Source organism: Dipteris shenzhenensis, chromosome 32, assembly GCF_047967505.1.
Source record: "Dipteris shenzhenensis isolate YYH24624 ecotype China chromosome 32, Dip_SZ_1.0, whole genome shotgun sequence".
Taxonomy (NCBI): Eukaryota; Viridiplantae; Streptophyta; class Polypodiopsida; order Gleicheniales; family Dipteridaceae; genus Dipteris; species Dipteris shenzhenensis.
The window spans coordinates 3,139,290-3,211,378 of record NC_141627.1 but is presented as its reverse complement, the minus strand read 5'-3'; the positions used below and the strand labels follow the sequence as shown (position 1 = coordinate 3,211,378).

The window sequence follows — 72,089 nt, the reverse complement described above, 5'->3', positions numbered from 1 at the left end:
GAGCATATGTCTCATTTTCTTATGCTCATGCTTATGCTTAAGCATAAGCATAAGCATAAGCTCATGCTTGTGCTTATGCATGAGCATAAGAGAAGGGGGAAATAGAGAATAAGAGGGAAAGGAAAGAGGGAAAGGAAAGAGAGAAGGGGGAAAGAGAGAATAAGAGAAGGGGGAAAAAAGAGACATATGCTCATGCTTATGCACGAGCATATGTCTACTTCGCTTATGCTCATGCATAAGCATAAGCATGAGCATATGTCTCATTTTCTTATGCTTAAGCATAAGCATAAGCATAAGCTCATGCTTATGCTTATGCATGAGCATAAGAGAAGGGGGAAATAAAGAATAAGAGGGAAAGGAAAGAGGGAAAGGAAAGAGAGAAGGGGGAAAGAGAGAAGGGGGAAAGAGAGAATAAGAGAAGGGGGAAAAAAGAGACATATGCTCATGCTTATGCATGAGCATATGTCTACTTCGCTTATGCTCATGCATAAGCATAAGCATGAGCATATGTCTCTTTTTCTTATGCTCATGCTTATGCTTATGCATGAGCATAAGAGAAGGGGGAAATAGAGAATAAGAGCGAAAGGAAAGAGGGAAAGGAAAGAGGGGGAAAGGAAAGAGAGAAGGGGGAAAGAGAGAATAAGAGAAAGGGGAAAAAAGAGACATATGCTCATGCTTATGCGTGAGCATATGTCTACTTCGCTTATGAATACGGAAAGAGGGAAAAAGAGGGAAAGAAAGAGAGAACAAGAGGAAAAGGAAAGAGGGAAAAAGAGGAAAAGGAAAGAGGGAAAAAGAGGAGGAAATAGATTGAAGGAGGGAAGAAGGAAAGAGTTTGAGGGGAAGAGAGGGTTCCTATGCCCATCACTACAGCTAAGGCGCTAGCTGCAGGCCAATGCAAATAACAAAAATAATAAATGGAAAAAAGAGGAAGCACTTACCTGAAATAGTACGTCCCGCTCGGTGTTGTGGGCTGGCCCTACAAAAGAGAGGAAACAACCCATTTTTTCAAATAAGATGTTAGAGGAAGGAGGAGATTACAAAAGTAACTTCTTGAAAGGAGGAGATTGAGGAGACAAGGAGAAAGAGAAGGAAGAGAAATACAGAAAAAAGAGGTGAGTCTTGTTTCTTTCTTGAAATCTCGTTTTTTGTTTCAATCCTTTGAAAACAAGCATGAAAACTACTTTACAGGTTTAGCAATACAAGGAGAAGCACTCACAAAACTAAAGCTAACAAATAAACAACCTACATTGTTGAAACAAACTCACCTCTTGAAGAACTTCCTTTCAAGAAACCAAAGAGGGAAAAGGGTAGAGAGGGAGTACAAGAGCTAGGAGAAGGGTGAGGAGTGGAGAATAGAGTGGAAGGTTGTTGGAAATAGATGGGAGGTCGTCAAAAATAGGTGGGAGGAGAGATTGGCTTGCTTACTTGAGAGATTAGTGAAGAGGATAAAGAAAGCGCTGCGCGACGGGAGTCTCGGGTTTTAACCCATAGTGTCGCTATATAGCGACGCTATTCGTCGCTATATAGCGATGGAATAGAGCAAAAAGCTCGCTATATAGCGACGCTTACAGTCACTTTTTTGTTGTAGCATGAAAAAAAGCTCATAGATGCTATTTTATAACTATTAATATCTCTTCTTCATGCTTATGTTGTGATTTTATAAGTGTAGATGCAAGGGACGAGTGGAAGCTCATCCGATGATGCACCAATGCCCGGGAGCACGAAGTGGCTTGCGGAGAGGTTATACTATCATTGCACTCATTGCAAGCGAGAAGTACGACATCAACGTCGTATTATCATGCACCACTTGTGGATGTATGGGGAGGAGCCGGAACCAGTACCCACAGTTGGTGTTGCACGTGTTGATGGACCATCAGTAAATCTAAGCTATTAAAGTTCGCAGTCTTATTGTATATACCAGGAAATACAAGATCTTATATTTACACGAAATCTTAAAACAGGATGATTAGGGTGACGAGGGTACACATATATCTTCTCACTTTCAGCAAGACTATAGTCTCCCGGATGATGATGAGGGTATGGTCAACATGATGGATTCCATTTTTAGGGGCACTACATCCCATGTACACGTGGTGTCAGAGTCTGAGGTCAAAATGTGAGAGTTGCAATCAACACAATTGTACGAGGTGCTACGATGTCTAAACTACGTGCTTGTCTCTCAATCTTGAATCTACAAGTAAAGTATGGGTGGTCGGATACAAGTGTCTCGGCCTTAATGAGGTTAGCTCTTGCATTAATTTGACTCATTATTTGGATATTGTTTGTTTTGAGAATCATCATTTGGATAGTGTATACCGAATCATCATTGTTCGAAGCCTATGTATGTTTTGAATTGTCATAGGTTGCTCTAGAAGATGTTGCCTGCACCAAATACCATGCCCGCATCAAGAGATGAAGCGAAAAAGATGTTAACAATGGTGGGTATGGATTATGATACCATCCATGCTTGCCATAATGATTGTATTCTCTTTCATCGTGAGCATGGAGATTTGGCTAGTTGTCCAAAGTGTGGGGAACAACAATATAGAGATGACTTGAGACACTTTCCCATCATTACAAGAATACAACACATGTTCCGATGCAAATCCATAGCGGAGTTGATAACATGGCATGCATCTCATCGGTCCACTGATGACACATTGAGGATTCCCATAGATTGTGCAGCTTGGAAGCACATAGATAATCAGTGGCCGGACTTTGCAAGGAAGCTACACAACTTACATCTTGGGCTAGCCATGGACGGCGTGAATCCTTTCGGGTTACGCTCGACATCTTGGTCGACATGGCCCATAGTCGTGGTGAATTACAATATCCCACCATGGCTAACAATAAAAAAGAGACACCTCATGCTTGCACTACTTGTGCCAGGAAAGTACAAGGCAAAAAATATGGACGTGTACATGGCACCTTTGATAGAGGAGTTACATATATTATGGAGAGGAGTGCAGGTCTTTGATATTTCCAGAGCTCCTAGACATAACAATGATATTTTGGTCAGGGGTATCTTGATGTAGACCATGCATGACTACCCAGGATATGGAGAGTGCACAAGTACGTGGTTGTGTCTTTACATGTACAATGAGGGATTATGCTTTTTTAACTCTCTTTCGCATGCATGTCTTGTACTAATACATTCATGCACGCGTGCAGGACTTGTTACAAGTGGGTACCATGCTTGTCTTGTTTGTGGACTGGCTTTGAAATCGCTTGCACGCTACTCCAAACATATGAGGAAAAATGTTTATGAAGGTCATGCTCGATACCTTCCACTCGACCATCTCGCACGTGGAGGTCAGCTTGATCCACCACCATCATATTCGAAGGCAAGTGACTGGATTCAAGCTTGGAGGGCGAATGGAGAGGAACCTCCTCCTGGAATGAAGAGGCTATCGATCTTTCACGAGCTTCCTTATTGGGGTCAGTTACAAATCAATCATCTCTTGGATCCCATGCATATCTTCAAGAATGTGGGGGCTACTATTTGGGCACACTTGGTTGGTTCCAAGGACTCAAGAGGAGTGTGAGAAGACTTGCGTGCTATGAATAGGATGTCTCGTTTGTGGCCCCAAGTGCATGCTTCGAGAAAAGTTGTCCTCCCGAAAGCAATGTGGATGCTCTCTACGAGGGAGGAGGCAGCAGTCAAGGTAGACATTGCCTCTTTCAAACACTGACAAGGTACATGCGTTGCTTGAAAGGAGCATTTTCAAAGGACAATAAGCTTAGTTGGCTCAAGGCCCATGATTGGCACAAGGTCTTATAGGTATTCTAAGTAGAATTAGTGTACCGATAATCATGATGCGTTGGCGTAATTATTATTATGTTATATTGTTGACATGACTTCATTGTTGCTTTGATAGTAAAAGGGTGCTTACAAGAAGATGTTGGAAATGCTATATTCAAGATCTGTGGTACTGTGAGGTATGCTTACTATCAAATCGCATTGAATGTATTTTCTTCAATTTAAGCTGATTAATCTGTAGACTGATTATGAAAATATCTTACATGGACATGTGAAATAGGTGGATATCTCAAAAAGAGATCTCCATATCGAGCATCGAGAAGGCTAGGGTGGAATCCATCGAAGCCGTATGCTTGCTTGAGAAGCACTTTCCCTCGAGCATTATGACAACTCAAGTCCACTTGCTTGTGCACATACTTGATGAGGTGGCTACAGCAGGTACCGTTCATAGTCCCCAAGGAAAAGGGATTGAAAGAAAGATGAGCGAAGAGCAAATGGAGAAATTCAATAAGTTTTGTATCCTCAATAGCCCTGTAGATATGAAGTGGCAAAAGCAGAAAGAATAAATGCAAGGACGAGATTCAGAGTAATGTACAGGCAATCACAACCATATCCACGGGATCTGGCTCTTCTCCCTACTCACATGTCACTTGATTGGCTACAACTGGCTCTACGTAAAGCTGAACGTGATGGAGAGACAATAAACGAGCACGAGTGAGAGTTATCATTTGGATGTATGGTGCATGTAAGTTTCTTACCTTTTGACGTAATTAAGTAATTATTTGTGGCAATATATGCTATAAAATAGATGCATCTTCATTGTTTTAATAATGCTCTTTTACAGTACAAAAAGTACAATGCATTATGGTCATATGGATGACATTTTTGCATGGAACACATCGATTCAAAGAGAGTCATGTATGACTGTGGAGTCATGGCTAACTTCACACAAGATAGCTGAGCAAGTGCTTCGGATACCAATCTTCTCTCCTCACAGTTGGATTATTGTGGAACCATACGCGACATCTATGAAGTTAATTTCAGACTATTTAGTATTTTCATTCTTGATGTAAAATGATTTAGAACTATTTACAACGGTCCCCATGCGATAGTGAGAAAAGATAGTAGCGGTCTCTTTGCAATAGACTCCACCAATCATTGGACCGATGAAAGTGATACTTTTGTTCTTCCCAAGCACTGTGAGCAGGTGCATACTAATGATTTAATTAATCGAAGCTTTCGTTTTTAAAGTCCATTGATACATGTACTTGAGCATAATTTCATATATATAATTGACGACATTTGGCACCCATCTTCAATATAGGTGGTTTTTCATCCGGATCGTTCTGATCCAAGATGGTGGTATGTGATCCAAGTTGCACCATGAAGTAAGCAAATTTTTGAAGATCGAGATGTGGATATGGAGATGCCACTACCAATGCCGGATCCAATTTATGAATCTAGCGAAGAAGATGTAGATCACCATATAAGCCAAGAGGAAGATGCGCATAATGACATTGCACGGGAGGAAGATGGAGATCACGATATTGAGGAAGAAGACAACGATCATCAAGAATCACCACACTTTATTGAAGAAGATGATCAAATACTTTTAGGTGAACGTACGATGCTAGAGTACGATGATGATATAGGAGATCAACTCGGTATAGAGTTGGAGATAGACTTGTTTGGCACCTTAGACTTGGCTTAAGATGAAACACTTGATGTAAATGCTCTTAATTGATTTTTCTCATCTCAAACTTGGACATGAATATATGAGCTTCAAAGGCTTGATGTATATGCTCTCATTTTTTTATTCTCTATGAGATCAAACATGTATGAAAATTAAAAAAAATTTGTCATTGGAAAAAACTAACTTTTAAGGTCTATGTAAAAAAAAAAACCTCTCTGGAAAACATCGCTATAAAATAGTATATCAGTGTCGCTATATAGCGACACTTAAAATTCGTTATATAGCGACCTTTATAATAGTCGCTATATAGCAACTTTTAGTAAGAGTCACTATATAGCGACGCTTTATGAAACCCGCTTTTCATACCGACGATTAACGCTAAGCGGGCGCTAAACGTCGGTACGTAAATGTCGCAAGAGGATCCGTGTGTAGTAGTGTGAGTCATTTCTAGATCTGTGTTAAGGGTATTCTCTACTCCCTTGGGCGACCTCAATTTGCCATGTATCTGGGAAGCTACTTTTCTGCTGAGGGAGATCGTTGCCCTTTCTATAACTGCAGTTGGGTATGGACAGTTTTGACAGTCTTTCGTAAAATGGTTATAGCTTTCTACTCCGAGCATGGATGATTTTTTCAAGTTAGTTTTGTTAAGAAGCTAAAATTTTATATTGGCTTTGAAAGTTGATATGCTTTAATAAAAATTAATGTTTGAAACATTTGCCAAGATTTGAAACTTTTATGCAAAAAAATGTAAAGTTTCGTCAGGATTTATATTTTTTCCTTCAAAATTCAAAAGAAAAAATATAACAAAATACTACATTCTACCAATATTGTGAAACTTAAAAGATGAGCTTGAAAACTTTTGCCAAGACTTCATGATAATATATTAGCAGAGCTTTGATAGAACATCGCTCTTTTTTGAATGAACCTTATATCAGAATCTTTGTCTTTTCAAGATCTATCTACTGATGTATTCAGATATTTGTTCCATTTAGTAGAATAAAAGTTATTGTTGTCTGAGTGGTCAGGTTTGTTGTTTGGAGCAATTTTGAGAACCTTTCATAAAACTGTCATAACTTTCTATTCCAAGCTCCGTTTTGAATGAATTTGATATCAAAATCTTCGTCTTTTCGAGATCTATGTTTCGTCCCAACCATCCCATTCAGCCAAATCAGCCCTATCAATTCATGCGTTTCACATCAGTTCACATTTTGTTGAGTCAAAAGATGTTCTTCCAACAACTGCTTGCCCTTACTTTTGGGGCTGACCGATTAGCTCAAATCAATGCTTCCCCTCAGCCTTTCTTATTTCCAATGCTAGAGTATAACCTCACCTTTGACGTTTATATCTTTGTTTTGATCTGAGAAGATAGAGAGTGAGTGTCTCTTTAAGCTTCATCTAATGCCCAAATCTCTTCTCTCTTCTTCAATTTGTGGGTTGAGACGTGACCAAAACCAAACCCCCAGTTTTGTGTCACAGCGTGTCTATTAGCATGTCTATTTGCACATCTAATCGTGCATTTATTAGTGCATCTGCACTACAAATTAGACACGGATTTAGACGTGGATTCAGATGCTAAACAGAGAATACAAAAAGTGTGATTTTAGTGCAGGTTGATAAAGGTACATCATTGCTTTCCAAACATTGCCCATGATTACCAAAGCACATAATTTTAATAAAAATATCAATGCTTTTTGGCAAACCCACATATACAAAAATTAAGTGAGGTGAGGAGAATGAGACAATAATATGTAAAATAGTTTTGCCAATATCAATGATGGGCTACAGTTCTATCTCATCGTCAATGAGATCAACCCTTGCCAAACTATCTACTTCAAAATCCAAACCAGTATTCAGATCTATAAATACATTCACCCCACTACTACTTGTGCTACGCATGTGCTCATCGAAATCAGCATCACCAATGGTAGGCTTGTCCTCACGGGTTATGGCCTCAATATCTGTATCTCCTATCGCATGATCATCCTCCTCTCTCGTATCATGGTCATCGGGTGCATGTCCTTTTCAGTTTCTTTCAAAAAGGCATCTGTTGGAGTGCTTCTCAGAGGAGATACATGGAGGGACTTTTATGATGACAGATTGATTACTGAGGAGCAGTATATCCAGGCTATTGGAGCACCCCCCCAAGTATTTAAAAGTAATTAAATAATGTCAATATTGTAAATAAAGATTTGATTTTTCATATGTTGATACATGTTGTCCTTGTTTACAGGGCCCTCAGGCTAATCAAGAGGAAGAAGATGAGGAAGAAGGGAGCAAAGAAGGGAGAAAAGAAGGAATCGAGGATGCGGAGAACTTAGATTAGTTGTAGAAGTAGTGTTGGCTACTCTTTTTTGTACTTGAAGCCATTGGCTTGGCTTCGTGCCTCTCTTGTATATACACTCCTCTTATATTTGTACTTGAAGCCACAGGATGTGGCTTGGCTGTGTGCTATATGTATATACAAGCACTTTTTGGGCTGTGAATTAATATACACTCCTTTTATTTTTTTGGCTTTCAATTTCCTTGTGCAACGTTCTATCAATAAATTCCTTGTGAACTAAATGTTTTGGAGTTGTAATGTTTTATTCGGAATTGTAATTGAATGATAATTACAATCAGGTTATTGATCCAGAAAATTACTACAGAGAGTTGTGTATGCTATTTCTCCCATATCATGATGTTGAGCTACAACTTCAACATATTGATTGTACATGGCATGATATGTACATTGATAACAAATAACAATAGAGAAAAATTTAACAAAATCATCCCACAATTTCCCACAAAATCAAATAATACCTCTAAAACCTCTTCCTCAAACACTACGTCCACACTCAAAAATATTGACAAATATGACATTGCAATTGATATGAAAGGTCTTCCCAAATCAACAACAAAACAATAAACTTCTTTACTATCCTATAAGATGATATGTAACCATGACTACTACTTATCGTTGAGAAAGCTAAATGACGAACAACGTTTAATTCTTAAAGACACAATGTTGAAAAAAAGGTGTAATCCTACAATCCCACACCATCTCTTTTGATAGGAAATGCTGGAACGGGTAAAACATTTGTCTTGCTACTCATAGTCTAAGCACTTCTACGCCATTATTGATCACACAAACAAAATACAAATTTGGAATTACCAAAAGTACTTTTGCTTGCATACACTAGGAAAGCTTCATTCAACATTGGAGGCACAACGATACATACAACTTTTCATTTGCTTCTAATGGCATCTCATTACACTAGTCTTTCTTCCGAGAAGTTGCAAGGATTATCTCAATTATACAAACACCTAGAGGTGGTTGTTTTTTATAAAGTATCATTCATAGGACACAACACTATGGTTGCAATTGACATGCGTCTCCATGAGATCAAACACAATCATCTACAACCATTTGGAGGACTTGACGTCATTCTTTGTGGCGATTTGTGCCATAAAAGATGCTTGGATTTTCATGGAGAAACCTTCTAATTCTACAACAATGTCATCATTTTGGAAAGAAAATGTCCTACAAAAGATGCTTGGATTTTCATGGAGAAACCTTCTAGTCCTACAAAAGATGCTTGGATTTTCATGGAGAAACCTTCTAATTCTACAACAATGTCATCATTTTGGAAAGAAAATGTCCTCCTCTATGAATTAACAACCCCCATGTGTCAACAAGACAATACATTCATCGACATACTCAATAGAATAAGGGTTGGGGAACATACTCATGAAGATATGATCTCTTACCTTAATGAACATTATCATCGTCAACCAAAAGAAAAACAATATGTTCCACACTTATTCTACACAAACAATACAAAAGATGCTCACAATGAAGAAGTTTTCAAATTACTAGAAGAACAACCACACATTTAAAGCTATCGATAAAAGAAACAAAACATGTAGCAAAACAATAACAATTCCAACAAGCCCAAAAAACATAGCAGGATTACACCATACATTACATCTGAAGCTAGGAATGATAGTTGAAATCTGTTCAGGTAACCCAGACATCCAAGATGGCTTGGTCAATGGAGTAGATGGAATTTTCAAACATTCAACCAATACTTCCTCAGAACGTGTACGTCTATGGATATTGTTCAACAACCCTAACACTAGCAAAACAACAAGATACAACAATGCCAACCTATACAATAATTATGTTTCGCCTCAATGGACACCAGTGCAACCTATAATGAGGGAATTCCAAATTGGGAAATATTACTTGAACATCGTCTCGAGAAATCGATTCCCCATACAACTAGTAGCAGCTAGAACCATCCATTGTTCACAAGGATTGTCTATGGATTCTCTTGCTTTTGACCCATCATCCATTAAATCACATGGGCTTACATACACATCACTATCATGAATACGCAATCCAAATAACCTTTTCCTCATCAACCCTTTCCTACCAAAACACTTAAGGAGCACCGACAATGGCAACAAAAACAAATTCATTTCAATTTTAAAATAATAGCAACAATGACAATACAATCACTTAACACAAGATCATTAACATCACACATACTCCATTATAAAAGCATGCTAAATGCAACAATCCTATGCCTCCAAGAGTTGCATTCAACAGAAAACAACTATTTAACATTTCCTGGATTTACATGTTTGCAAAAAAACAATGGAGTTGGAATTGCAACATGTTACAAAAAAGAACTAGTGTTGGAGCTACACCAATACATCATCAAAAGAACCTGCGAATGCTACCTTACATTATTCAAAACATCACAATAATCAAAATTCGCTTTGATTAACATGTACAAAGGACACATGACACCACATTCGATTCTTGTGTCCATACTAGAAAAACTACTGCTTCAAAATTGATAATGACATCCTAGCTACAATAATCAGTGACTTCAACACTCAGTATGATCCCACCAAAACTAGATCGACAATACTTACCTCATACATGGCACAAAATAAATTCTTGCAATTGATTCAAGAACCCATAATTATTTATGGATACACAATTTCCCACAAATGGTCAAACACCAAAAATGAACAAAACAAGGTTGGTACTAATTACATTTATTGGTTAGACCACTCTCTTATTTACCAAATCATTGACCTTGATTTAGGGCAGGCCCTTTGAATGTAATTCACCTTGTTTAAGGTTAGTTTCATTAATAAGTGAAACTTTTATATTGGCATCAAAAGTTTATATGCCCTAATAAAAATGAAAGTTTGAAACATTCGCCAAGATTTGAAACTTTTGTGCAGAAATTTTAAAAGTTTCGCCATGATTTACATATTTATTTAAAAGTTCAAAAGAAAATATATGATATAATACTATATTTTGTCAATATTGTGAAATTTAAAAAATTAGCTTGGTAAAATTTCGCCAAGATTTTATATTAATATAAAAGTATAGCTTCGATAAAAACATCCATGAGTGGATACCAAGCCATGTCCAAAGTTTTGGGTGTGAAGCCCAATACACTTTGGATCGCCTATTCCCAATTGGCCATTGTGGACCACTCTCAAGGGTGGGAGGACAGCTCATTAAAGCTGCACTTTGCAAGGTCACCATGTACTCTGCATTTTCTAGAGGCCCCATAACAGGCTACTTATGTCGCATTGTCCTTTGGGGTCCTTTGTACTTAAAGTCACTCATGGAGGAGGGCTTGAGGTGAAGGGCATTAGAAATCACTCCCTTTATCTTCCTCTACTTTTTATTCAAAAAAATTTACCCTTTCCCTTAACCATCTGAATTTTTATGTGTGTAATACCTCCACATCTAAGCATGTGCTATTACCATATTTATGTCTTTTCCAGGTATTCTTTTATAATGCTGGCTACCACAATAAAGATATTAATGGGGGATGGCTAATGGTCAAGGACATGATTCCCTTCAATTATCCTTGCCCTTCTCGTTCCATTTTCTTGGTCCCATCCTTGATCTCCTATTATGTTTCTTGACTCTAGGGTTTTCCTTTGTATATATCTCTAACTCCATTTTGTTGGTATATATGGTGTTTATTGGTTCCCAGAGGCTAATTAGTGCGGTTATGGCTACATAAGAGGGTTACTTAGGGGGTTCATAATTGTCCCTAAGTCCATAGCCCAATATCCTCATTAAGTAGGAAGATGTATGTTTGTAGCTGCCTATATACATAGAGATGTATTGCCTCATATGTGCCTCAAAGGGAAGCAGATGTGCAATATCTCCATCGTTGAAGTGGGTCATGCCTCTTTGGGAAGCAAGTGTGTGTGTAGTGCATTATGATATCAGCAGCATATGTCAAATTACATGTATTCCTTTAATAAAATCCATTGGTCCTTGATCACAGATATGTGCCTTTATTTTTTATTATTCCCACTCAATGCTAAGGTGTATCCTTGGGGTGGGTTCCATCCCTCTCGAGGGTAGGCATGTGTGTGTGTGTGTGTGATAAGACCAAATCTCATGACCAATCGGGGTATGGCACATTGAAGGCTAATCTTGGGGTCCATGCTTTTTGGTGTCTGTTGTTCCCAACTTTTTCTAAGTCAAAAGAAAAGGGAAGAATGTGTGTGTGTGTGTGTGTGTGTGTGTGTGTGTGTGTGAGTGAGAGTGTGAGAGAGAGAGAGAGAGAGAGAGAGGGGAGGGGGGGGAGAGAGAAAGAGAGAAGGGGGGGGGGGAGGGGCATGAAAATGGGGCAAGATGTACACCTATATCAATTGGTATATTATCATATTAGGGTATGTATGTATATAAACATGAGAAAATACCTTGGAAGAGGTGGAAATCACTAATTTGTATTAAAACCGCCATGTAATTGTTTGATGAATGCATTGGTGTGGTGATCTCACTTAATTTGTAGTTGATTAAAGAGAGATAAGTTGTTGATGAAATAGCCATACATTCTTCTATTGAGCATCTTTTTTATATAAATACTCTGCCTTGCTTAGTTACTCCTTAAGGTATTCCCTTCCTTAAAAGTTACTCCATGCAATGCATTTGTTTACCTTATAAAAAAAGACTATGGATAAGAATTTCTTTGCTAGTTGATGATTTTATACCCTTGATATGTGTTGAAAGATATGAGGATCCCTTGCTCAAGAATCTTGTTTCACCTTGGGTTTTATTTTAGTTTTTAAAATCAAGTGAATAATTCACACTTTGTCATATACATAGATATAAACGAATGTGTAATACAAATGAGAAAGAAAACCTACCATACCCATGGGATTGCACAATTTGATCTAACCTAAGAATGTAAGTCCTCTTCATTTATTATTGCCCATAGCAAGGAGCATGTTCTTGGGTAAGTGGAGTTGCCACTCCATCAAATTTACAATGTAAGGTCATTGACCTTCCTTACATTTACATGGGATATGCATGGGATGTATTCAACCGATGGTGACCTCACCAAGCTTACAAGGTAGTCATAAACCTTTATGACATTCACATGGGATGCAGTTACTATTAATGGTAGTTTATTGGTAACCCCATCAAGCTTGCAATGTATGCATTGGCCTTCATAATAATATTCACATGTGATGCACTTACTATTAATGGTAGTTTATTGCCCCCTTGGGAACCTTGCCCTTGTGCCTTACCTACCCACACTACTCATGTAAATATCTATTTGGTTCTAAATTAGATTACCATATATAAAATACACATTCGAGTCAATGTAATAATAAAGCTCATATCTACATATGTATTATATATGTTGATGCCACTTGAGTGCATGCTTAGGATCACACTACTCAAAGATTATGCCAAGCCAATCTCATCAAAAGTGCCTTGTACCTTGTAGTCTATTGTGAGGCTCTTGAGAGGATTTTCATGGTCATTTGCTCATCATTAATATATTTAGATGGAATCTTTCCACCATACAATGTAGATGCAAACCTTTTATTATAGCCACATGGAATGCAAAGGATATTGATAGTAACCATATCAAGCTTGCAATGCATGCATTAACCTTTAGTAAATCATTTGCATGTGATGTAGTTAGTATTGATGGTAGTATGTTGCGTCCTTGGGTGGCTCTTGTGACTTACTTACCATGGTGTGTCTAATTGGAAGAGAGCCATGGACAATTCATATTGGACATTAATATTTGTTTGGATCCATATTACATTACTTTATCAAATACACATTCAAGATGTAATAATAATGCTCATATCTACATATGTTTTGTCCTAGTGGTTTTTATTTTATATCATGCCAAGCCAACCTCATCAAAAGTGGCTTGTACCTTAAAGTCTACTGTGAGGATATCAAAAGAAATTTCATGGCTCATTTGCTTATCATTAATCTATTTAGATGGATTCATGCCACCTAAAGCCATCCTAGTTATGTTGAATGTTTACACATAGTTTGGATAGATAGGATGCACTTGGCTATTGTTTATATAGGACTATGACTTTCCCAACATTGTAAAACCTTACATAGATTCTATAAACATGTCTAATGCAAAAGAACATACACCATTAAATTTAACGTGTTGAGCAAACAAATTCCTCCCTACTACATGAGAATGACCTGAGAGGCTAGTTAGGTTAAAAAGAAGTTCCTCCCTACTCCATGTGATTGATCTCTATGTTGTAAGAGGCTAGTTAAATAAGATAAGTACAGTTTTTCCTATTTATATCATTTGAACTCACTTTCTAGGTCCCTACATTTACTTTTCAATTAAAAACAACTATATTGTAAATCCATATGCATCCTCAATTTTCCATGGTAAACGTGTAACCTAGAAATGGCCCTCCCTATTCCATGACTAATGATCTCCACAGCTTGATGGGTAATCACTAGAAATTTTGTGTGGTCCCCTAAAAGTGGACTTCCCTATTGGTAGTCCCTCTATAGACTTGCAAGGGAGTAGGTTCATTCATGGAATGACATTTTTGAATTCGAGGGACTTACGGGCCATTTATGGACATGAGGGGGTTTTAAAAATAATTATCTAATATAACTATGATATGTACATGTGAGGAGGAGAATTGTAAATTCAAAATTACAACATGTATACTTATAGCAGAGAGGTAAACAAGTGAAAAAAAATGTAAAATTTAAAAGATAGGGGTATTTTAAATGTGTACTTGCTTGCTCATGTTTTAGGGATTTTTTACGCCTGGGGACCTTCCCTACTCCATGATTAAAGAGCTCTACATCTTAATGGGTAATGACTAGGCAATTGTTCTTCCTTTATATTGGTGCCAAAAGGTACCACTAAATCCTAAGGGGCGCTTATACAATGTTTTTTTAGTTGAACAAATTCATAAAAACATACATATAGAATGGGTTTTTAAATTTATAAAATTGTTACATTTAAAATTTTATGTGAGTAGGGATTTTACTATTAGCCCTTGAATGGACATTGACCAACTCTTAGGGGTCAAGTTTGGGATGCATTGGTAGAACCCTACCTAAGCCTCTCTCAACTCCAAAAAGGGCCATAAGAGTGATGAGAGAGAGAGGACATCCTTCGTCAAATGGACATGTGCCACCTCATGAAGCGCCCCTTTTGTGAGAATGACATCTAAAGCCCCCCTTAGGGCGAGGTGGTACATGTCTAGAGACCAAGCCAACGGATGGGGGAAAAAACTCAAATTTGATAATTTTGCAAACTAACATCATCGCTTAGTCTTGTAGATGTGTTGTTAGGACTGATTGGGGAATGGGCACTCTAGGGCACTCCCAGCAAGCATGCCAACCGTCGTGTGGGCGGGAGTGAGCGTGTAAACATCCTTACATGCTTAGCCCATCTTCATGCATGTGGTGAGAATACACATTTAGAATGTCATTCTCGTAAAATTCCTCGATGGAGACTTGCAAGGAGAACCTTTGATTTTTCAAGGGCCTTGTGTGTCTAATGCAATAAGAACCTTACACTTTGCGTAGTCTTCTTCTCCTCCTTCTTCTTCTCCTTCTTCGTTGTCGTCGTTTCCATTCCAGGAAATATAAGCTCGCCATCGCAGGCCGTAATTTTTCCTGAAGCTCCAGCGCCCCAGCGATTGCATCTACAGGAGATGGAGAATCAACAAACCAGCGATCTCGATAATCTTTGTGATAGAACGTCATATGACACAGACTTCGGCGAGACGTTGCTTGACAGGCAAGTCAACAATTCCGGCAGCTGGATTTTCTCGTTCGTTAGGTCACTGGCCCGTATAGTTTGAGTCATGGGTTTTTTCATTGCAGTACCCTGGAGAGAGACGCGGAGGAGGTTGAAGACTACGCGCTCGCTTGCATCAAAGATGCGAACCTAGCATCGCTGCCTTTCATCTCTTGGATATGCTATGTCTTCTCCTCCATCTCGGGGTACAAGGTCCAAAAAACTAATGCCTTGAAATGCTCCTCGGACTTCAAGAGTCACAGGGCCACCTTCTGCATTTGCATTTTGAAAATTCTATTTGTTCTTGGCAAAGTCTGGGAGAATTTCGGTAACGCACTAGAATACTCCTTGAATTACGGACTGAGTCAGACGCTGCGCACGTACCTTTTCGATCGAGGTAGCTTCTTTGTTTCCCTTTGGAGATCACACAAGCTTGACCAAGAAAGAAAGGGTATCATGAAGCAGAAAACCAATCTTGATTATTCATGTTTCCTGTCTCAGATGCTCTAAGACATCCCTGGCAAGAAGAAGACGGATATTACAGCTTCAATGGATTATTAGATATACGTCAAGACTTGCGTCTCCACCAAGGCAGCGCCTGTCTATCTGAAGTGCCCAGGCTTGACGAGATAGCAGATCTATGCATTATGGCGTCAAAACTTTCGTATGAAAACGCTAAGATCATAGAAAGAGTTGTACGCCAACACTGGAAGGTAAAACTTGTAGAAACTCGCTGTTATAAAAGAATAGGAGATCACTGTGCGAAGCCTTAATGTCCTTCTTCTTTACGAAGATGCTGAGACTGAAGTTGTTACCGTAATGCGCAGATGAACTTCGTTCATTATTTCGACTGTTGGAATGGTAAGTTTAAAGTATATAGCACGCTCAATTGGAAAAACTGCATAGTGTTACGAATGGCACCAGCTTCTAAGATTTTCTGTATGTAAGTTAAATGAAATATTCTTACCAGAGATATTAACTTTCATAGATGTTACGAATGGCATCAGCTTCGAAGATTTTCTGTATCTACGTTAATGTAACATCTTTGACAGATTATCTCGAATCCAAGACCACGCAGGCCTACATTTTGACTGACAAAGATCACGACGCCAACGTTGTGGTGCTAGCTTTTCGGGGCACTCAACCTTTCAACAGGTACGACTGGTGTACGGATTTCGACTTCTCTTACTATGAGATCCGGGGAATGGGTAAAGTGCATGTGGGATTCTTGGAGGCTCTTGGTCTTGGCAGCCGTTCGAGGGAAGAGACGCTGCATAAGGCCAGAAAGCAGTCGAAGAAGAAAAGAAAGGGACAGTCATGTGCAGGTACTCCCACGTCAGGCCTGAGTCACGATGTTTTGGAGGATGATGAGAAGGTACTTGCCTACGATGCTCTCGTTGCTAAGCTGAGGGAACTTCTAGAAGCGAACGAGGGTGCGAAGCTTTACATCACGGGGCACAGCTTGGGAGGAGCCTTGGCTACACTGTTCACTGGACTGGTACTGTTCGAACGAGACCCAATAGTAAGGTTGGAGAGGCTCGGTGGAGTGTTCACGTTTGGGCAGCCAAGAGTGGGGGACGCCGAGTTTGCAAGCTACATGGAAGAGCACCTCTGCAGCAGCAATCCTGACGGAACGAAATATTTTCGAGTGGTTTATCGAAATGACATTGTACCCCGTGTACCACTGGATAATCGAATGTTTCAGTTCAAACATATAGGACCTTGCCATTATTACAGCAGCGTCTCTCAAGCACAGGTTTGATTAGGTCCCTCTCCCCTTCAACTATTTCTAGTACGTATGTCCAAGTATGCTTGGAACGACCATTGAATGATTTATCTTTGCAATCCGCTGTGGCTCCAACTGTAACTAACTACTTGGAAGTTGAAGTTGGAACAGTGGCTATGGAACTATAATGGAAGTGCTGGCTAGTAGTAATTATCCACAATCCTTGGGAAACTTCTGAATCCTGATGCTCTCTCACACATCAAATTAGAAGCACATCACTGCTTCAGAGGAGAGATTCGTCATAAGCTAGATTACTTACTGAACGCAGTAAGAAACAGAAACATAATCATTTTTCTTGTCCGCTCTTCCTGTCAATTTGCAGGTTCTGTGCGAGGAACCATACAAGAACTTCTTTCCGCTTGTCTTGCTGCCAGCGCCTCATCTGAACGCCATCAGGGAGCTGATCGTTAGCCTTCAGCGAAGACTCTTTCGATATCGGAAGTCTATCAGGAGCAGGACCAGTAATACGAGTGATCAGGAAGGTGATGTGGAGACCGGGCTGTGCCTGCTCATGCGGTTTGGAGCGTTGCTGCTTCCAGGGATTTGGGCGCACTCTCCTTCCAACTACGTGGATGCAATGCGGTGCGCACCCTCAACATTTCTTCATTTCCAAGTGGAAACCAAATCCCAGCAGGGCAACCAAACACTAGCCAGGCTGTTGGGCTTTCTGGGACGTTTTCAACACTGATTAACGGCTGTTTCTACGCAGTGTCTTGCAACAACAACCAGACACAACACCCAGAAAAACTAATGACTTGCCACTTTGTACACGTCTGTTTCTATGCATTAACTACTTAATCTCCACGGTACAACACCCAGAAAAACTACCACTATGTACACGTCTGTTTCTACGTAGTGTGTTGCATCAACTGCTTCATCTCCACGCTACACCACCCCGAAAAACTACCCATAACTGCACTCTCTCTATCAGTGTGTACATATATCCAAATTTACCAAAGCTTATGGGAGGAAGCCTCTTATCTCTACCGGGTACTTCATTAACGTTGCTAAGTATACTATGTAGTCGTGAACGAAGCAGTTAGTTTCTCACGTCTGTCAATAGTCTTAATAGAAACGTTCGAATTATCGTATATTGAAGGATGTGAAATACTGTTTGTATGTGTAGATGAAGATATGCCTATAATTCTATAGATATGGTATATATTTTTGAAAGGTGCAAAACGGCATTAGAAAAAGTGAGAAAAAATTGTACAAATTTGAGACTTTCCATATTGTTGATCTTAAATGAGTGGCACATTCAATTGTACGTTCTTACAAGTTTTCTCTTTTAACTATATGAGAGGGCGGGATGCTGAAAAAAATTATGGATACAAGGATTGTGATTACGTCCATAAAAGAATTATGGATACAAGGATTTTGATTACGTCCATAAAGGAGGGGTATTTTTCCTAGCAAGCTGAGCTTACCAATGATTCAATGAAATCGACATAAGTTCTATGTAACATACTTTGTATATTTCCCACAAATTTCGGATTCTCCAATTTGATAGCATGCGGCATAGACATTGGCTTATGATAATATATAAAATATGATGGGTGATCTTCCTCCACTTTTTCTTCCTAGTCTGTGAAGCCAAATAGTCAATAGTCAATGTAAATTTGCGAGCATTGTCACCACTTTGGTAAATGTGGTAGAGTGTGTTCACAATAGTCAATATAAATTTGCAAGCATTGTTAGCACTTTGGTAATTGTGGTGGATCGTATTGCTTAACAGGCTTATTGCTTACCAACGATCTATACAATTCAGGGACAATCCATTTCCCTATGGAAATTTTATACTTGTCATCCAAGGTAAATAACATATTTGATTGACATGGAAATTTTAAAATTTCTTAAGATAAACAAAGAGTACTTTGAACCCAAAAAAGTATTATGAAAACTTGAAGAGCACGACAAAATGCACTTGAAAATTCAAGCGTATAAAAATTGATTAAACTTTCAAATGCAAATTTTTTTAAAAGAGAACTTGACAAATGCTTAATGGTGATATACTATCGGCAGTTCATTGATATTAGTGGCAAACCCTTCAATGATGATGTATACTAGTGGGAGTACATGATAAAGCTTCATACACCACGTTTTCAACCTTTGAGACAAATGCAACATGGCAACAATTTTTAGCCTGCTATTGTAGAAGATATGAGCTTGTCTTATAGAAAATTAAGACTTTAAAAATCAAGTAAGGATGACAAAATCATTGTATAGACTAACAATTGATGGTGCAAAATTACTCTAATTGCATCAAGTAGCCAATCCACATGAATATTCTTTGGAAGTGCTCTTAGATGCTGAGGGTATCACAACAAGACAAAGCACCCATAGACGCGCGCACAGATGCGTTTCATAAACTAAATAAAAAACTTACGGGCGCGTCTATTTGCGCGTCTGGAGACCCGCGTCTAATTGCGCATCTATATATTAGACTTACGCGCGTATAGACGTGTACAAAGATGCATAAATAGACGCGCTTATAAACGCTTTTATAGACGCACGTATAGACGCAAGTCGAACAGACAGACGCGCATATAAACGCGTTTTTAAACGCACTGATAGACGCGCTTTTTTTAAAAAAAAAAATTTTACAGAATACTGTGTATGTTGTGTATGCTATATAGTTACAAGAATCCCATATCCACATTCTGTAATTCAATTCTTACAGCCAACCGCATTTTAATTACAATTCCAAATAAAATATTACAACTCCAAAACGCAATAAAATTGAAAGCTCAAAAAGTGCTTGTATATACATATAGCACGAAGCTAAGCCACGTCATGTGGCTTCAAGTACAAAAAATAAGGAAGCTAAGCCATGTCATGTGGCTTCAAGTACAAAAAATAAGAGGAGTCTATATACAAGAGGCACGAAGCCAAGCCAGTGGCTTTAAGTACAAAAAAGAATAGTAGCACTACTTCTATGACTAATCCTCGGTGCCTTCCATGCTCCCTTCTGTGCTCCCTTCTGCGCTCCCTTCTGTGCCTCCTTCCTCGTCTTCCTCGTCATCTTGTGCATGGGCCTGTAAACAAGGGACAACATATATCAATGTATGAAAAATCAAATCTTTACTTATAATTTTGGCATTATTTAATTACTTTCAAATACCTGGGGGGCCTGTCCAGTAGCTCGGGTATACTGCTCCTCAGTAATCAACCCGTCATCATAGAAGTGCCTCCATGTATCTCCTCTGTGATGGTGGCGGTGGTAGGCTATCTCCACTGGAGTAGGGTATCTGCCCACGATCTCAAGCTGCATGACCGCGATACACTTTGTGGAGGGATTAGTACAAAGAAACAACCAACCTCCTAATAAACTACATAAGCAATATAATTTGAGATCGATACTTACAAATTGGGCCTCCCATGATTCAACACCCCCTGCTCCAAAATGCACGCTTCCATATTCCTCCATCTGGATCCTCCGTGCCTCCACGTGCTGCAGACTAGGCTCGTCCCTCGCTAACTTCATTGCCTTCTTCCACTCACGCTTGTGAGCGGTGTGGGGTGGGCCCCTTGGAGGTTGACCTGCCTCAAGCCTGGCAAGCTCCGCTAGTGCCTGCCTCTTAAGCGAAGATCTTTTATTGCTAAGTATCGTAACAATCTTTGACTTCCCCCATTTATCTGTGAACTGGCGATTGGGGGGGTTAGGATACCTAGAGCGAACAGTAGCGAGGGTCTCATCAGCCAACCTCTTTGGGTGGTCTTTATAGTGGATAATGCAATCTCTGTAATTGTTAGCAATTACAGAGTGCATGAAGGCCATGATGTCCTTCCCCCGCGCATCCATCAAGATGCCTCCTGTCTGAGTGATGTCATAATAAATCGTACCATCACCCAGAGGCACGTCTAAATCATCTGAATCATCCTCCTCCTCACCGCCACATGGCCCAAAGCACTGTGCCATGCATCCGCCACCGCTCTCCCTGCTACTATGCCTGCTACCCTATCGTGTCGATCTCGTACACTAGCCACTCGTAGCTGGGGACTGCACGGGACTACACTGACCACTCGTAGCTGGAGAATCGAGTCTTGACAGCTGGGGAGTACATCGGCGGCTCGCCGAGATAGAAGGACCTCCTGACGGCATGGGGGAAGGGGCATAAGACGGGATGGCAGAAGGGACATAAGACGGCATGGGGGAAGGGGCATAAGACGGTACGGGGGAAGGGACATAAGAAGGGGCATAAGACGACTGTGCTGACTCCACTGGGGTGATCTCAAGCGGTGTGGGGTGGCTCGGAGTCTGTAGTACCGACTCCTGGGGAGTGTTAAGGGTACCCGTCATATACCCGTATAACTCCGCAGGACTAGGAGAGGGTGCCCTAAAAGATTATATAAGTCCTTCCAAATCGATTCCCACGGATCAGTTGAGCTAGAAGCACTTCCTCCCCACATGTTGAACTGGAAAAAAGGAAACAAATCTATTACTTTGGGAGCTGAGAAGAAAGGGGAAGAAAAAAGAGGCTCTGTCAGAGCGCGTCTATAGACCCGTCTGATTTGCGCATCTATAGACGCGTCTAACAGAGCATTTAACAGTGCGTTTAACAGTCCCTCTAACAGTGTGTTTCACAATCCGTCTAACAGTGCGTTTAACAGTGCGTTTAAAAGCGCATCTAACAGTGCGTTTAAAAGTGCGTTTAACAGGGTGTCTGTGTAAGCGTCTACAGACGCATCTGTGTGTGTCTGCAACAAGCCAGACTTGCGGATAGATGCACTTTTAGATGCGCCCTGAGATGCGCCTATAGATGCGCTCCGACAGGCGAGAATACTAAAAAGTCAAAAAGGACGTTGCGCCCGACAAAGGAACGTGACGCTCATACCTAGATGCGTTTCCTGGATGCGAGAAAGTACAAAACTGGAAAGAGCAAGCAAGAAAAACTTCAAAAGGACTTACTTGGATAAAGGTATGGAAGGATCTTTCTTTTCCAAACTTGTTTCTTCTCCTTGTTCGTACTCCTTTTCTCCTTTAGGCTTGGAAGTAAGTGTAGGTACGGTCCCTTTCTCTTGAGTGAAAGCTTGGAACTATGTATGGGAGGCTCTCTCTTAAGGTTCGAATCTATGGAACTGCTAATAAAGAAGGAAGGAAGCCGCTCGCGAAGTTTAAGTAATGAAAAGAAAAGCAAAGCGAGCGGCGCACCGAAAAGCAGGTTTAAAAGCCACGTCTATAGTCGTGTCTATTAGCGCGTCTATAGGCGCGTCTGAATACACAGAGTAGACGTGCGTTTAAATGCGCCGTTAGACGCGATGTTAGACGCGACTATAGATGCGACGATAGACGCAACACAGAGTTTAAATTAAGCATTTGAAGAAGAGCAAATTTGGTGGGTTGTTTGTTTGTAGGATGTCTCCATCTTCAACAAGTAGCTCCAGTGAGGATGTACACCAAAATGTCACTTTCTGTATTCTCTGGAGCGCGTCTATTTACGCGTCTAAATACGTGCCTGAGTCTCAGTGTAAACGCGCAAATAAATGCGCAAATACACGTGCAAATAGACACGCTAATAAACGGGATGTTAGATGGGCCCGTATTTTCTCAGGTCAAATGCGCAAATAGACGTGGTGATTTACGTGCAAATAGATGAGCGTTTAGCCGCGCATTTAGACGCGCCCGTAATTTCTCTACTAAAGCAACGCCTATAGACGCGCCCGCTATTTTGTGCGTCTACCAAGCGCGTCTATAGTTGCTTTGTGTTGTTGTGTATGGCACACGAGATCCATGGTGTGTATGAAAGAGGGCCCTTTCTCCTTGTATTCTTGCCTTTGCATCCTCATATCTTGTCACCCATCTTTTCATTACAACACTATTAAGCATGCAATAAAGGTTGATATTATTAAGCAACTACATGTCTATTACTTTGCTCCATCCTTTCCCTTGAGGCACAATAGAGGTCATCCTTAGGTCTTCATCATCTCTCCATAATCGTGGGAGAGAGCTATCTACATCAACAAGAAACTCAAAAATATATACAAGTGACTCTTGTACCAACCAACCCTCAGCCATGCTACCTTTGGGACTTGCATTTTGCCTCACAAAACCCTTCAAGGTCTTCATGAAGCGCTCGAGGAAGAACAACGATCGTGCACATACAATGCCACATGTAGCAATCTCATCCAGCAAATGCACTATGAGATGTAGTTGGCTTGTGAGAATAGAATGTGGAAAGGTCTCCTCCACTAAACAAACCACCTCCACTGACATAACTCGAGCATTCTCAAGCGTGGTGGGATCCATTTCCTTTGAGCTCACATACCTACAAAGGAAAAAGTACACCATATTAGCAATATGAAAACCTTGAATGGAGCATTGATATGCTTCACATTTTGTATCTTGTAAAGTACCTCACAAGCTCGACCATCTTGTAAATACAATCCTTCACGTCCTTCGATGCACTATGAGAAATGCTAGTAGGTAGTATGAACTGAGCACATGAGGAATGGTTGATTAGTTACTTCTAATTCACTCACAACAAGACAAAGCACCCATAGACGCGCACACAAATGCATTTTCTGAACTAAATAAAAAAATTACAGGCGCGTCTATTTGCACATCTGGAGACCCGCATCTATATAGGACACACACGTGCGTATAGACGCGCATATAAATGCCAAAATAGATGCTCTTATAAACGTGTTTGTAGATGCAAAAATAGATGCTTGTCGACAGACAGACGTGTATATAGATGCGTTTATAAACGCACTGATAGACGCGCTTTATAATATTTTTTTAAAAATTTACAGAATGCTGTGTATGTTGTGTATGCTATATAGTTATAAGAATCCCATTTCCACATTGGCTAATTCAATTCTTACAGCCAACCGCATTTTAATTGCAATTCCAAATAAAACATTACAAGTCCAAAACGCAATAAAATTGAAAGCTCAAAAAGTGCTTGTATGTACATATAGCATGAAGCTAAGCCACGTCATGTGGCTTCAAGTACAAAAAATAAGGAAGCTAAGCCACATCATGTGGCTTCAAGTACAAAAAATAAGAGTGTATATACAAGAGGCATGAAGCCAAGCCAGTGGCTTTAAGTACAAAAAAGAGTAGCTAGCACTACTTCTACGACTAATCCTCACTCCCTTCCATGCTCCCTTCTGCGCCTCCTTCCTCATCTTCCTCGTCGTCTTGTGCACAGGCCTGTCAACAAGGGACAACATATATCAATGTATGAAAAATCAAATCTTTACTTATAATATTAGCATTATTTAATTACTTTCAAATACCTCGGGGGCCGCTCCAGTAGCCCAGATATACTGCTCCTCAGGAATCAACCGATCATCATAGAAGTGCCTCCATGTACATATCTCCTCTGCGATGGTGGCGATGGTAGGCTGTCTCCACAGGAGTAGGGTATCTGCCCACGATCTCAAGCTGTAAGACGACACAATTTGCAGAGGGATTAGTACAAAGAAACAACCTCCTAATAAACTACATAAGCAATATAATTTGAGATCGATACTTACAAATTGGGCCTCCCATGATTCAACACCCCCTGCTCCAAAATGCGCGCTTTCATATTCCTCCATCTAGATCCTTCGTGCCTCCACGTGCTGCAAACTGGGGTCCTTCCTCGCTGACTTCATTGCTTTCTTCCACTCATGCTTGTGAGCGGTGTGGGGCGGGTCCCTTGGTGGTTAACCTCCCTCGATCCTGACAAGCTCCACTAGTGCCTGCCTCCTAAGCGAAGATCTTTTATTGCCAAGTATCGTAACAATCTTTGACTTGGCCCATTTATCTGTGAACTGGCGATTGGGGGGGTTAGGATACCTAGAGCGAACAGTAGCGAGGGTCTCATCAGCCAACCTCTTTGGCTGGTCTTTGAAGTGGATAAAGCAATCTCTATAATTGTTAGCAATTACAGAGCGCATGAAGGCCATGATGTCCTTCCCCCGCACATCCATCAAGATGCCTCCTGTCTGAGTGATGTCATAGAATATCGTACCATCACCCAGAGGCACGTCTAAATCATCTGAATCATCATTATCCCCACCGCCACCCCTCCCAAAGCACTGTGCCATGCATCCCCCACCGCTCTCCCTGCTACTACGCCTGCTACCGTGTCGTGTCGAGCTCGTACATGTGCCACTCATAGCTGGAGACTGCACAGGACTACACTGACCAGTCAACTGAGTCTCGACTGTACAGGAGTACGTCGACGGCTCTGCAAGACAAAAGGTCCTCCTGATGGCATGGGGGAAGGGGCATAAGACGGCATGGGAGATGGGCCTGCGCTGTGTAGCCAGCTGGGCTGTGCTGACTCCGCTGGGGTGATCTCAGCTGGTGTGGGATGGTTCGGAGTCTGTAGTGCCGACTCCTGGGGGGTGTTTAGGGTACCCGTCATATACCCGTATAACTCTACAGGACTAGGAGGGTGTCCTAAAAGGTTATATAAGTCCCTAAAAATAGACTCCCGGGGATTAGGTGAGTTGGAAGCACTTCCTAGCCACATGATGAACTGAAAAAAAGAAAAAAAATATATTACTGATGAGCTAAGAAGAAAGGGGAAGGATTAGTGTCGGAGTGTGTCTATAGACGCGTCTATTTTCATGTGTAACGGTGCATCTATAGACGCGGCTGCCTGTGTCTGCAAATAGACTAGATGCGTGTTTAGACGCACCTGTAGATGCGCGTTTAGATGCGCTCTGGGATGCGCTTATAGACGCGCTCTGATAGACGGACTTTTCCAAAAAGTGGAAAAGGACATTGTGCCCGACACACAAACGTGACACTGATACCCAGATCATGCGTTGATACCCAGATAATGCATTTTTTGGATACGAGAAAGTACAAATCCAAAGAGAGCAAACTTCCAAAAAAGATCAACTGCAAAAAGACTTACCTTGGATAGAGGTAGGGAAGGTTCTTCTCCTTATTCAAAGTTGCTTCTCCTCCTTGTTCGCCCTCCTCTCCTTTAAGCTTGGAAGTAAGTATGGGTGCCTTCCTCTTAAGCGTCGAAACTGTGGATCTGCTAATAAGGAAACAAGCAAGCCGCGCGAAGTATAAGTAATGTCAAGAAAAGCAAATTAGCGAGCGCGAAAAAAGCAGGTTTAAAAGCCGCGTCTATAGGTGCATCTAAAAGCGCGTCTATTTGTGCGTGTAAAGACACATAGTAGATGCATGTTTAGACGTGCCTATAGACGCATTTTTAGATGCACACCATAGAACAAGCAGACGCGCTTTTAGACGCATCTTTAGATGCACCACTGAGTTTAAAATTAAACATTTGAAGAAGAGCAAATTTTTTTGGGTTTTTTGTTTATAGGATGTCTTCATCTTCAACAAGTAGCTCCAGTGAGGATGAATCCCTCCGTATCCACCATCGTGAAATGTGGTTGGAGCAAAAAATCAAATGTATGTGTGATCGATGTTGAGGAAACATGTATCGTGCACGCAGGATTACACTCAATCACATCTCAAAGTATGGAGAATGGGATGCGACCATAAACAGGGTAAGGGTTTGTAAGTTAAGGTTGATTGAGATACCTATGGGTGTTCATATGTTTGAGTTATGATCCCGTTTTAATTTGATACATGATGCAGTGCCACACCCGCATATGTTGCCCTATGCTCGTCGTGAGGAGGCGAAGCGTCAACGATATGAGGTGGGATCTTTAGGAGGGACCGTTACAGATGCATGGAGTGATCCCACCTCAAGATCAATCACCTGCTTGATCCCATGCATATCTTCAAGAATGTGGCATCTACCATTTGGGAGCATTTGAATGGGACACGAGATTCCGCAGGCATAAGGGAGGATCTATGTACCACAGGGAGGATGCATGAAGCTTGGCCACAAGAGAGACCAAATGGGCATGTTTTTTTACCTCGTGCACCGTGGATGTTATCAAAGCTAGAGATGGCAACAGTGAAGTGCGCTATTACTACAATTCGTACTCCCACTGGATGCATGAGGTGTTTGAAGGGAGCCTTTACAAAGAGCAAGAACAGAGGTATAGAGAAATTATATGGCTTGAAATCTCATGATTGGCACAAGATGCTCCAAGTAAGTATTTTATGTGCATAAAATCTTTTTCCTTTCAAATTTGTGAGTGAATAATTATAAGCAACTAATCAACCACCTCCTCGTGGGTTTAGTTCATACTACCTACTAGCATTTCACGTAGTGCATCGAAGGATGTGAAAGATTGTATTTACAAGATGGGCGAGCTTGTGAGGTACTTTACATGATATAAAATATGATGCGTATCAATGCTCCATGCAAGTTTGAATGCATATTGCTAATATGCTGTACTTTTTCATTTCAAGGTATGTGAGCTCAAAGGAAATAGATCCCACCACGCTTGAGAATGCTCGAGTTATGTCAGTGGAGGTGGTTTGTTTAGTGGAGGAGACATTTCCACGTTCTATTCTCACAAGCCAACTACATCTTATAGTGCATTTGGTGGATGAGATTGCTATATGCGGTACTATACATGCACGATGGTTGTTCTTCCTCAAGCGCTTCATGAAGACCTTGAAGGGCTTCGTGAGACAAAATGCAAGACCTGAAGGTAGCATGGCCGAGGGTTGGTTGGTACAAGAGTCACTTGTATATATTTCTGAGTTTCTTGTTGATGTGGATAGCTCTCTTCCACGAGTATGGAGAGATGATGAAGACCTAAGGATGACCTCTATTGTGCCTCAAGGGAAAGGACGCAACAAAGTAATAGACACGGAGTTGCATAATAGTATCAACCTCTTTTGCGTGCTTAATAGTGATGTGATGAAAAGATGGGTGACAAGATACGAGGATGCAAAGGCAAGAAGACAAGAAGAATGGGCCCTCTTTCGTACACACCACGGATTTCGTGTGCCATACCCTCAGTATCTAAGAGTACTTCCAAAGGATATTCATGTGGATTGGCTACTTGATGAAATGGAGAAAGCAGAGAAAGACGAGGGGATGCATATCACAATGGAAGAATGGGAGTATACTAGGGGATGCATGAGCAAGGTCAGTATATAGAATGTTATGCATAAGTTAGGAGCTTTCAATAATTTAGATTGCTTATTTAATTGATTTTTTCTTGGTGTAGTGCACTATGTTCAATGCTATATGGTGTGAGGGCAAGCATTTTCGAACACAACGGATTGATGATAAGAGAAACACACAAGATTGCGGCATCATTGCTAGCTTTGAGGGAGCCAATGGAGCCATGGATGATTATTGTGGCATAATCCAAGATATTATTAAGCTTGACTTTCGACGCTTCTTTGTGTGTTTTGGATGTAAAGTGGTTTAAGGACGTGGTGGAAAGAGGCCCTAATGCAACAATCAAATGCCATGCAAGTGGCTTTGTAACTATTAACTCCACAAATTTTTGGCAAAGTAGGAAGGACACACTAGTACTACTGCAACAATGTGAACAGGTATTGTGCACACATATAAAAATACTCGCTTTTAAATATTTGATGCAAGAAAAATAACATGATTGTATTTGTGTTTGAATTAGGTTGTCTATCAACCAATGGTGGATAATAGCCGATGGTGGTATGTCATACCTATTATGCCATGTTCCAAAGTGATGTATAGTACATTTACTAATATGGAGCATATGGAGGATGATCATGGCCATGGACGTGATGATGACCGTGATATGAGAGAGAGGATGATCATGAGATAGGAGATACAGATATTGAGGCCATTACCCATGAGGACGAGCCTACCATTGGTGATGCTGATTTTGATGAGCACATGAGTAGCACAAGTAGTAGTGGGTTGAATGTATTTGTAGATCTAAACACTTGTTTGGATTTTGAAGTAGATAGTTTGGCAAGGGTTGATCTCCTTGAGGATGAGATTGAACCGTAGCCCATCATTGATATTGGCAAAACTATTTTACATATTGTCTCATTCTCCTCACCTCACTTAATTCTTGTATATGTGGGCTTGCAAAGCATTGATGTTTTTGTTAAAATTATGTGCTTTGGTAATCATGGGCAATGTTTGGAAAGCAATGATGTACACCAAAATCTCACTTTTTGTATTCTCTGGTTTGTGTCTATATACGCGTCTAAAGACGCGTCTGATTCCCAGTGTAAATGCACATATAAACACGCAAATACACACGCAAATAGATGCGCTAATAAACGCTACGTTAGACGGGCCAATATTTTCTCAGTTTAGACGTGCAAATAGACGTGTCAATACATGCGCAAATAGATGCGTTGATAAATGCAATGGTAGACGGGCCCGTATTTTCTTAGTTTAAACGTGCAAATAGACGCGCTATTTAAACGCGCAAATAGATGAGTTGTTAGATGCGCTTTTAGATGTGCCCGTAATTCCTCTACTCAAGCAACGCCTATAGACGCGCCCGCTATTTTGCGTGTCTATCAAGTGCGTCTATAGTTACTTTGTGTTGTTGTGACTCAAAAGTTTGGAAGGAAAAAGATATTATGCACATAAAATACTTACTTGGCACATCTTGTGCCAATCATGAGATTTTAAGCCATATAATTTCTCTACACCTCTTTTCTTGCTCTTTGTGAAGGCCCCCTTCAAACACCTCATGCCAAGTGGGAGTACGAATTATAGTGATAGCTCACTTTGATAACCTCCACGGTGCATGAGGTAAGAAGACATGCCCATTTGGCCTTTCTTGTGGCCAAGCTTCACGCATCCTCCCTGTGGTACATAGATCCTCCCTTATGCCTATGGAATCTCATGTCCCATTCAAATGTTCCCAAATGGTAGATTCCACATTCTTGAATATATGCATGGGATCAAGCAAATGATTGATCTTGAGGTGGGACCAATATAGTAGTCGATAAAAGATGGAGTATCTAAACAAAAGATGATGTCAGCATGCAATCTTTATTTCCATTCAATATAGCACACAATAGCTACAAACCCTTATAGACTCATGCCAATGGTGGAGGAGTCATGGAACCGTCCCAAATTCTCATCCAATCTCCTACAGTGAGTGACTATGGAGGGACTTCATTCCAAGAGGAGACATATCTAGAATGATCAGGTGGGAGAAATCGATGGTGATTCTCATAGATGACCTTATTCAATGCGTCTTCCCGTGAGGCAACTAGCGAAGGACCACAAACAAGACATGCATGGTAACCCAATATAGTGAGAGATGAACACTAGACATAATTAAGAGTTCAAGGTGGGTTCAGGATGCCACATCAATTGCCTACACATAATTAAAAGTTCAATGCTTACCTGAACACTCGCAATAGCCTGGGAAGTCATGCATCATCCACATCAAGACTGCTTTACAGTTGAAGTCTTATGATAAGACGAGGGAGGCCTACTCACATCATGTACCTCGATACCTCTCCAAAGTATCTCTAGCTCATCAATCAAAGGCTCTAGGTAAACATCATGATTTTTAACTTTATGTTTCCCTGGAATTAGAAGGGATAACATAACATGTCCTTTAGGATGGAAGATTATAATTCACCACTATCACTGGCCATACACTGTAAGAGGTGCTTTTGAGACCAAATGGGTTCACACCATCCATACCCAATCCAAGTCTCAAGTTCCTAGGTTCTTCCTTGAACCTTGGCCATGTGTCTTCAATATGCTTCCACACAGGATTGTCTAGAAGAGTTCTCCACTTGCCATCGGTTGATCGATGGGAGGAATGCCACCATGACATAAGCTTTGCAATGGATTTCTCTTAAACATATGTTGGATGTGAGGGATTATGGGAAAATGTCGCAGAACCTTACGAGGCACATCCAAAGTTTTGAGATCTACTCTTTATCTTGCCTCTCCACAAGTAGGACACTCTCTTGCATCCTTATGTGGTCCAAGAAATAGAATGCAATCATTGACGCACGCATGGATGCACTTGTAAACCAATCCTCCAAGAGAGGTCACATGTTGCCTTGCCATATCTCTTGAGGTCAGTAATTTATTCTCCCTTGGAAGCATTTTACACAATAGCCTGCACGTGAAGACCATAAATGAGAAAAAGCATTTCAGTAATTGACCCACTAGCATAATTCACCATGTTTGCAAAATAGACTTTAAAGCTTACTTGAGTAATGCATTCAAAGTTACTTTGCTTCATCCATAGATGGTCTACAAGTTTAGTAACTCAAGGGAGGCATGTAGAACAGAGAATGTGCACCCCTCAAATAGTGGAGTCGATGCTGCAGTAAAAAGATCATCCTGCTCCATGCTATCATCCCTACCTGAGGACTGATGGGGACATATAAATCCCACACCATATGATCAAACACCTCCTGCTCCATAGCCTCATGAGGTAATGGCAGAGGGCTACTATCACCATCAATCCATGCATCCGTAATGGTCCCTCCTGAGGATCCTGCATTATATCGCCGATGTTTCACCTCCTCTTAATGAGCATAGGGCAACATATGCGGGTGTGGCACTGCATCCTGTATCAAATTAAAAAAGGATCATATATCAAACACATGAGCAGTGATAGGTATCTCAATCAACCTTAATGCTTTAACACTTACCATGTTTATGGTCACATCCCATTCTCTGTACTTTGAGACGTGATTGAGTGTAATTCTACATGCACGATACATGTTTCCTTGACATCAATCACACATACATTTGATTTTTTGCTCCAACCACATTTCGCAATGGTGGATACGGAGGGATTCATCCTCACTGGAGCTACTTGTTGAAGATGAAGACATCCTATAGATAAACAACCCAAAAAATGTGTTCTTACATGAGTTGTAAATGTCAAAACTCTGTGTTGCGTCTAAAAGCACGTCTAACACCATGTTTATACTGTGAAACCCATCTATAGGCATATCTAAAACGCAATGTAGATGCGCTTTTAGATGCGTAGACTACGAACTGATTTTAGAACCTACTTTTAGCATGCTTGCTTTCCTTCACATACTTTTAGTATCGCACGGCTTGCTTTCCTATTAACACACATAGCTCCAAGCATCCACACTCATTTCCAAGCACCCACACTCATCTCTAGGCTTACACACTCATCCCCAAGCATACAAGAGAAGAGGGCGAACAAGGAAGAGAAGAAGGAGAAGTAGTTTTGAAGAAAGACAGGAAGCTTCCATACCTCTATCCAAGGTAAGTCTCTTGGTGGTTGGTCTTCTTTAGAAGTTGCTCTCCTTGGATTTGTCCTTTGTCGTATGCAAGGAGGGAATGTTTTTGGTACTAGTGTTGTTCTTTTTGGGATTGGGCGCATCTCCTTTTCACCTTTTTTTAAAAAGGCATCTGTCAGAGCGTGTCTACAGACGCATCTAATAGTGCATCTAATTTTTTGAAAAACAGGTAGCCGCAACTGTAGATGCGCTGTTAGAGGTGTCTATAGACGCGCACACAGTTTTCTTATGTTTGATTCCCTAATTCCCCTTCCCCTTCCCCTTTCCTCTTTGCCTTCCCCTTTCCCCTTCCCCTTCCCCTTCCCCTTCCTCTTCCTTCTCTTTCCTTTCTCCTTTGCATTTTAAGTCGAATTTTCAATGCCTTAAGTATTCGTGAGGAAATAAGGGATTGCATGAATGATGGAAATAAGTGATTGCATGAGGGAGGGTCCAAGAAAGAGGAAAATTGGACTAAAGCATGAGGGCAGGATAAAGAAAGAGGGCATGCATGATGGAGCATTCTTTTTCTCTCTTTCCTCTCTTTTCCTCTCTTTCCTTCTCTCATTTCCTCTCTTTTCCCCTCTTTTTCTCTCTTTTCTCCTCTCTTTTTCTCTCTTTTCTCCTCTCTTTCCCCCTCTCTTTTTTCTCCTCTCTTTCCTTCTCTCTTTTCCCCTCTCTTTTCCCCTCTCTTCCCTTTTCTTTTCCTCTCTTTTCTCCTCTCTTTCCTTCTCTCTTTTCCTCTCTTTTCCCCTCTCTTTCCCTCTCTTTTCCCCTCTCTTTTCCTCTTTCCTCTCTTTCCTTCTCTCTTTTTCCCCACATGAAGCTTCAATACCTTGACATTGACCAAGCAGATATAGACTTATGTCACTCTAATTCAAAGAATGCAGGAGTCTGTAAATGGTTGCTCAATGTCAGGTTGTCACTCTATTTTTTCTTTTGCCCCAATGATTGCATGCATGATGGAAAGAGGGCATGCTTGATGGTAATCTTCTTCTTTTCTTTGCTTCAGTTCATCATGTGGCCAGGAAGCTCTTCAGCCTCGCCTGATTTTCAAGATGCCATCTTTCAGGAGTTATATAACATTTTGGGGCACCCTCCCACTCTTGGGGAGTTATACACATACATGATGGGTACTCTAAACACCCCCCAGGAGTCGGCAGTACAAACTCCAAACCACCCCAACCCCACACTAGCTGAGACTACTCCTGTGGACTCGAGATAGCCCAGCAAGCTATAGAGCCGTGCCCCTTCTTCCCAATCATTAGGAGTCCCTTCTCCCTTGTGGTCTCGTGTCCTTTCTTCCCGATCATCAGCACTTCCTTCTCCCCTATGGTGGTTCGGAGCCCCTTCTCCCCCCCTATGGTTAGGAGGCCCTTCTGCCTCATAGAGCCGCCAGTGTACTCCCGTGCAATCGAGAGCTGCTTCTCCAGATATGAGTGGCCAGCGTACTAGCTCGACACAATAGGGCAGCAATGGGACTAGAGTCTTGAAGCACTGAATTTCGTCATAGTAGCAGGGAGTGCGGTGGGGGACACATGGCACAATGCTTTGGGAGGGGTAATGGTGGGGGCATGGATGATTCAGATGATGTAGATGTGCCACAGGGTGATGGTATGATCTTCTATGGCATCACTCACATGTACAAGAGGCATCTTGTTGGATGCACAGGGGAAGGACATCGTCGCCTTCATGCACTCTGTAATTGCTAACAACTATAGAGATTGCTTTATTCACTACAAAGAGTAGCCAAAAAAGTTGGCTGATGAGACCATCGCTGTTGTTCACTCTAGGTATCCCAATCCCCCCAATGTTCAATTCACAGATAAATGGGCCAAGTCAAAGATTGTTATGATACTTGCCAATAAAAGATCTTCGCTTAAGAGGTAGGCACTAGCCGAGACTACTAAGAGAGAGGGAGGTCAACCACAAAGGGGCTAGCCCCACACCGCTCACAAGCGTGAGTGGAAGAAAGCAATGAAGGCAGTGAAGGCGGACCCCAGTTTGCAGCATGTGGAGCCATGAAGGATCCAAACGGAGCAATATGGAAACGTGCATTTTGGAGCAGGGGGTGTTGAATCATGGGAGGCCTGATTTATAAGTATCGATCTCAAATTATATTGTGTTTATATGGTTTATTAGGAGGTTGTTTCTTTGTACTAACCCCTCCGCAAATTGTGTCATCTTGCAACTTGATATCGTGGGCAGGTATCCTACTCCTGTCGAGATAGCCCACCACCGCCACCATCACAGAGGAGATACATGGAGGCACTTCTATGATAACGGGTTGATTACCGAGGAGCAGTATATCTGGTCTACTGGAGCGTCCCCCAAGTATTTAAAAGTACTTAAATAATGTCAATATTGTAAATAAAGATTTTATTTTTCATACATTGATACATGTTGTCCCTTGTTTACAGGGCCCTAGGGTTGATCAGGAGGAAGAAGATGAGGAAGAAGGTGATGAAGAAGGGAGCGAAGAAGGGAGCAAAGAAGGGCATGAGGAGGTGGAGAACTTAGATTAGTTGTAGAAGTATTGCTAGCTACTCTTTTTTGTACTTGAAGCCATTGGCTTGGCTTCGTGCCTCTCTTGTATATACACTCCTCTTATTTTTTTTACTTGAAGCCACATGACATGGCTTGGCTTCGTGCTATATGTACATACAAGCACTTTTTGGGCTATGAATTAATATACACTCCTTTTATTTTTTTGGCTTTCAATTTTCTTGTGCAATGTTCTATCAATGAATGCCTTGTGAACTAAACGTTTTGGAGTTGTAATGTTTTATTCCGAATTGCAATCGTCGGCTATAGACATGCTTGGAATTGTACTAATTAAAATGTAGTTGGCTGTAAGAATTGAATTGCACATTGTGGAAATGGTATTCTTACAACCAAATAACATACATAGCATTCTGTTTAACCACACAGAATTCTGCTTTTATTTTAAAAAAAAATCTATAGAGCGTCTATAAGTGCGTCTATGAACGCGTCTTTCTATATTTTTTTAATTTCTATAGAGCATCTAAAAGCACGTCTATAGGTGCATCTGTCTATTATATAGATGTGCCTATAGATGCGGGTCTATAGACGTGTAAATAAATGCACAAATAGACGCGCTTGTAAGTTTTTTTTGTTAAAGAAATGCACATGTGTGCTCGTCTATGGGTGCTTTATGTTGTTGTGAAAAGGAACCTACAACACATATTGTTAAAATATAGGCCTAAGATTTTGTTACCAATGTCTACATATATTCATCCTAAGTGATTTTTTTGATATAACCATTGGGCCAATGCATGATCCAGTGTAGCCAATTGCATAACTTTTTTTGGGGCATTTTTCAGGCTATGCTACGACGCATCCGTGAGCGAGATTTCAAATTAGTGGTAAGCTCGCACTCTCATCAAGTTTTTTTCCAGGGTATTGATTACCACACTGATGTAATGATTATACACGACTTATCAGAACTTGTTGTCGTATTCATTCTGAACATCATGCAGAGCTTGACACACAACACCATAGGCCTTTACTCAATGGGCATATAGCCATTTTGAACACGGTGGGACTACCACAATGGTTTTTGTGCACCACTCTTGAATAGGTCCAAAGCATACTTTGACCGGCTTTTTTTTAAGCTAAGCTTCTCCACAACAGCCACATCTCACAAAACTAGACCACTTTCCAATAGAGGGGGAGGATCAAATTGCTGAAGATATTCCTATTGAGGCCCCAAGTAGTATTGGGTTCTGCATAAATGTAGGCCGTTCAAAGACATAAACAATTTGAGCTTGTGGAAGGGAAAGTTGTAGAGTTTTGATCTCAAGGCCATAGACATTCTGGAAGTATGGGCCCTAACCATCTTCAACAAGAAGACATTTGGACCATGGCACATCAAGAAGACATTTTGACCATGGCAGGCTGCTAATAAGGAGACCCAGGTAGATATGTAGAGCCCAGTGCCCATCATTGCTGACATTGATGCTGGAGTTCAGCCAGCTTGGAGGATACCCTTTTTGAACAAACCAAAATTTTGGCAAATGTAATGTAATGCTAGCAGTGACTGCCATATACATCCTACATAAAAGCCCTTTCATTGAAGATGGAAATGGAGCTTCTTCCAAAAGCTGCAAGCAAATGACCCTAATGTCCTCTACAATTTTTCTTGCTTCAATGGGGCTTCAACTTCCCACCAGTGGCTACTACATATGCTATAACATATCATATGCAACAATTTATCGATACATATGCTGAGGTACATATGCAGTAATTTATCGATACATATGCTGAGGTACCAGGTCCCGAAGTCGTAGCCCCCATCCACTTTTTTGGGCTATTTATTATTTTGCTCTATGACATTCTTGAGCAAGCTCCAACTATCAAAGAATGCCAACCAAATATATGGGATGAGCTAGTTTTTGATCCATACGATGGCCCATCCTATTGAGAAATGATTTGCATGTACCTCAAAGTCCAAAATCTCCACACCTATCACATAAGAACTTTTGAGGACATGCATGACACATTTTTGGGGGCCACACCACCCCTAGTGCTAAATCTGGCAACGGCTACCCAACAAGCATTCAGTCATCCAAGCTGCCCAATCTACATCATGGCTCACACACCCTTGATCCAAGGATGGATCAACAACATGAAGGGGGGCATGCTAAGCACCTTTGTTGACATTGTCACATTTTGCACCTTCGCATGGTATCTTTTAAACCTGCACAATGCACCAACTATAGATTTTGTTAGGAATTGCCTTGGAGCCATATCGGCCCAAGAGGATTGTTAACACTTGGAACAATAGAATAGAGAAAGTAGGAAGAGAATGATTGCATAGGGTTGGCCCTCCCTTCAAAAGAGGATTGTAAACACTTGGAACAATAGAATAGAGGAAGTAGGAAGAGAATGGTTGCATAGGGTTGGCCCTCCCTTCAAAAGGCGATATGCATAAAAGTCCAAAAGCTTGACTTTGGTCTTCAGTTGTTGTATGCAAGCTTTGAGGAATCCAAGCTCTCCTATCTTTCCAAGAGTCTTGTGTTCTTCTTGCTTCTTGCCTTTAGTGAATGCTACTCATCCCCCTTCCCCTTCTCTTGTCTCCCTCTTCCTCTCCCTTCTCCCATCCCTTCTCCCCCTTCCTCTCTTGGGTATGTTGAGAAACCATCTCAACATCATGTGTTCAATATTGTGCATAGCACTAACACATAGAGTGCTATACTGAAAAGGGTTAGATGCCCTAACCCTAACTTAAAAGGGTTTGTATATATTCTACATTTTCAACTAAATTTAGTGTGCACTTAGTCATTTGTGGTGTGCTCTCTAGTTGTTCCCTCTCTCCTCATCTCCACTCTTCTCTTCTCCTGTCTTCATATTTTGTCATGGTATCAGAGCATGGCTGCACCTTTCGGTGAGGCACCATTGTGATCACGGTATAGAGAGAGAGATTCCTTGAGAGAAAAATAGAATCCTTTTTGTGAGAGCTTTGATGATTTGAGAGAAGAGTCTTGTGTGAGAGAGTCTTGTGTATTCTCTGTTCCTTTCTGATTCCTGGGAGAGAAAGAGAGAAAGGCTGTGTGTGAGCTTCGTGTCTTTTAGTGTCTAATGGCGACTACATCAATCTAATGCTCAGCAAGCAAACGACCTCTCTACAGCAACAACTCTGCCTGTTCTCGACAGCACTCCAGCATCTACTAGAGCTTCGAAACGACCACGCCCTACGTGCTTCCCTTCCACAATGATCAACCCACATAACTCCTCTCTATAGCAATGACCCTACATATTCGATAGCACTTCAGCATCTACTACAGTTCCGAAACGACCACGGGCTTCCCTTCCACAACGATCAGCCCACAAAACTCCTTCTGCCAACAAAGGTCGCTTCTACTAGGCGCGCCACTACATGCGACTTCCCTGCAAGCCAGGCCTACAGCTTCCCAACGGCTCATCTCTTCATCAAACTCGAACAACGGGCTTCCCATGATCTCACGACCTCCATCCAGCTCAGCCTAGGAGAATCGAAGCTTCCTTTTGGACTATGGATGGAACTCTTGTTCAGCTGGCATGCAATCATGCTAAGCAAAACTTGCCATTAGGTCGCCAGATTGCTACTACGTGTGTAGCAAGCTCCTCAGAGCAGCGTCCACAGCTGGCCAACAGACACCTATGTCATAGAGCTCCATTAGCGCCAATGATCACTCCAAACGACCTCAACATCCTTCCTTGATACGCCTTCATACAGGCGACTACAGTAGCAACCGGGAAACGATCTTTGCGCTTCTCCATGCACGACTGAAACCAGCCCTACAACGCTCCTAGCTGGACCCTCAACGAGCATTCCTTCCACGACTTCAACGCCCGTCAATTCCATTTGGAGACCTTGACCCAAGCCTTCAGCACATGGAGCTCCGTCATAGCCATTGACTTGTCACACGGAACTCCGTCACGGCCGACAGCAAACGAGCTCTACCCTTAGCCGACCACACCAACTATGACTGCAGCCTCTAAGAATGTCCAACGGGGTGGCTTATCATTGGAAGAGAAAGCCTTGGCTTGTGAAAGAGCAAACTTTTGAAAAGAGCACACTGCAGTAACGGAATTCATTCCGTCAACAGAATCTGTGGAAGATTCCATCACTCCTGAAAGGTCACCCAACCTTATCAGAATTTGCTACCCGTGTAACAGGTGGCGCGCCCACGACAGAACACGTGGTACTTCCAAGGCCCATCCTCATCTTCCACATTGTGGAGTATAACATATGCTCCTTGGTAGTACAAATGACCACCAATTAGGCTATATCGTCAGGCTTTCAAAGCCAATTTCTTTCACTTGTCTCAAGGCATCTCTCAAATAACTATGCATTAGGAATTTTATTACAGACACCTTGATTTTCCTTTGAGGTAGGTAGCCAAGCCAAACAATCTGCCCTACAATTGGTCTTCTCTCGTTTGTGAATTATATTAAAATTAAACTCTTGAAGTAAAAGCATCCGTCAAACCAGTGACCAGCTTGTATGATTGTCTTGTTGATCAAATACAATAATGCTTGTTGATCCACATAGAAGATACATTGATTTCCAAGCAAATAATGTTAGAATTTCTATACGCTATAGACCATGCCAAGTGCCTGCCTCTTGATGGTACTATAGTTGCACTCGGCTTGCGTTATTATTGTGCTTGCATAGTAAATTGAGTAATCCAATTTACCTTCTAGCTGAGTCAATATAATCCCATTAGCATAAGCAAACACATCTACATGGACATGAAAGATGACATCCCACCTAGGTTGATGAAGGATGGGTGTCTCAGCAGCAATGGCCCCTTCTTCAAATCAAAGAAAGGTCGTAGCTAACTCTTTGGTCCACTAAAACTTGGTATTCTTCTTGGTCAATTCATATAATGGGCTAGTAATTTTTGTAAAATCTTTAAGAAACCTTGTATAAAAACTCATGAAACCCACAAATGACCTAAGCTAAGTAAGGTTCCTGGGTTCAAAAATTTTCTCAGTGGATTTGATTTTACATGGCTTGGTGTGGATGCCATCTTTAGAAATCACATGGCTAAGAATATGTCAACACGCACAGAGAAAACATTTTTGGCCAAGTTGTGAAATATGCATGCTTGTCTAAACTCTGTGAAAGACTTTGTCTAGGTACATGAGATGCTTGGTCACTTTTGATTACACATAGAAATCATTCAAGTAGATGGCAATGAACTCGGTGATATAATCTCAGAAAGTATTAACCATGAATCTATAAAGGTAGAAGGTGCATTTCACAACCCAAAAGGCATGACTTGTGTGGCATAAGACCCCATTCATTTTATTGATCTTCTGAGGTAATGGATATCTAATTATAACCACTATAGCCATCCATAAATGAGTACATCTTATGTCCTACAACTTGATGTATGATCCTGTTTATAAATGGAATTAGGAATAGACTCAGCACCATTTGAGAATTAAGCTTGTAGTAATCAGCACAAACTCAAAGCTTGCCATTTTTCTTTGGTACCATAACTATTGGGAATAACCAATCACTCCAATCAATGGCATAAATATACCCTACCTAAATCAACTTATCCAGTTTAGCTTTGACCTATTTGGTGTAGTTTGGATTCATTTGGTACTATTGTTATTGAATGGGCTTGACATCTAGAACCTAGGGTATTTGGTGTTGACAGACCGCCGATGGCACTCCACATAGGTCTATATAACTTCATGCAAACACATCCTTATATTGCAAAAACAAGTCTTCAAGTGCTTGGAGCTGATCACCAAGTAAGTATGCACTAACAATCACTGTTCAAGTATCTTCCTCACTTCCTAGGCTAAGTTCTTATATTGGTTCTGGGATCAAATGCTCCAAACCAAGCTGAACAATGGTAACTGGCTACTCGACAAGTTCTTGTTTACTAAGTATGTCCTCAAGGAAGTTGGGTGGAAAGTAATGCTACTGCTCGGACAATTTCTTGGCCTTTATCTTTTCCTTGATCTTGGTAGCAATCCAAAACACATCAATCTTGCCCACCAATAAAATGTGCCTCTCTATTAACCAAGTCTCAGTACCCTACAAAGACCCATTTGGTACTTATTGTCACTTTTTCTCTCATTTCCAAGTCCTAGGGTATTGGTGGATACCTACAGCCATGTCATTGCTCATTGTAGCATAGGTGTTCACAAGTGTACCATAGGTCCTTAGGTCATATTTCGATGAGAGGTGTAGGTTGAAGCATGAAAAGTAGATCTCATGCATGCATGGGTGAGATAGAGGGTTTGATCACAATGATGGATAGGGCACCTCACCTCCATGGGAGTTCAAGGGTTTAGAAGGGGGTTGCAAGGTTCAAAAAGGGGATTGGGTTGAGAGAGTTATCTAGGAGTTCCAAGGTTTAGAGAGGCTTGCAGGGTTTAGGGGGAGTCCATGGTTGAGGAGTCAAGAGCTAGTGTCCTTTGCTACTTCAAGGGTTAAGGGTTGAGGAGGGGGGAGAAGGGAGGAGGGGGGGGGGAGGGAGGAGGAGGAGGGAGGAGGAGGTAGGGGGAGGGGGGAGGAAGGAGGAGGTGAAGGGAGGAGGGGGAGGGAGAGGGAGAAGGAGAGAGAAGGAGGAGGGAGGAGGAGGGAGGAGGAGAGGGGAGGAAGATCAGGAGAGAAAGGGGGAAGGATGAGGTGAGGAAAGGGGGAGGATGAGAGATTTCAAGGTTAGAGCATGCTATCACATTGAGGGAGCATGGACCCAAGGAGAACAAGCACATGAGCACTAAATTGAACACTAAACTCCAAAGAGTAGGAGCTTCATTATATTGAGAGATATTTATACATGTGAGTCCCTTCACTTGTGAAGGTACTTTTCGGGTCCCTTCACTTGTGAAGGTACCTTTGGGGTCCCTCCACATGTGAAGGTACCTTTTGGGGTCCCTTCACATTTGAGGGAACCTTTTTGGAGTCCCTTCACTTGCGCACGTACCTTTTGGGTCCCTTAACTTGTGAAGGCACCTTTTTGGATTCCCTTCACTTGTGGGGGTACCTTTTGTGTCCCTTCCTAAAGGTACCTCAAAAAGTGAAGGCCTTTACTATTCTCTCTCTAGTTTTAATATTTCTCTCTCTCTTCCTTGTGGCCACCAACTTGCCTCCCACATTTTCTTATTAGGTCATCCATCGTCTCCATGTCCTTGTGTTTTAGCTCTCTTGAGACTGTGCTAAAAACTTGATCGATATCCTCATGTGTGTGCCCAACTAACATTGAATATTCGATGAGATTAGCATTGAGCAAAATGCAAAGATTACATTCTTATTCTCTCATCTGCAATTGTCTACATGTATTCTCAAATTTGCTAGTACATGGCATTTTTCTGCATGTACACTATGAATTGCCTTCATAACGGATGTTACAACTTGATTGCTATCATATAGATGCAAGGAATCAATCCATATGTCAGCAAAAAACTCAAATCCATGCACTAACATCCACATAAATGCACCTTCAAAACATCCCTTTTTTGTATGATTCTCTTTGTTCTGGAGACATTGCACTCTCAAGTGCTCACTTTAGATCATCACAGTCACTGCACTTTGATATTTTTTGCCTCTTTAGGACTTTAACATGTCCAAAGATTTTCTTCCAAAGATTATACAAATTATGAAAAGATGTCAGAGAATGCCCTCTTTGCCTCTGTGTTTCTCCAATAGACTTACATACTTCTTTTTTTATCAAACCTATGAAAGATGCATTTTAGATAGATGGGGTTGAAGTAAAGCATTTTCATGAGTTTAGTCTTTCAAAATCATTGTTGCTGCAACTGTTGAGGCTCTTGTTTTGGGCCTTCCTATGTTTCCATGAATGTTAAATTTGACTCCATATTTTGCTTTATTAGCCAAATCCAAATATGTGCCATGTGATAATCCTATAATTATGCGATATGAATTATTGAAATTTTATAAGAGGCTTTATCTATTGTCTTGAACTTTGTCTTTTTGTGTCATTTACAAGAAAGTAAGAGAGCCTCATGAGTATGTAATTATTTCTTTTTCTCCCTCTCCTTTGCCACACCTATGCTCTACACCCCTTGATGTCATGTAAATTAATGGAATGCATACATCTGTGCTTGCAAGATGTAGACTGCATTGATTTTAGCATAACATCTTCATTCATTACTCTTACTCTCTTTGGTTTCTTTTCTAGATCTACCTGGACTCGCTTTCTTTTCATGCATATGTATGTCCATTTTGTTTCTTCTATACATCCTTATTTGGATTTGTGCACTTCTCCCTGTTAAACTTATTTGTCACTTTGTTTTCATGGGATGTTGTATCCTTGATCTTATCATAGTCAAAGTCAAATATCGAATAGTCCTTTGTTGATTTCATTCTTATCTTTGATATAATCATAGGACCATTCGAATCAATATCCATGTCATCCATGTCTGATAAGCCAACACTTTTGAACTCTTTGCCCTTGTCATTGTGTGTGAATTCATCCACTCCATATAAGAAATCACTTCTAAAATCTTTTGCTTTCGCGATACCAATGAACTCATCCTCTTGATAGATATGACTTCTTTAGTTGAGTGCATTGAAATCATCCAAGTTTAAGGGGACAACACTAATGATATCTTTGCCCTTCTCAATGTGTGTGAATTCATCGACTCCAGATAAGACATTGCTTCTGAAGTCTTTTTGCTTCTCAGTACCAATGAAATTATCCACTCTTGATAAGATGTCACTTCTATAGATGATTGCATTGAAACCATCTAAGTATGAAGGGACAATAGTTTTGATGTCTTGCCCTTCTCAATATGCATGATGAAATTCATCTATTTATCTACACACATGATCCACCACCATGCCAAAAGTATGTCAACATTGGAAATAATACCTTAAAACCACCAAAAGAAATGCATGCTCTATTTCGTCGATATATCTATTTTTTTCAATGAATACGTTGACATAACTATCTTTGAATTCTTCAATATATCCATTATGATTTTGATACATTTCGATGAAATACTGCCAAAAATCGATTTAAAAAGCCACGACCAAAAGCATGCATTTTGCTTTCACCACCATCTCTTCCCTCCCTTGATTTATTCAACTCTCCCCAACATTGAAATACCTTCCTCCCTCGTAGCCAATACTCTTTCCTACCCTCTTCCACTTTCCTTTGCTAATGAGATCCACAAAGAAGGAGCTTGGAGTTTGATAAAGAAGTAGCTTCAAAGTCAATTTGTCTTTTTTCACACCAAGTATGTTGAGTCCTACTTTTTGTTCAATAGTTTTTGGGTTTTGGTTTGAGTTTCTTCACAAAGAGAGAGAATGTCTTACAATTCTAACATGCAGAGAGAGAAGATCTCCAACTTGTATAAATACCCCATAATGGAATGAATCCCACACTCTTGGGGCATTGTGTTGAGTTCTACTTTGGTATTCTAAGCAATTGTCTCCAAGTATCCATGCTTCCTTGCACTCCATGTCCAAAAGCATGTCCTAACCTTGCAACTCCTCCTCCCCTCTCCTCCAACCTTGCAACCCATCCTCTCCCTCTCCGCCTCCTCCTCCTCCTCCCTCCTCCTTATCCCTCCTCCTCCCTCCTCCCTCCTGCCCCCTTCTCCTCCCTCCTCCTCTTCTTTCTCCTCCTCCCTCCTCCTCCTCCCCTTCCCCCTCCCTCCTCCTCCTCCCTCCTCCTCCCTTCTCCTTTCTCTCCTTCCCCCCCATGCTCTTACACCTTCTTCCTCTCCCACTCCTATGCTCCCCCTAAACCCTTAGTCCCTCAACCCTTGACCTCCATGATCTATGAGGGAGATGAGTTCTCCACCATGTAGTCTACCCTAAACCTTGGATCCTCCTTCTAACCCTTAAACCCCTTTGGAACCCTAGAACCTCTTCTAAACTCTGAAACCTCTCTCTAAACCTTGGAACCTCCTTCTAACTGTGAACCTCCCTCGGAATTAAAGATGAACACTCAATCTCTCGATCACTCTCTCACACTCTCAAGGATCGCAATGCCTCAGCGGAAAGCAAGGGAGCTTTGATACCATGACAAAATATGAAGAGGGGAGAGGAGAAGAGTGGAGATGAGGAGAGAGGGCATAGCTGGAGAGCACACAACAAATGACTAACTGTACACTATATTTAGTTGAAAATGTAGAATATATACAAACCCATTTAGGGTTAGGGTTGGGGCATCTAACCCTTTCGTTTATAGCACTCTATTGGGTTAGTGATATACACATATGATCACATGATGGTGCTATGCACACATGATCACATGATGTTGAGCGTGATCTCTCAACAATGTATGCCTCTTAGTGGCTTACCTATGTACTTGGCACTTTACACATAGATAGTGTTATACATTGCATGAAATTTAGTCATATTACAAGCACATGATGAGTAGAGATTATGAGAAACATTGAATGGAGTTGTGAGGAGATCCTTCATTGTAGCTTTCCCTACCATGTGTTCATGTTTTGAGCATACAACAAGTAGACCATGTGAGCAACATTCAATGAACTTGAGGATGAGACCCTTTATGGTAGATTTCCCTACATTCTTAGAGTATCTCATCAAATAACAAGTTGTGTGATACTTGTCGCATGTATGCACAAGAAATCTCATCAGTATGCTATAATTATATATGTTTAGAAATCAATGCATTCAAGGTAGCATGATTCATTCTTCCTTTTGAAACTAATATATTTCAATGAAGAAATCCAAGGAAAGAGCTTGAAATTTAACATAAAATATTATTCAATGAAAGGAGATAGGTAAATCCTACAACCAACACATGTGTACACATGGTATGCCATACAAAATATTATATAATGAAAGGAGATAGATAGCAAAATCATACAAAACACACGTTACAAATTACACTTGACAAACCATATGTCATGCAAAAGGGAAGGGGAGGGGACCCCTTAGCTCCTTGAGGGTACAACCACTTGCCCTAGATAAGAAATGAAGGAAAAGCTTGTAGCATGTATTATCTTTCTCAGCATGCTCAATGTCGGTTGTTGAAATGGTCAACATGGCAAATGGCTTGGATGATGAAGAGTTTTGAGGGTGAACCTGGATCTGTGGTACCTTTGTTCACAATTTATGTCAACGAGATCTCCACACAATACCTCTTGCTTGGACCCTCCACACATATGGCAACTCCACTATCATAGGCTGTGTCAATGGATGATCCATTTACTGTGGATTTAGATTTGTGGGATGTTTTTGAGTAGGAGAGGGAATTCAAGAAACGCATGACAAGAATGACCCCGTGTCCAGAAAGATGTCCTTAATACAGTGTTTGTGGGAGCGGATGGGTGCTCCAAACCAATAAAGATAATACACTGCTTGATGAGGAATTTTGGATGGAGCTGGTGTCATTGCTCATGGAGTTTGGGGATGTGTTCGCATGGGATCACATTGACATGTAGTGCTTTGATCCCAAGTTTCAACAGCATCAATTCAACCTAAAGAAAGATGCCACCGTAGCCCAAATGTAGTGATATAGGATGAACTTGCATGTGGCCAAGTAGGTAAAGGTAGAACTAGAGTGCCTTTTGCAAGCGGGTTCCTAGCGCCGATCAAAATCAGGAGTGGATCTCTTTGATTGTCATTGTAGTGAAGAAGAATAAGAAACTATAAATTTGTGTGAATTACTGCAAGCTCAATGCTGCAACAGTGGTTGACCCATTTTTGCTTCCATGCATGGATTCAATGTTGGATGAGGTGGTGGGACATGAGGCTTATTGTTTTTTGTATGGGTACAATGGCTACAATCAAATCCAGATGGCCCAAAAGGATTAGCCCAAGACAACATTCATTACTTCATGGGGTGTTTATGTATGTACTGTGATGTGGTAGTATTCATGCCGCACCTGCACCATCAAATCCAAAAAAGTGTTTGTGATTTCTGGGGCAAATCTAGAGGCATGGAAGACACTTGCAGTTCCTGTCTCACACAGCCATTCCCTTAAGTGCCCTGGCACATGTTATAGAATGAGGAGGTCTAGGGATTATCTTTTTAGTGAAGAAATTTTAGCATTATCTCTTGGGTCACTAGCTGGTGTTCCATGTCAACCATTTTGCGCTCCTATATCTGGTCAAGCACCAAAATCTCATAGGCCAAACTTGTGCACTGGATGCTACTTCTTCAAGAAATAGACTTTGAAGTGGTACACATGCCTGAATCTCAGCATGTAGTCATGAACTATCTTTCTTGCTTGGAATTTGGTGAGCCTACAACCAACATGAAAGATGAGTTCCTAGATGTGGAGCTCAGTGTGGTCTTCATGGTAGCTGCTACTGTGGAAAGTGATGGGGGGGAGGTACGTCCGAAAACCCCCTGATTTTGGTATGATGAATTGCTATTCTTTATGACTTCATGAACAATGGAAAAGTACCTGACAAGAGATCAATGGAAGCAGTTGATTGTCTTTGCAAAGCTATTTATTTATTGGGCAAAATAAAAGTTTGTTGTATTACTTCTCATAAAATATGCACAATGAAGAACCAATCATTCAAAATCAAAATTACTCATAAGAGGCTTACTGGTTGACAGAAAGACCAGAGAAAAATCCCCACAGTTGTAGGACAATTGTAGAGAGAGGAGATTATCACTCCATAGGTTCCTCCTTGATAGGAAAGAGGGAAGGCATCACGTGGTGTTGTAGGTCCGGATGTGTAGCCTCACAGTGAACAAAGATCTGGTGATGCTCTTAGACTTTAGAGATGAGTTGGCAAATCTCTTCATTATAGTTATGAATTTCTTGATCAAGAAGGAACTTAGCTTGAGGGACAAGAAGTAGGAGTTAGAAAGTATAACTATAAAACCAATGGGAATAAAGCATTTCTGCATTAGTGACCTCATTGTTAAAATGGTAGGCATTTTCAGAAATCCAAATGTGCTAGAGTGCATGTGCTCTAATCCACATCTAAGTGGCATAAGCAGTCTTTAAATCATATCCCAAAAGAATGGCCTTCCAATTGATACGTTCCCCTAGTTGTATCTAGGTGAACTTCTAGACTCTTCATATAGAGGGGCATGAGATAAAAACATGGAAAACATCCTCTTGCTTGTTAGGACACTTCATGTAGTTTCCATCACCCTTGTCTATCCTAAAGCTTCTATAATAGGTCCACACTCTTTTATGCATAATGAGCCAGAGGAGTGTGGACATCTTTTCAGGGATCCTCTTATCCCACAATAGTCCAAAACTGATGCCCCATTTGAAAGAGTTGTCAAACAGTCTCCACTTGTGATGCAAGATTGTATAGAGCTCATCTATGTTATCTGTTGGCGTAGGGATAGGCAGGATATAGAGGCCCTTATCCAACTGAATTCTCTATCAAAAATTACAACTCTACCCTCTTTCCAAGCAATGTCCCCCTCCCAGAGTTCAAGTCAGAGCTTGTTCTTCACTAGAAAGTATAAATTCTCTCCAAATTTTTTGCCAATCTTTTCACCTAAAATTTTGTATGTCCCAAAGCTGGTCCCAAGTATGAAGTCCTTTCTTAAAGAAGCTCCAAGCCTTTTTTATCTCATCATCTTGTAATGGACTGCTTTTGAAGATGGTAGAGACCCAAATAGAGTCTAGTCCCATAAATCAGCCTTTCCCAGAGAAGAAGAATAGACGTGCTTTGATCTGCTCAATAGTGTAGTACAATGACTTCTAGAGTTGACTCCCCTTATTTGTACAAGGCTTAGGACTCAAAATGGCTGAAAGCATAGGATAATTTCTCCATTTGGGGACTTTGACTAGCCTAACAAACTTGAAATTCTTGAGTAACAAGCTAGCCCAATCTCTATCTAGATTGGTGATTACTTTAAGAACCCAAGAGGTTGCCAACTTGTAGGAGGCTTGTTGGATATTAATCACCCCTAGCCTCCCTTCACCCTTGTTTCTTGTGCAAAATGACCATTTGACTTTAGAGATTCTTCTCTTAGTGTCATTGCCCCCATAAGAAAGATCTGCAGATTCTGATAAATTTCTCCAATCCTGAGAGAGAAGGGCACCAACTAGAGAGGTGGAAATAGAAATAGGATAAATATAGTGTGGTTCAAAACTACCCTTCTCCCAGCTAGGTTAGCCTGAAAACTCCATTTTTCAAGCTCTCCTTAAATATTTTTAGGAACCACTCCCACCTGGCTTTCATAGCGACTGAAACCCATGGGGATACCCAATAGTCAAAAAATTTTCCCTTGAGGAATTTGGTTACAAACTTAAGTTGTTCTTGGTTTTGCTTGAGAGAATGGCATAGCCTATCTTCACATGATTGACCTTTGACCCAGAAGTAGTGCAAAAGATGTCCAGCACTTTAAGGCATTATCTACAAACTGAGGCTCATTTTTTATATTGAGATTAGTGTCATCTGCAAACTGCTAAGTAACCAACTGCTTTCTAGAAGGTAATTCAATTCCTCTTAGCATCCCTTGGTCAACTTGATCCCTAATTAGCCACCCCAAAGAATCATAAGAAATGGCATATAATAAAGGTGGCATCCTTTCCTGATGGAGCATTTTAAAGGAAAGGGTTGAGACAATTTCCCATTAATGCAAAGCTTTTGCTAATGCATTGGTAAGTGGCAGTAGCTTTACAAAAGAGGTGAACGTTGGGCCAATAACTAAATCTTGAATAGTCTGAATCCAAAAATCCCAGTTGAGTCTATCATATGCCTTATCAAAATAAGTTTTGATGAAGCAAACATCCTGATTTGTTTCTTCAGCATGTGTACATCCTTCCAATAGGTTAATAGTTGCCTCCATCATGTGCCTGCCCTTAATAAAACCCTTCTATTTTGGGAGAATGCATTTGTCCATGTTATACTTGAGTCTAAGGGCCAAAGCCTTAGCAAAACTATTGTAGCTGCAATTCAACATGGTAACTGGTCTCCAATTTTTCAATTTTATGTTTTGTCCTTTTGGATAAGCCTTATCACACCTCCATTCAAGTGACTTGGGAGGCTGCCTAGTTCAATGCATTCTTGCTAGAGCTTGAGAAGACATGGCCCAATAGTGTCCCAGAAGAATTTATAGAATTCAATAGGAAGTCCAATTCACCCAGTGTCTTGCCTTCTACCATTGCAAAGGAAGCTGCTTTTAGATCTTAAAGAGATAGGTCTAGATCGAGTTGGGCTTGATCAAGTCTGGTTGCCATTTTATCCCTTGTCATCCTACATAACTATTGTGCCTCCAAAAAATCTACATCTGCACACTATCAGTGGTGGTCAGCACTGCAGCAAAATGCTCATAAATGAATTTCATATTTTCTTCTTCTGAGGAAACAAAAGAAGTCTAGTCCATCTTGAGGAAAGGTTTGTGTTTTCACTATTTGTTACATCCATTAGGAAAAAGAGAGTAGATAGCAATTTTTGAACATAGATATTAGAAGATGCGTGAGGAATAGAGTAATGAAGTGAACTAGGAAGTTGTAGGGCATTGAATGACTATGACTTTGTTTTTGGAATCATGTCAATTGGAGACCTAGAGAGAGAGATACGTTTCATTTTATCTCTATGGTTTGTGTTTTTCACTGTTTGTTACATCCATTAGGAAAAAGAGAGTAGATAGCAATTTTTGAACATAGATATAAGATGATGTGTGAGGAATAGAGTAATGAAGTGAACTAGGAAGTTGTAGACCATTGAATGAGCTATGACTTCGTTTTTGGAATCATGTCAATCCACTCACCTAAACTATGGCCGTTCGCCTAAACTTTGGCCACTCGTCTAAAAATTTTACCCTGGTAGGACTGCTCAAAGAAACTCTTGAAAGATGGGAAGTGGACCCTAGCTATCAAGCCATACTCATTGATGTTATCGATCTTGTTAGCACCAATGAAATTACTTAGTTGAAGGGTCCCATCACCCTAGAAGAAGATCCACCATGAGATGGAGATCTTGAATGGAAGTCGTAGAAATGACAGGATCCAAATTGGCCTGGGAATTCAAGGCCAAATCTTGACTTGTAGCCCGAACAGAGTTCACCAGTGCAAGCAATGAAACCCAATGAAGCTTCCACTAGCAAAGCACAAGAATGGCCTTGTACTATGGAGTGTTTAACACTAGAAGTGGCTAATGCATGGGAAATTTTCCATGACATGAACGTCAACCTAACCATCACTAAGTTGCTGGAGATCGCATCGTACTATCGAGAGTTCTTTTTACAAAAACTACAAGATAGGACAAACTAGAATGTTGATTCCTGGGTGACCATCCTAGTCATTGGTACCTCGATGGTAGACAACCAGGTACCAATCATCTCAAGGAAGTCTCCAATATCATTGCAGATGCAGGAACCAGAGTTATCATTTATGAAGATGTTGCCAAGTGCCACAAGATTAATCATTTGAAGCCATCGCTATTCAAAATCCGAATGGTAGACCAACAACCACTTGAGCCAAAAGGTATGCTATAGTGTTGTTATTGCAATTGGTGGAATTCATTACACATTAAGCCTATTAGCCTTTCCTATGGAAAGAAACTAACTTGATCTTGTTGGGTTGACCTTGGCTTAAAAGTGCAAAGGTGATGCATGATTGGGGTTCTAATTTGATGATTATCAAAACGCATGACATTGAGATCCAAATTCCTTATTGATCCAAGTAGGATACCAAGTAGTTGTTGCCCAATAGACTTGGAAGTACTACTCATTGTGTGGCAACAAGGGCTAGAAATACAGTCTAGAGCAATAAAGATGAGGCTAGTGTGTGTGTGGAGTAGCAGCAAAGCTCCACTTGTAATATCATGAGTTGAAAGATGGTTTGAGGAATCTAGTAGGATAAGGATATCCAAATCCTCTCTAGAAAAGATCCAGTCATACTTGCAATAAAATTTCCGTCCATTGATTCCTTCCATTGCATTTAGGGAATTCCGTCCTTGAGAGAATTTGAGAGATTTCACTTTGTGGGATTTCCGTCTTCCCATTCGGAGAGAGAAAGGTTCTTTGTATGAGTTTTCTTTATGTGAGAGAGAGAGACTTCATGAGGGAGCGAAGTTTTTCATTGAGAGCTTCTTGTGAGAGAGAGGTATTCTTAGTTAGAGAAATCTCTCTGTTCTTGTTCTCTGAGAGAGAAAGGATCTCTGAGAGAAAGGCTTAGGCTTCATGGGCTAACTGGCAGCCTCTCCACAATAGACGAATTCTCAGTGTGACAAGCTTCTATGGAGCAAGCTTTTGCCATACTCTACGTGTGCAACATCGCCTAGCGACTCCCAAGCAAAGCAACCACGCTCCATAGCACAAGGCTCTAAGACCTTAGTTCAACTTTAGCACCACCTATGCTCATAGCACCATCTATGCCTATGGCAGCACCATCAATTGCTCAACCAATGCCAACGAAGAACGAGCTCCTCTCTGACTCCACAGCACATCTCAAGCCTCTCCTTCACGAACGACCTGATTAGCGCCTCCAACAAATGGGTCTGCAGCAAACTATTGAAGCATCAAGCTTCTCTTCAACAGCACCTCCAAGCCTTTCCAAACATCTACAAGCGAGCGGCTCCCTCCTTCATCAATTTGGCAATGACTCGACCAAGAAGACGACCTCCACCTGAAAGAGGACCCTGTAGCAGTGAAGACCAGACTTCACGCAACTCCTTGCGAGACGGTTGGCTGCATGCAACACCCGCAAAGCATAACAACTCCAATGAGGAGCTTGGCACCAAGGACTATTGGGATATGTGTGATCAAGGGCTTGCTAGGTGCATGTGTGCATCCACTAGCAGTCATATGGTTGTGTGTGTGTGTGTGTAGGGGAGGCACACTTAGTGCCATAGACCATGACACAAGTGATGATGTAATGCAAAGGCCCCCACATGGGGTGGTGCCTCTGATTGTGGAGTTTCTATGATTTAGGAGCTACCTCCATTGATGTAGGAGAGGTGCCATTGATTTAGGCCACCCTCTCTCCATTTCTATAAAAGAGGGACTTCCCTCTCAAATCAATAGAACATCCATTGCTACATCTTTTGTGTTCTCACTCCTCTTGCCACAATGCATCTATTCTCCCCCATGTTCCAACACCGATCTCGATAGCTCGACCTTCGTCTCCATCGACTGCCAACGGACCTGCCTCTCCAAACGGGACTACATAGCCGCCTTCTCAAAGCTCTTGCTTCATGCCTTTGCTCGTTGGCACTTCAACAGACCCTCAGATAGCCCAAAGCTCTATGGGATTCAACGACGATGACACAAAGCCTTCAATGAGGCCTCAACTGCTCCAACAGCCACCGAGCTAGCACCAGTAACTCAAGACTCCCTGTGTGCCAAGTTCTCCATCCGGTGCACCAAACTCAGCTAAGATAGTGCCAACAGGTTTCTCCACTGTCAACACAACGAGCATCCACAAGTAGACTCCAGCGCTCCGCTACAGATGACCCTCCTGCAACAAGGCTAACTCCTCCAATAGAACAACGACGACGCCTCACCAGCCAATGCTCTTTCAACTGCCTCCATTGACAGCAGAGCAACGAAGCTCCCAACTCAGTAGACGATGGACCTTCAAGCCTCTCTAATGAGCCAACGCTAGTGCCTCTCCAATGGCCACACCCGACGGCCTTCGTCTCCTTCAACGCGGAGCTCATGGCCTCCAACAATCTCCCAGTTCCTTTGCAACACCGTGCATAGTACCTATCTCCCAGCAGTCACCTCAAATAGTCTCCCAGCTCCTTCTCAACACCCTACATATCCACCCACGATTGCGCTCCATCGCCACTCCATGCTTTCAAATCTCACAGCTTCAAAGCTAGACCTTAGCCCATGTGGCAATTCCACATGGCAATTCTCTAGCCATTTGAACCTTATCATAGGTTCACCACTCAACCAAGGGATTGGGTTGGGTCAAGTTAACCTAGGTATCGTAACCCTGGTTAGAAAGTGGATAGGGTTGGTTACATAACCCAAGGTCAAGATAACCCGATCGAGTTAACTCCTGATTAAGGTGTGGTCAAAATTATGACATGTGGCACCCTTATCCTCACTGCCACATCATCCTACCACCTCACCTACCACCTCATCATTACCACATGGCAACAGTCACAGTTATCCCTTTACAAGCACACATAGTCCACTTCATGTGACCACTCTTGCCACCTCAGCACAGGGCTCCACAGGCATAGTCCCTGCTAGGCACAGTCACTCCATGTGACGCCCTGACTGCCACATCATCATTGAGCACATTTGCACTCCTTTTGCCCCTCCACCTAGATCAAGCCGTATCTCTTGATCCAAGAAGAATTTGAGGGCGCTCCAAAAAGGAAAATCGCTCGATTTTTATCCTCTACGCGCTCGTCACATCATGCGCACATTTCAACACAAGTTACACTCACTTTTGAGCCTCGCCAACAAATCCACTTCCTACACTCACATCAGCCTATACATTGACGCATCTGACCTAGCACATAAAAAGAACCAAAGAAAAGAAATTATTTGTTGTTCTTTCATCAATCAACGGTTGGTATAGATCTAGATCAGAGTAGACTAGATCGCCATAGAGGTGATTTTCACGACACTTTGAGTACATTTCTTGCATCATGTTTATGACTAGCAACCTCAATTTGGAGGCATCTACTAATCTAGACAACTACAATTATGGCACATGGAAATACCGAATGGAGACCATTCTTGTACTTCAAGACAAATGGGAGTATATCGATGGATCTACAGCTAGACCATTGGACGATCCAGCCAGTAGTAGCTCTACTCCACCTGTTGTCGTAGCACCAACAATAGGATCTACACCAGGATCTCCAGCTACACAAATAGTTTTTGCACGTGTAGCAGATCCTGCCATTGCCCGAGCTCAGGCAAAATGGGATAAGAAAGATAAGTATGCATATCATCTGATCAAGCAGAATGTGCAAGATATCATGCTAGGTTAGCTCAACACCATCAAGACATCGAAAGAAGCATGGGATATGTTCGTAGCTCTCTAGAGTCCAAGAACACTTCTAGGATTCTCACACTGAGAAACCAAATCAACCAAAGTTTCCACAACAGCAGTGGAACCGGTTATGCTTACGTACTTAGAATCAAAGACTACAACAATCAACTCTCAGCAGCAAGAGAGACTGTGAATCCAACAAAAATGGTTCAAGTCATCTTGAATGGACTAAGAGAGGGATACGAGAATCTAGTCCAGAGTATTGCCATTCAACGGCAAATTCTAACACTGGAAGAACATCAGTCAATCTTACTTGGTGAAGAACTCAAGACTCGGGCCATTCATGCATGCAAAGGTCATTCTAATGAGCAGGCATTCACAGCTTCAGACAGAAGCAGAGGCAAAGGCAGAGCCAGAGGTAGATCATTCCATAGAAGTGGTCATCATCAGCAAAGTTAGAATCAACATCAACATCATCCTCAGCAACATTAAAATCAGCAAAGAGGAAATCATTCCAACCAAGGAAGATTCCAAAGATGAGGGAATGCATCCACCAATGTGTCAAACATCCAATACAACTACTATCATAAGTTTGGACACTATGAAAGAGATTGCCATAAGAAGCAGTACGACCAAGGCAGCCAATCCAGTAGTGATCGAGGGAATTTCCGCAACAGAGGAAATCATCATGGTGGACATTCTAGTCAGTCATTTTGCAAATGAACATGGGAATATGTTTCTTGCAAATGAGGAAATGCAGCAAATTGATACAGTGCACCTAGACACTAATTTCAATCTAAAAGAGGATTTCAGCTATCAAGTCGACCAAGCAAAACAGGATCCTTGGTATATCGACAGTAGTGCATCATCTCACATGACAAATCATCAGGAATGGTTCACAGAGATGAAACCATTAGAAGGTCAAAAGAATGCCAGTTACATAGTAGATAATACCCCAAATCCAGTTCAAGAGACAGATGTTATTCCTATGAACAATTTCACTGGTACAAAAGGATTGGTGAAAGATGTACTCTATGTTTCGAAGCTCAACAAGAACCTCTTGTCATCAGTAGGTCAAATGATGGAACACAACTATCGAGTCATCTTTGACAGAGATGAATGCACTATCAGAGATAAATCCAGAAGATGTCAGCTAGTAGCAAAAGGTGTCACAAGGAAGGACGCTTGTACAGAATGCTAGCATCATATGTGCATAGCACTAACACAATAGAGTGCTATAAAGGAAAGGGTTAGATGCCCTAACCCTAACCCTAAATGGGTTTGTATATATTATGCATTTTCAACTAAATCTAGTGTACAGTTAGTCATTTATTGTGTGCTCTCTAGCTGTGCCCTCTCTCCTCATCTCCACTCTTCTCCTCTCCCCTCTTCATATTTTGTCATACATGGCTAAGAAATTAATCTTTAAGGGACCCTGTCCCAAATGTCTACTAGCAAGGGAAGCTTCATGAGAGTATGTTTTCATGTGGCAAAAATATGTGAAATACATCTATATATGAGTGCACTCACTCCCAAGTACATAGTTGTGCCACTAAGAGGCATACATGGCTAAGAAATTCAACATTAAGGGACCTTATCCCCAATGTCTACTAGCAAGGGAAGCTTCATGAGAGTATTATTTTGTGTGGCACAAATATGTGAATCATTTTCATGAAATACATCTATGGGCATGCACTCCCAAGCGGGAAGTTTCATGAGAGTATATTGTCATGTGGAAAAAATTATTACAATATTAGCAATACTAGTTTAGCCAATAATAAAGAAAAACCCATATTTTTTCATATGTAAATGTTGGTGAAGACAAAGGAAAACTCCTTATGATTAGGATTGGGTGGCCATCTTAACCATGGATCATAGCTATCCAACATGCCCAAGAAACCATGAACAATACATAAAAAAGATGAGGTATCACTAAAGCCAATGTAATAACTTTGAGCACTATAATAATAAGATAATCCACGTAAGTGATGCTTTTTGCTTTTGTAGGGGAGCACTTTGATAAGAAATTTCACTTTACCTTGCTAGTAACAACACTAAATGCTATGGATGAGGTATATTCTAAATAGGTTCTTTGAGCAACTCATGTACACATTGTTCTCAAGGATCATTGGTGGGAATTGGAAGAGAGGTGAGGAGTAGAATGAATACATGGATACGTTGTCAATTCATTCTAAATGCTCCTTTGAGTTATCTGAAGGAGGTTTGTTCTAAGTGGCACGTTGGAGCCAACAATGATATGTGAAACTAGCTTAAGAGAGTCTAGGAGATGAAGGTTCATGACACAAGAGATAATCTCATTGCATTTAGGGTAGCACATCGATGAATTTTTGGCTTGTCCTCTCAGTAGCCTTAGCAACGATGCAATTTTGGGAAAGCAAAAATTAGGCATTTCTTGAATTTTTTGGAAGTGCATTTTTCCTATTGGCTCTTCTTCATTGGACTTCAATGCAGACTTTAAAGTGGTTGACTCTCTCTCTCTCTCTCTCTCTCTCTCTCTCTCTCTCTCTCTCTCCCCTTTATCTCCTCAAGTCTTCCTCCACACCATTTCCAGTGGATTCCTTTTTGTTTATTTTTTTAATCTTGGGCAGGCCTTATGAATGATTGAATATCATTCACCTTGTTCATGTTAGTTTTGTTAAGAAGCAAAACTTTTATATTGGTGTAGAAATTTTGTATGCCCTAATAAAAATAAATGTTTGAAACATTCTCCAGGATTTGAAACTTTGATGTGAAAATTTTTACAGTTTTACCAAGATTTACATATTTTACTTCAACATTCAAAAGAAAATATACAAAATTGTACTATATTCTATCAATATTGTGAAACTTAAAAAACTAGCTCGATAAACTTTTGCCAAGGTTTTATATTAATATATAAATATGCCTTCAAAAAAAACATCCATGGGAGAAGAGTTGCTAGCAACAATGCTTTCTAGAGAGAACTGTAGAAGAGATTACTACCAAGGATTGAATTTTCTAGGCTTACCCTTCCCATGTTTACCTTTTGCAAGGAAGGCCTTATCACTAGGTCCATCAAACTTCTTCGCTTTCTTCTTGCAGGAGAATGGGAACTCATTTTTCACACGTCATTGGTGCTGACCACCACTGCCCTGCAATAATCATGGTCATGATGAAACCCTTGAAGTTTCTCAAGGGCATGCCAAGTAGGAGCCTAGCCATTTTCACTTAGTTTGTGCTTTGAGAAACTGCAGAGAGTTGATCCCGTATCACCTTCATCTCAATGACAAGTGCAAGTTATAGAGCTATGTTTCAAGACCTAGAATCCTTGTAGCATTGTTTACTTCGTACATGTCATTATGAATGGTCCATCCTCCAAATGATGTGTCTGCAAGTTGAATATGTGGGAGAATTGAGCGCCATTGATGATGGCCAAGTCCTCCACGTCATGCCTCACCAAATCCTTCACTAGCATTGGAACTACCAGTGTTACCACTCTAGCCATAGTTGTCATGGATTGTGGCATCACCTCAACTCTAGTAGTGATCTCCAAAAACATCCTAACCACAAGGTGGCTCCGAAATTTCATCTTCCACAAACGATAATTTTGAGCCATCAAATCTTCTTGATACTCCAAAGCTTGGAATTGATATTGAACAACCACGATGACGAAATGAAGAAAGGATTAGGGGAGCTTGTCTAAATTGAACACATAATCTTGTTCTTCCTAAAATGGGATTTCCTCATTTGTAGGAGGGGCTCCTTCATTTAAGGCTGATGGTTATCACAAGGTCCCAACCACTGATGAGGCTATGGTACCATGTTAGAATTAGAGAACTGTTTGGACAACAACCCTGGAAGTATGGAATAAACTCAAACCTCACACAAGAATCTCCCTCAGGTACAATAGCAAACACTGACTAATTCACTCAGAGAATACAATAACTAAATAAGAGATAGAACTCAATTTCTTCATCCACCAAGTATGGGAAAAATCTACTCAAGAAGAGCAAGAACAACTAGCCAAATATGCTGGGCACAATCGCGATCAAAAAGATTGCTCATACTGACATCTACAACAAGGAAAAACTGTGGGCCTTTAGAGGCTTCAGTTTGCATAAGAGAAGTGGCTAAAATGCATGGATATTTAGAGGCTTAGAGAGGACCCTAGTCAACTAACTCGATCTATAGAAATAGCTGACTAGATTCATAGATCTGGATCAAATAGATCTGCTATAAAATTTGACTAACCTGGTTGGAACTTTTTGTAGACAAAGGCACCATTGTTTATTTTGGCTCAAAGCACACTCCTACACTATTCTACTAGCGTTTTCTCTTGCTATACGCCATGTAGACAACCACAACTATGGTGCTGTGGTTTTGCCTGTGTATCAATGCTCTGCTCCATCTAAAAGCTACCACATGACACAATGGTTATTCCAAAAGTTGCTCCAAGTGCTGCCATTGAACTCTAGTTGTGTCTTCTATATGTGAGCTATGAATGGCACTACTATAGTACCTTCATGGAACTCTAGATGACATCTTCTTTTATCACTTTATTGTTGATACCATTGTATTGTTGATGCTATTTTTTCCTTTTTTTTCCCAAGGAAAGTACCGTCTATTAGTGTTTTGAAAATAAAACAAAGAGTCAGCTATGCATGAGGCACAGAAAGAGAAAAATTGGTTGCTTTGTAGCATAATCCTATTGGTGTTGGTGTGGTAGCTCAGTGCCTAGCGCATCGTAGAAGCACAACCATGGTGGAGGAATATACAATAAATTGATTCCTTGATTTCTAAAAATATCAGCATATACTTGCAAGCCATGCCTTGCACAAAAACTTATGTTTCTTAGCGGTCTTCATAGACCCTTTGTACCTTGCTCCTAGTCCTAATGAGACCTATCAAAAGATGATGCCATACCCTCACACGACTCTGCACCAAGGGGGGGCCCTTTTTGGTAAAGGGAGCGATCATGGAGATAGAATTTGAATAAATGTGTAAAGCTTAGTTTCAATTTTAAAGGCTATTTAATTTCACATTCATTCAAGTTAATCACACAAATGTGCACTTCTACTACAGCACAACACTAGCATGTGCCCTTAACCACATTAAGTAATCTTGGAATGCACTCATGGTTATATGTAGTTGACTAGGATGGCTACCAGACATGTTTGTCTAACATTCATATTTGTTGATTAAAATTATATTTGAGTGAGGGGTAATCTGTTTTCACTAAGCATGAACAATGGCAAGAAACTATTGTTGTGAATTCAATAAGGAGCTATTTGGGTTAGCAATAGTCATTACATTTCTCCTAGTAAGTCCTTGCATGAGTCACTGGAAAGTATAATCTATGTGGGTGAGACTTAGGGAAGCTGTTGTACCTTTCAAAAGTTCAATATTGGGACTACAATTTTCAAAATTGATTAAACTTTGTATGGTAAAAATTTGCCAAGCTGAGAAAGAAGAGTACGACATGGACATTCTTTTGTGTCGTCCAATGTTGTATAACTTCAATCTTTTTGGAAGTCAAATACAATAGCATATCCCAAGTACTCGAGATTGTTTTGGAAAAACCCAGCCATCTCAAAGCATTACGATAGAGGGAAGCTTCTGTAAGAGCTATAAAAACCACTCGAGGATGTTTTGAGATCCACATAGATACCATCAAAGACTATGGTATGTCCAAAGTACTCCACATTTTTTGTGCCCTTCTCGACGTTAATGTAGAGATAATTTTCTTGAAATTGTGTTATGCTGCTAGCAAAAAGACGAGTGCTTAAGAGAGAGCAAAGTAAAAGAATTGAAATTTGGTTGAGAATGGTGGAATATGTGGTGAAGAGAGGATGTGGAGGGATGAGCAAAGGGGATAGAGAGGGTGTGGTGAGGAATTGGGATTGGGAAAAGAAAATGAAGAAGTGATAGTGATGCAGCAGCTATCAATCTGTGTGTCTATTTACAAGGTTGCTAGCAAGAGAGATAGTTCATTTCTCTCTGACTTATAATTTTGACGAAGATAAGGTTTGCCCAAAAGACAGGTCACAAGATCACACTGCAAATGCATACCACCTTCACCTTTCCTTTTGCAGCAGCAGCAGCATGCTGCACCTCCCTCCTCTCCACCACCCACCACTCGCTTCTGCTTCAATCTCCCCTTCTCCCCTTCGCCCCTCCTCTTCTTTCCCCCTGCTTCGTTGCCCATGTGAGATCTCCCACCTCTTTGGGTCTCTGCTTCAATCCTCTCACCGCTCACGATTTAATGCGACGAGTAAAACAACTCGTCATTATCGCATTCCTTGGGTGATGGCTGTTTCTCGTATTGCTATCTTTCTTTGGGTTGTTGGGAATAATGCCCTTACTCTACAAAAGCTCTTCTGCAAGAATTTTTACTTTCCAATAGTTCATGAAAAAAATCTGGAAAATCTGCAATGCTTGATTTTATATTGAGCTTGAACCTCGATTTATGTTTACCTTTGACATGGCTATTAGGTTACACTCGATCAGTGCCCGAACCTGTTGGGTTGAATACTCTTGCATTGATTCATTTCCAGCCTTACTCATCATCGAGAAGGATGGGAGACGTAGCTGCCACGAAAGGTCAAGTGCCAGAATTAAGGCCATCTCAGGCAATTTTGCGCAGAAGGTTGCACGTTCTCTTTTCCCAATGGTGTTACTGCAAGGATAAACTCGAACTAGCTAGATTGGGGAACTTTTTGCGTATATAGGGAAGTTGGATATCCAGCTGTGAGAGATAAGAGAGTTGCACTAGGATGCCTCTATTTCGACTGATGCTGAGTCAGTGAGGACATAAATTCCAGGAGTAGAGTGCAGTTAAAAAGCTTAAGATCTTGAAGTCTTCTGGTTTTGTCTATGTGCATCGAGAAGTTTTAACAAGTCTCGGCCTTGGATTGCAGGAAAGTAATCGAGCATGTTGCTCTTTTTCAGATGAGAAAAGGTTTCACTGAAGAGCAAGAGAAGGATATGCTTGATCACCTTTACACCCTACAATATCAAATGAGGGGAATAATTGCTCTCTCACTAGGTCAGCTGCGTTTGGAGTGTTAATGGAAAGCAGAATCTTGAACTTTTATTCAATATTTGGGCCAGTCAATTGGTTGATTCATGTATATTGCTTTTTCTCGCTCATTGAAGCGTGAAAGTAGAGTTCGTATTTAATCTTGGCTATGAGTGGTCGCTTGATTTCCACCCCTTGTGAAAAGTGAAATGTACTTAACTGGGATCCTGCCTTTGAATTCCCAAGTTCAAGAGTGAAAATTTGCAGATGCTGCCTCACATTTTCCTCTATTTTGATGAATTGGATCTGCCAATCAGGTCGCGTAAATTGTGAGAATTCTGATGGCTGCACACATGGTCTCTTCATGCGGTTTCCTTCTGCAGAGGCATTGAAAGAGTACTATGATAGTCCAAGTCGATGGAGAGTTGCAAATGAGTTTATCATTCCTCATTATAATGTATGAACCGATGTAAGAACCTGAAGTTCTCTAAAGTTTCTTGGCAATTGCTTTTGTATTCTGTGTATACTTTATTCTTAGACTCCAGGACACTAGGTACCATTTGTTGACACTGAGAATAGGGCTGTGGCAAGTGGATAAGTGAAGTTGCATATGCAGGGCTTGATTTGTGTAGACTATGAAACTGAAGTAGAAGATGATATAGCTCCCATATTCCGGCGCGGGGAGGTCCTTCCTCATCTTTACCCATTGCCTCTACCCATGTGTATTCTTAAACCGTCGTGCTTTCTCCACCTATGTTGTTGTAGGGTTGCTTCTTGATTCCGTTCTTTGAACTTGCTAGGATTTTGAACAAGGTGTAGAGTATTTCGTACTAATGCAAGTGAAGGAAGGCACAGAGTCAGACGCAATCCAAGAGGTTTTCCAATCTGTCGCAGGACTCGTTGAGGAGCTTGGATCACTCGTGGTTCAACACACATCAGGTTCTTTTTATTTTTGCAGGATGATCCAACGTATGGGACAATGATTTTAACTTTGGTAAGCTCACTATATCGATTGATCTCTATGGTGCTTCAGGGACAAACTTCTGCAGCCTCAACAAAGGTTATACTCATGGCATGGTCATCCGCTTTCCTTCAGGTTAGACTTTGGCCTTGAGAGATCTACAAGAAAAACATGTACATACGCACGAATAAATAAATAAATAAATCATATATATATATATATATAGAGAGAGAGAGATAGATAGAGAGAGAGAGAGAGAGAGAGAGAGAGAGAGGTGCTTGTGTGTGTAGAAAGTAAGTCGACTTTATTTGCAGTAGTCTTTTAATGAATGAGAGTTTTGGCTTCCTTTCTATGACTGATTCCAGAGGAAGCCAAGGAGATTTTCATACAACATCCTTCTTATGTTGAGGTGGGTATGTGCTTGTGCATGCATCTACTCAGGGCAAGACTAGCTAATAAGCACTGTGATTGCACATTTTTTAATCCCCCCTCGTGTGTAGCAGATAATGGACGATAAAATTTCTCCCATCAGCACCAAAGTTGTGTCATTGGAATACAGTGTTGATCCTGTTGGAACCACAGCTCTATAGAAAATTGTCTAGTATGGTCACTGAAGGTAAGCTTAGGTGGGTCATTACTGTATCCAGCTGTTTGTCTTTTGACAAGAACTGCCAAAGTATTGCTATATCTGTAACATGCTTACTACTTGCCAGGTCCTACTGTGCTATGAATTCTGGGCGATCCAAAAGGAAGGAACAGGGACTTGATATATACATTATACTATTGCTGCTCTCTCTCTCTCTCTCTCTCTCTCTCTCTCTCTCTCTCTGAGGACCTGAAGGTAATTCGCAGCTACATATTGGAGATCTTGATGCCAAGGAGGAACTAACAAAAGTGAAAGTTTATGTACTTTTTGGCATGTACTTTGCAGTACAATGAGCAATGATTTAGTGCTGCAGCAAGGAATTGAGGCTAGTTCTTTCGGCTGTCCCTTAAATCCTCATGTCTCTGGAGGACATCGATAGATTCTTTTATTTCTTGCCCAGATGGCACGTTGGCCTCTGGCCTGCAGGTTGCTTGACTTGATTTCTTGGCCTCTCCATCTTTTCCACAAGGAGGTTGCACTTGCTTACGCACTCTCTATGAATCAGATCATGACGGCTTTCTTGGCAGAGGGTGAAATCGAAAACAATAGAATATCTTATTGATCAAACCGGGATAGTTATTCTTTGGCATGGCCCAAGTGCCACTAAGGCCATCAACGAGATGCTTTTAGCACGAGAGAGAGCCGAGCTTGGCATCTTTACGGGAGAGTTTTCTTCTTTAAGTGGAAATTGCCAAAGTATTGTTAACTTATACCTCGTCTACTGTTTTCCCGGTTTCTCTGTGCAAGTTTTAAGAATGATCCTGTGGATGGAATAGAAACACTGTAATGCCATTGTTTGTGTGCCCTCCCCCTCCTTGTTCTCTTTTTTGAACAGCTTCGAATTGTATCTTGACGGAAAATAGTGGAAAATATGAGAGAAAATCTAACTTGGTTATTTATTACTTGCTGCAATGCAAGGGATTGACTCGTGTGTTCTTGGTTGATCCTCTTGTGCCTCTCTTGTGCCTCGAAACTTTATGGAATACCTTCTTTCTAGCTTATGGCTCTTGGATTTTGTGGATGTCACCTAGATACAAATGTTTGGGGAACCTTTAGAAGTGTTCTTTAAATTACTTTTCTTGCCATTTGTACACAAAATTGTGCTTGATAAAATCCACAAGGTAAGCATTGAACTAATGCATAAGTTCCCTAATAGATGACTCTTTAAATAAATTGAGAATAACCTTGACAAGTCTTCCTTAAATTACTTTGCTTGCCATTTAAAGCACGGAACAAAAGATAGAGTTTCACTTGCACCATCATAGTTTTATAATTAAATGCAAGATCAACGATATACAGTCGAATGCACAATGCTACAAGAATCAATTGCTTGTACTATAATATTGTATTATCAACAACATACAATTTGTATCCTCATAGCAGTGTTTAAAGATTCTTTCAGTGTGATCAGGTGTTCTTTGTGCCACCACTCCAACCTTAGTACAAAACCGGCTCTTGCTAAAAGAATACTTTAACTCAATGCTACAAGGACTTGCATGCAATGGCTATAATTTTGGTTTTACAGTTGCTCCTACCACTCAAGTATCCTACTATACGATGCTATTATACAACATATTTCCATTGACATGAGAAATATTTGCTTTGCATGCTACAAAAGTAATATTGGTTTTACATGTTGTACCCTACCACCCAAGACTCCAACTAAATTAGAATCAGTATATACCCACATTTCCATTAGAGTACTTTACAACCGTTAAAGTGAATCTCCATGCTAGCACACAACCTCACTATTATATTGTTATTCTTTGTGCTACCACTCAAAACTTAGTATGGAATTGGTTCCCAGTAAAAGAATACTTAACCTCAATGCTACAAGAAACATTACTTGCGTGCTACCACTTTAATATGGGGTATTACACATTGCATCCTACCACTCAACCGACTATATCAATGCTTTTATACACTAATATCTCCATTGCCATGAGAAGCATGCTACTGATATTACATATTACACCCTACCACCCAAGTATCCAACTAGAATAATATTGCTATACATCCACATTTCCATAAGAGCACCTTACAATTGTTGAAGTAAATTTCCATGCTAGCACACAACCTCACTATTGCTACCGCTCAAACCGTATGGAGCCAGTTCCCACTATAAGAAACTTAACCTCAATGCTACAAGAAACATTGCTTCCAATCACTATAATACCTGTATCACACATTGCATCCTACCACTCAAGTATCCTACTGGAACAATATTGGTATACACAATATCTCTACTAGAAGACTTATAATTATTAAATTACATTTCCAATCTAGCACACAAACTCACTATTATATTGGTATTCTTTGTGCTACCACTCAAACCTTAGTATGGAACTAGTTCCCATGAAAAAAATACTTAAGCTCACTACTACAAGAAAGAATTACTTGCATGCTACTAGTATAAATACTCTTATTACACATTGCATCCTACCACTCAAGTATCCTATTAGAATCACACTTGTATACACAAACATTTTCATTAAAAAACCTTAGAATGATCAAATTTCATTTCCATTCTAGCACACAATCTTCCTATTATACCGATATTCTTATGCTACAACTTTAACCTTACTATTATACTGGTATTCTTGTGCTACGACTTTAACCCTAGGGAACCGGTTCTTGATAAAAAATTACTTAAATCATTGCCCTCAAGAAATAATTGCTTGTGCTACTAGGATAATACTGGTATCATGCGTTGCATCCTACCACCCAAGTATCCTGCCACTGTAGTACTACTAGAAAACAACTTTCCTAATACACTCCATTCAATGATGCAAGTATCTTGCCAATCTACCATTATAGCATTAGTATATAAACATTTTAAATATAAGGATTTGCTGCCAGAGTTACAAGCAGGGTTGCTGCAAACTACCACTTGAGTGATCTCCCATTATAATGTTGGTATCAAACTAGTAACTAGATGTATACTAAAGTTTGCTATCAGACCTTCATGTGCATCATCAAATCTTTGTGGCAACCAATAAGGGATTCCCTCATTGAAGAATGCTAGATAATTTGATGAAATATATCTATCCTTGTCTCCATACATCAATATTTGATGCACATTGATTATAAAGTTGAGCCATCTCATTCGATGCTTCTCTTCATTAGCACCCTCACATGAATTTTGTTCTTGTGAGCTTTGGCCTTGCATTACAATGCTGCTACCTCTTTCTCTTTGCATGTGATGTTTTATTACAATAGTTCTAATCTAGGCACATGACTCACATTCATTTGGGCAGCCAAGTGCAGAACATCTAAGAGATTGTGTCCCAACCACACACTACCCATGGTTTCTTTCTAAAGATGCTAATAGTTTGATGTCTTATGTTACAATGTGCCAACGTCATTGTTTCCCGTTGAACACTTTGAAGGATCCATTCCGTGCAACAGAGAAATGCTAGCAAAGTCATTTCTCGTGGGATCCATGTGGTGGGGAACACAAAGAGAGAGAGAGAGAGAGAGAGAGAGAGAGAGAGAGAGAGATGATGAATCGTACTTGCTTGGAGCTCACTAGTGACTATTGAATTACACAAATCGCAACCACACAACACTTCAAAGAATCACATCAGTCTTCAAGCCCATAAAACCAATGTATGCAGTGTTAGATATCAATGCTCCACTCTCGTGTAACTACGTGAGAACAAGCTAACTCTACTTGTAAGCCCCCCATATGAGGAGAAGGCATTTGAGTAGCTCGGTTATCCGGTAGGTCCTAGTTTGGACACCAAATGGGGGCCATGTGTGACCTGATGGCTGGACGGAGTTGGCACACTACCAACTAGGCTACATGCAAGTGCGGGAAGGCATCCCATGACTGACCGCATTGAGGGTAGACAGAGCATTTCCCGAGGCTAGCCCACTCTCGAGTTGCGGGGCCCGTTTGGAGCCCCAAATGATCTCGGATGGGCCGAATGGAGCTCGTAGGTCAGTTGCTCTATTTTGCGCCACGGTTCTATCGTGTGGTCGGTGGCCTCCGACCCCCAGTCGACCGTTTTGGGCGGACTCGGTCGGTCACCCAATTGGGTCTAACCCACTACGACTAGTGGCTATATAAGAGCAAGCCCATGAAGCCCATTTCATCACTAGCTACAACAACCTTGATTCCTTAGCATCCAGCCTCCATCCTCTACTGTTTCCAACACGCCATCGAAGCTCCTCACACAGGAGCGCACGGCTTGGAGGCAGCGCCATCTATTGTATCAGTTTTACAGTAATCAAATTTTTGATTCTCCATACTATCTGCTTTTCTCTCTTGCGTACGAGATCCTATTATCTGTTGAGCACAGATGTTATATTGTTTTCTTACATGGTCTCAGAGCTTGGACTCTAGCAAGAAGATTTGGTAGTGTGTTTCTATTTGCGAGTAGATTGTGAGAGATGGCCCAAGCCGCAAGACTGCGAATCCCACCATTCGGCGAAAGCGGAAAGTTGGACGGCACTAACTATCCACTCTAGAAGTTCAAGATGAAGACCATCCTAAGCGCATATGAGCTTTGGGATACTGCTACTGGGGTGGACGTGAAGCCGGTTGCAAGACCGGATCCATCCAATGCAGGACAATAGATAGTACAAAGTACGGATGAGATTCTCGCGTGGACAAGAAGAAATGCAGATGCACTGTGTTCTATTGTCTGCAGTGTAAGTGATTCTGTCATGGCGTTAATTCAACATGTCACCACAGCGGAGGAGGCATGGACAATCTTGAAAAATCAGTACGAGACCATGAATCAGACGCGGATTCAAAATCTAGAGACTCAACTCGCGAATGAGAAACTGTCTGAGTCTGAAGCGGCAGAGAAATTCATCACAAGGGTGAAGAATCTGCGCGATCAGATGACTACAATTGGCATCACCATCCTTATCGAGAATCTAGCACGAAGGTGCATACAGATTCTCCCACCAAAGTACAACGGTCTTGTTATGACACTAAATACGCAGAATAGAAATCTGCCCCTCAACTTTGAGGATTTCAGCGCGATGCTTCTAGAGGAGGAGATGCGTCAAAAGACGAGGACTGGAGAAGCTTTCTCAGCTGGATCAAAGAAAGGTAAAGGTAAGGGCTCTGGTAACCCATCTTCTTCTTATGATAAAAAATGAAAGAAGAAGATCAAGTGCTTCTATTGCAACAAGGCAGGGCTCAAGCAGAATGAGTGCCGAAAGAAGATTGCAGATGAGAAAAATGGAGTAAAGAAAGAGTCCAGCAATAGCACGCAGGCAGTACTAGTAGAGCTGCTCGTAGCAATTGAGGAGATTTGCACGGAGGCAGTTCATGTACCTGTGGATGAACCTTGGATTATTGATAGTGGTGCATCGTGCCACATGACCAGTCGAAAGGATTGGTATACCTCTCTACATCCGATAGGGAATGACATCCTGGTAGCAGTCGGCAATGATGCAAAATGTCCAGCAAAAGGAAAAGGTACGATTGCTCTCAAGTCAGATGGAGTTGTAAAACAGTTGTCCGATGTTCTTTATGTGCTAGATATCAAGAGGAACTTGTTGTCCATTTCTGTGATCACGGATCGGGACCTCAAAGTTCAATTCGATAAGAATGGTGCACAGATTTTGGATCTTCAAGGGAAGGTCGTTGGTAAAGGTACACGACACAACAACATCTACAAACTCTCAGCTTTTAGTGCTCGAGCCGATGTGAAGAACACTAAGCTGTGGCATGAGAGGTTTGGTCATCTAAACCTTAGTTCTTTAAAGGACATGCATAAAAGTGGAATGATTGCAGACCTACCAGAAATTACAGATCTGCTCGATGTATGTGAAGCTTGCATGATGGGCAAGCAGCATCAGCAGCCCTTTCCTAAAGAGGCCAGTAGGGCAAAGGCTCCTCTAGAGCTTGTTCACACAGACCTCTGTGGAAAGATGGAGACGGAAGCTTTGGGTGGTTCCTACTACTTCATGATGATGATTGATGACTACAGTAGAAGGATATGGATATACTTCCTGAAGACTAAAGATGAGACTTTTAGTAAGTTCAAAGAATGGCATGTAATGGTCGAGAAAGAAAGGGGGAGGAAGGTGAAGAAGTTAAGATCAGACAGAGGTGGTGAGCTCACATCAAGTGAATTCGAAGGTTACTGCAAAAGTCACAAGATCAAGAGGTAGAAACCCCCACCCCATACATCACAGCAAAATGGAGTAGCAGAGTGCAAGATGCATGTCATTTGCAAAATGGGTAGGAGTATGATGAAAGGGAAAGATTTGCCAAAGACTTTTTGGGCTGAAGCATGTAACACAGCAATATACATTCTGAATCGTAGCTACACGAAGGCTGTGAACAGGATGACTCCACTGTAGGCCTTTTCTGGTAAGAAACCTTCAGTTGCACATTTTAGAGTTTTTGGATGTGACTGTTTTGTGCATGTCCCTGATGCTAATAGGACCAAATGGGAACCGAAGAGCCGGAAGTGTGTTTTCTTGGGCTACAGTGAAGAGGCGAAGGGTTACCGTCTCTATAACCCTGTTACTAAAAAGGTAATAGTAAGTTCCGATGTGGTCTTCTCAGAACAGCCGCATCAATTGGAGGAGGATGCTTCCTTCCCAGACAACCAGGACCAGGATATCCATACAGTACAACCACCAACAACAAACTGAACTCCCCCAATGGTGCTTGGGAGGATTCAAGATAAAGAAGATGAAGAAGAGCCTGTAGAACCACAATGACAACGGCCATTCCCGAAGTGGGTAAAGTAGCTTTGGATAGCAGAGAACCTCCAGCCATTGAGGAGGAACCATCCGAACACCGCCGGCAGTCCAAGAGATTAGAGGAGCAAAGAAGGGCGCAGGAACACTTGGTCAACTATGCTTTGATGACAGAGGTGATCCGTGCTAAAGAACCCAAGTGTCTTGAAGAGGCACAGGGTGATGATAGGTGGGTGGAGGCTAAGCAATCAGAGTATGGCTCCATAATGAAGAACAACACTTGGGACCTTGTGGATCAACCACCAAAATGCAAGGTAATCGGCACCAAGTGGGTGTACAAGACCAAGTACAAGTCTGATGGCATGTTGGATAAGGACAAGGCTCGGCTCGTGGCAAAAGGATTCGCACAGGTACATGGTTTTGATTATCAAGATACTTTTGCTCCCACAACTCAACTAACCACAATTCGCAATGTTTTGGCTTTAGCAACATAGGGAAGTTGGCCCGTGTTTCAGATGGATGTAAAATCTGCCTTTCTGAATGGAGATCTCAAGGAGGAGGTATACGTGGAACAACCACCGGTTCAGAAGGTAAAGTCTGTAAACTGAAGAAGGCACTTTACGGACTGAAACAGGCCCCAGGAGCATGGTACCTATGGATTGATGCCTACTTTCTGCAAAGCGGGTTCAGAAGGAGCCCATCTGATGCAAATTTGTATATCTTCAAAGAAGGAGGTAGGTGTATGATCGTGGTCCTTTATGTGGACGACCTTGTCATAACAGGGAACCATGAAGAGAAGATCTCGCAGACAAAGCATTTGCTAGGAAGAGAGTTTGAAATGACAGACCTCGGACTGATGCAGTTCTATTTGGGGATTGAAGTTTGGCAAGAGCCAAAACAGATCATTTCACAACTGAAGTATGCTGGAGAGATACTGAAGGCATTTGGCATGGTTGAGTGCAAGATAGTTGGCACCCCTATGGAGGTTAATGTGAAGCTTTCAAATGAGGATTTATCACCACTGGTGGACGAAGTGAAGTACAGAAGGCTTGTGGGTAGCTGAGGGGTAGCTTGATTTACTTGTGCAACACGCGGCCGAACATCAACTTTGCAACTGGTGTACAAAGCAGGTTTTCCAATAAGCCCCGAGAGAACCATTGGACGGCAAGGATGCAAGTGCTGAAATACATCAAAGGCACACTTGATTATGGCATCACCTATACCAAGGGCAACATCTCGACCGGATTTTTTGACTCGGATTGGGTAGGAGACGTGGACAGCAGGAGATCAGTGATAGGTTATTGTTTCTCACTTGGATCTAGAGCTGTGTCATGGGTCAACAAGAAGCAACCTACAGTTGCTCTTTCTTCTATCGAGGCTGAGTACAAATCAGCATGCTTTGCTTCTTGCAAGGTAGTGTGGTTCAGGAGGATTTTAGGGGACATGGGTGCAGTCCAGAACAAGCCTATGCAGCTATCAAGTGACAATCAGAGTCGCATGGCGATTGCAAAGAACCCTGTGTTCCACACTCGCACAAAACACATTGAGATTCAATATCACTTTGTACACAAGCTCATCATGGATGGAGAGGTCGACTTGGTGTATTGTCTGACTACAGAGAATGCTGCGGACATCTTCACAAAGGCTCATGGAAGAGACTTGCTGGAGAGGCATCTTCATCGAGGGCCAAAAAAGTAAGTTCACTTGCGGGTGGACATTGAGGGGGGGTGTTAGATATCAATGCTCCACTCTCATCATGTAACTACGCAGGAACCAGCTAACTCTACTTGTAAGCCCCCCATATGAGGAGAAGGCATTTGAGTAGCTCGGTTATCTGGTAGGTCCTGGTTTGGACACCAGATGGGGGCCATGTGTGGCCTGATGGTTGGACGGAGTTGGCACACTGCCAACTAGGCTACATGCAAATGCGGGAAGGCATCCCATGATTGACCACACTGAGGGTAGATAGAGCATTTCCCGAGGTAGCCCACTCTCGAGTTGCGAGGCCCGTTTGGAGCCCCAAATGATCCTGAATGGTGGCCGAATGGTGCCTGTAGGTTAGT

At 41.2% G+C, this 72,089-nt stretch overlaps 2 protein-coding genes across 5 annotated transcripts; both read left to right on the top strand.

The window, feature by feature from the left end:
* Nucleotides 1–14,589: 14,589 nt before the first annotated feature.
* LOC147880184 (triacylglycerol lipase OBL1-like) lies at nt 14,590–18,003 on the top strand. Its single transcript, XM_087370365.1, has 7 exons — nt 14,590–14,593; nt 15,370–15,529; nt 15,616–15,926; nt 16,031–16,242; nt 16,357–16,390; nt 16,582–17,285; nt 17,638–18,003. Exons 1-7 carry the CDS (start codon nt 14,590–14,592, stop codon nt 18,001–18,003), a joined length of 1,791 nt encoding a protein of 596 aa, XP_087226491.1.
* A 42,481-nt stretch (nt 18,004–60,484) lies between these two features.
* Nucleotides 60,485–63,608, top strand: LOC147880183 (Stress responsive alpha-beta barrel domain protein). Of its 4 annotated transcripts, XM_087371142.1 has the most exons (11): nt 60,485–60,695; nt 60,822–61,000; nt 61,222–61,375; nt 61,647–61,774; nt 62,065–62,204; nt 62,364–62,432; nt 62,548–62,686; nt 62,781–62,843; nt 63,074–63,117; nt 63,212–63,324; nt 63,422–63,608. In XM_087371142.1, exons 2-10 carry the CDS (start codon nt 60,832–60,834, stop codon nt 63,296–63,298), a joined length of 993 nt encoding a protein of 330 aa, XP_087227268.1. In that variant the 5' UTR covers nt 60,485–60,695; nt 60,822–60,831; the 3' UTR covers nt 63,299–63,324; nt 63,422–63,608. The 4 variants fall into 4 exon arrangements, with proteins under 4 accessions (XP_087227268.1, XP_087227271.1, XP_087227270.1 ...); XM_087371145.1 differs by lacking the exon at nt 60,822–61,000 and having other exon boundaries at nt 60,491–60,695; XM_087371144.1 differs by lacking the exon at nt 60,485–60,695 and having other exon boundaries at nt 60,702–60,934; nt 61,284–61,375.
* Nucleotides 63,609–72,089: the final 8,481 nt, after the last annotated feature.

Excerpts from the sequence above, each read along its gene's own strand:
- LOC147880184 (XM_087370365.1), top strand. Across the intron at positions 15,530-15,615 it reads GGCGAGACGTTGCTTGACAG|TACCCTGGAGAGAGACGCGG; the intron begins GCAAGTCAACAA and ends TTTTCATTGCAG. Across the intron at positions 17,286-17,637 it reads GCAGCGTCTCTCAAGCACAG|GTTCTGTGCGAGGAACCATA; the intron begins GTTTGATTAGGT and ends GTCAATTTGCAG.
- LOC147880183 (XM_087371142.1), top strand. The coding sequence starts at position 60,832 with ATGCTGCACCTCCCTCCTCTCCACCACCCACCACTCGCTTCTGCTTCA. Across the intron at positions 62,433-62,547 it reads CCATATTCCGGCGCGGGGAG|GATTTTGAACAAGGTGTAGA; the intron begins GTCCTTCCTCAT and ends TGAACTTGCTAG. Across the intron at positions 63,118-63,211 it reads AACATCCTTCTTATGTTGAG|ATAATGGACGATAAAATTTC; the intron begins GTGGGTATGTGC and ends CGTGTGTAGCAG.